Genomic DNA, 72,089 nt, shown 5'->3' with positions numbered 1-72,089 from the left:
GCTTTACTGTAGCTCACCCTTTGCGCTGTTTCCAGCTTGATAGAATTTCTCCTTGTGACATGAGTGCTGGGCCAACAATAATATAGTCTAAAGAATGTGCCTTACTTTACTTAACTGTAGGCAAAAGATTAAAAAGCTTCAGATTTTTCATAATCAATCCACACTGTACTGGCAGTCTACCATATACCCTTTTGTACTTACATTATTTTATTTTTTAACAACTTGTTTGCGCACAGTTCTGAAGTGTAGGCTAAGATCATCGTAAGGCTCAAACCCATTGTGATGTTATGGGCGGTGTACCATAAAAACCTGGAGCACATAATCAAGCTGCAGAACTGATTGCCTTTCACTGTGCTATTTATCGTATGTTGCAATAAATTAATTACTAATGCTTTCATCATGATTACGACAATGGATGTTTAAAAAGGCCAAGTGCCCAGTTAGAGTCTTTGAAAGCTAATGAGCTGAAGGTGGGGGGAACGTGCCTCTTTATGCATGGCTGGCTGCAGTCCATGGTTACAGAATATAAGTCAATGTTCAATGCTAATAGATATGTGCTTATGTGTCCCCCACAGAGTTCCTCTCCTACGTGCTCCCTGCTCTTCCTGGATAGGGCATGACATTTTTTTTAATGAGAGCATCATCTAAACCTTAACATCTTGTAATATTAATTTTCAGTACAAGTGTCATTTTTTTTATGGCGGCCATTTCCTTCCTGCCGGCCTTACCTTGTAAATAAAATACAAAGGCATTTCTTAGCATTAGCTTAGCATTGGTATGTAAATTAAAGTAACATTCTATTGATGTTGGTGGCTTATATACATAGCGACAACTAAATAATACGGTAGTTATTAAATACAAATACTGTATATGAATAAAAGTGTTTTATTATATCTGTTTGATTGGTTAAAAAAAAAAAAAGATGCCTGCTGATCCTGCCAGAAATCCATTGAGATTCTGATTTCTTATACTCTCTGCCTGTGCTGCACTAAAATATCAAGCAGTATTCTTTGTTCTGTCCAGTTCTACTCTGCGGAGTAGTGTTAATTTCATAGACTAAAAACGACCAAGGGCCAGATCCACAATGCAGATGCGCCGACTTAACTCGAGATACGCGGCGTAATTGAAATTTACACGGCGCGTATATTTGCGCCTGATCCTCAAAACGAGATACGCCTTAAAATCAGGTTTTTCCGTCCTACCTAAAATAATTACACCGGCGCTTTTCTGTTCGCAAATTACGCTAGAAACGCCGCTGTTTTGATAGGCAAAGATGCAAATGAGGGAGATAGGGCGATCCACAAAATTAAGTGTGTGCGCCATAGATTACGCCCTGTGCGCTTCTGTTAGTTTCAATGTGTAAATTTACACATTATAAAAGGTGCCCTAATTTTACACATGCCATGTAAAGGTCTGCTAAAGCAACACCATTAAGGAAGAGCTGAGCACACACACTTGCTGGACTACAATCTGTATGCCAACATGCCAGGGGCATCCATGCGCATAGCTAGACTAGTGACTTCAGTGACCGAGGGTACCCCCTGTTCTGAGGGAACAGCAGTCAGGAGACGCCTCGCAGAATGCATCTTTGCACAGTAAACACACACATTAATTATGTCACAATGAGAATGCATGAATGCACACCACTGTGGTCCCTAGCACCGACATATCAATTGCACATCTAATTGGATTAGATCCAAGTACCCCCCCCCCGTTGGTACTTGGGAGCAGTAACGCCACGCCACAGCTCCAATTCTGTTACTGTGCATTCATACACCATTCAGGGACCTGGGATCACTTCTCCCTGGTCCTGGGGATCCCTTCTCCACCAAAACTGAGGGTGACACCCTTATTTAATCAGGAATGCCACCCCCCACATCATTCACACACATAAACCAAATCATAAGTACAGTATAATAAACAAAATCATAAAAAAAAAAAGTACCCCTGCAAATTAATTTCGGCGGCGATTGCTCCGTCTGGGCTGCCCACAGGCACAGCCACGGCCACGACCAACTGGAGGATCTTCATGGGGGGGTGTTAGCAGGGGAGGGAGTATCTTCATGGGGGGGGTGTTAGCAGGGGAGGGAGTATCTTCATGGGGGGGTGGGTGAGCAGGGGAAGGAGGAGCCTCCCCTGGTGTCTGTCCTCCTGCTGGCCTGCCCTCCAAGGCCACTGCTATCCTTGTCAGACAGTTTGTGAGGGCAGCCGCATTGGCCTGGCCAGCCCAGGTATTGTCCTGGACAGCCCGGGTATTGTCCTGCACAGCCTGGGTCAGGGCAGTCACCTCCTGGGCCACGCCTGTTGTGGCGGTCTGCAGCTCACACAAACATGTGATGAGTTGGTGGCCACATCACCGAGTGACTCCTTCATTACAACCAGGCTGTGCTCCATCTGGGTCAGAGTGTCTTTTATCTGACCCAGAGTGCGGGTCTGCCGGGCATTGTCCTTCTGCAGACTGGCCGGGAGACGCTCGGCCACCCCCCTGGTCTCCTGGGTCGCCATCCTGCCTGCCCCTGAGGCTTGTGGCATGGGAGGAGGGGGGAGAGTGACCCTTGTGGGTTGCGGCCTGTTGGGGGAGGAGTGGAGGGGCTACCCCTGATGGTGGCCTGACTGCTGCCAGCCTCTGGGGTAGGCTCTGGGGTAGCCTCAAGGGTAGCCTCAAGTGTAGCCTCAAGGCTATCCTCAAAGGTAATCATATCAGAGGCCAAAAGGACTTCCCGGCCAATCTGCAGATCTTCTTCCTCCACCCCCTCATCCTCCTCCCCCTCAACCTCCTCATGAGGGGAGGTTTGGCCACTCCCCTCCCCTGGGGACTCCTCAGCAGCCTCTTGTCCTTGGGGTGGTGCAGCAGCCTGGTCTGATGGGCCAGCAACCTCCTGGCCTGATGGGCCTGCAATCTCCTGGTCATCTGTGGAGGACACAAAACAATCACAGGTTTGAGGATCCACACACTTGGCACATCTTCCCTTCCCCCACCCACACATGCTAATCATCAGATTCGTTTTGAGTAACTTAATTTGCGGCGCTGGCTGTGGATCTGGCCCCAAATGAATACTATTTTAGTCGACTAAAATATATACGACTAAAACAATTGAGATGACTAAAAGACTAAAATGGGACAAAAACTAAAATGCCATTTTAGTCAAATGACTAAAACTGAAATTTGACTTCAAAATTAACCACTTAACGACCGCCCACTGTATATATACGTCCTGTTTTTAAAGATGGATATCTCGGTAACGGCAGCAGCTGCTGCCACAACCGAGATTTCAATCTCTTCAGTGAGCGGTCCTGTCAACGATAACGGTGGTCTCCGCGGCGGATTCGCCGCGAGATTGCCGTTATCGGTGGCGGGAGAGGCCCCTCCCTCCTCCGCTTACCGGAGCCGTCGGTAGCGGCGGAAGCGATCGGGTCCTTTCAGCTGCTGTGTGGGGATGCGAGTGAGGGCAAGATGGCCCCCACCCATCCCCATAGCATTGCTGGGCGGAAGTGACGTCAAAACGTCAGTCCCGCCCAGCATCTTAAAGAGACATTTTTTTGTTGTCATTTTTTTTTTTTTTTTTTATTTAAGTCTAAATATGAGATCTGAGGTCTTTTTGACCCCAGATCTCATATTTAAGAGGACCTGTCATGCTTTTTTTCTATTACAAGGGATGTTTACATTCCTTGTAATAGGAATAAAAGTGATACATTTTTTTTTCAGTGTAAAAAATTCTAAAATAACTAAAAATAAATAAGAAAACCCCCAAAAAATGTTTTAAAGCGCCCCGTCCCAACGAGCTTGCATGCAGAAGCGAACGCATACGCGAGTAGCGCCCGCATATGAAAACGGTGTTCAAACCACACAAGTGAGGTATCGCCCAGATTGTTAGAGCGAGAGCAATAATTCTAGCCCTAGACCTCCTCTGTAGCTCAAAAAATTAAACCTATAGAATTTTTTAAATGTCGCCTATGGAGATTTTGAAGGGTAAAAGTTTGACGCCATGCCACAAGCGGGCGCAATTTTTAAGCGTGACATGTTGGGTATCATTTTACTCGGCGTAACATTATCTTTCACAATATATAAAAACATTGGGCCAAATTTATTGTTGTCTTATTTTTTAATTCAAAAAAGTTTATTTTTTATTTTTTTTAAATTCGCTTTCAAAACCGCAGCGCAAATACGGTGTGACAAAAAGTATTGCAATGACAGACATTTTATTCTCCAGGGTATTAGAAAAAATATATATAATGTTTGGGGGTTTTAAGTAATTTTCTAGCAAAAAAAACTGTTTTAGTCTTGTAAACACCAAATCTGAAAAACACCTTCTGTCCTTAAGTGGTTAACACTAGTCTGTAGTGCATGTTCATACCTCAATACCATAAATAATAACATATTCGATTTTTCACTACAGCAGTATATAATGAGTTTGGAATTTGTAGAGAAATGTTAACTATTGCATTACAATTTAATTACACCCTTATGCCGTGTACACACGATCGGTCAAACCGATGAGAATGGTCTGATGGACCGTTTTCATCGGACCAAACCGATCTTGTGTGGGCCCCATCGGTTATTTATCCATAGGTTAAAAAAAAAGCAATCTTGTTTTAAATTTAACCGATGAATACCTAATCAAAAGGAAAAAAAACGATCGTTTGTAGGCACGTCCATCGGTTAAAAATCCATGCATGCTCAGAATCAAGTCGACGCATGCTTGGAAGCATTGAACTTCGTTTTTTTCGGCACGTCGTTGTGTTTTATGTCACCGCGTTCTGACACGGTCGTTTTTTTAACCGATGGTGTGTAGGCACAACTGATCATCAGTCAGCTTCATCGGTTAACCGATCGTGTGTACAGGGCTTTAGATTTTAGATGACTAAAATTTGTTTTAGTCGACTAAAATGTACTGGAGATTTAGTCGACTAAATACGACTAAAAATAAAATTAATGTTATTTTTTAACATGTAAATATATTAAAACAGATTAAATATGGGCAGCACAAACTAAAGTGTACTATTTAAATTGCACCACATTTGAGTAATGGGGTACATATCATAGCAACCAGCTACGTGGCTTCCTAATAGATTTGTTTATTTCCTTAGATAATCTTTAGCATATGAATATCCTTTGAGTAGCAGCCTCTGTCACAGGCAGAATGGACATCTGGCTGCAAAGATTGGCTATAGACAGAAACATCTGCCTATCCTTACACCAGCACCTGCCAAGATTCTAGCCCACAGCTGCACATGCACAGTTCTTCAGATCATTCTGTCATCCCTTGTAATTATTTGAACATCTAAAGCCAGCCTAATAGTTTGGAAATAGATTCTACCTTTGTCTGAGTGTTAAGAGCCAAGTCGTGGAACAACATACTAAAGTAATACTATCCAAAAACGACAAAAAACAATACTGCGCTTGTGTTGAAGTGTACTAAAGCATAAATATAAGGAAGCTGCAACTTATACTGTGAGATAAAAACACAACAAAATAGTGAGAAAGGGTAAAAACATTGCACTCAAAAAACTCAAAGAGCAAGACAAATCAAAATATAAATAATTGAAATAAATATCAAAATGTGCAATTATGAAATCCCCAAAAATGTATGAAGTCCAAAAAGCACAATGTCTGGAATTAAAAAGCCAGATGAAAGTGGGAAAAAACTAAAGAAACCCATCATAGGAGTGACTGTAAATGTAGGTTCAAAAGGGAATCCTCCACCTTGTGACACATCGACACAGAGGTTAAGATGTACTCTTATGCCGCGTACACACGATCGGAATTTCCGTCAACAAAACCGTGGATTTTTTTCCGACGGAATGTTGGCTCAAACCTGTCTTGCATACACACGGTCACACAAATATTGTCTGAAATTCTGAATGTCAAGAATGTTAACTATTTGGAAGCCGATTACAGCCCTCAGGCTGTAATCGGAAAAGCCTATCAGAGCTGCTGGCACTTCCAAAGCCAACCAGCTGCCGTAAAATTGTCGTCACTGTGCCATGCCATCAAACGCAGCCACTGTGCCATGCCATCAAACGCAGCCACTGTGCCCATCAATTGTCGCCACTGTGCCATGCCATCAAATGCAGTCACTGTGCCATCAATTGTCGCCACTGTGCCATGCCATCAATTGTCGCCACTGTGCCATACCATTGCCGCCACTGTGCCCATCAAAAGCAGCCATTGTGCCCATCAAACGCAGCCACTGTGCCATAATATTGTCGCCACTGTGCCATAAAATTGTCGCCACTGTGCCATGCCATCAAACGCAGCCACTGTGCCATGCCAGTATTTGGAAGATGCCTGCAAGAAGTCCATTTGTGACTAAACCGGTCAGGCGAAGATACACAGACCTGTCATCGCGATTTTCCGTATCTGTTACCGATTGCTGCTGTTTACATATTTGCTTGTACTTCTTTGGAAACATGTAAGTGCAATAGTGTAAGAGGTTTTACACTATCGGATTAGGAGGAATTGTGTCTGGGACGCACAGTATATGCTTTGTCTTACCTGGATATTCATCACCAATGGTGGCTTTCCAAAGGCTCATGTGACCTTCCATAACTAGAGGGTCCATGCTTTGGGGTAAAAGTACATCTTAACCTCTGTGTCGCTGGCTTTCACAAGGTGGAGGTCACTCCCATGATGGGTTTCTTTTGTTTTTTCCACTTTTATCTAACTTTTTAATTTCAGCCATTGTGCTTTTGAACTTTGGAATTGTCGCCACTGTGCCATGCCATCAAACGCAGCCACTGTGCCATCAATTGTTGCCACTGTGCCCATCAATTGTCGCCACTGTGCCATGCCATCAATTGTCGCCACTGTGTCAGCCACTGTGCCATCAATTGTCAGCCACTGTGCCATCAATTGTTGCCACTGTGCCATCAATTGTTGCCACTGTGCCCATCAATTGTTGCCACTGTGCCCATCAATTGTCGCCACTGTGCCAAGCCATCAATTGTTGCCACTGTGCCATGCCATTGCTGCCACTGTGCCCATCAAAAGCAGCCATTGTGCCCATCAAACGCAGCCACTGTGCCATAAAATTGTCGCCACTGTGCCATAAAATTGTTGCCACTGTGCCATGCCATCAAACGCAGCCACTGTGCCATGCCATCAAACGCAAAGCCACTGTGCCCATCAATTGTCGCCACTGTGCCATGCCATCAAACGCAGCCACTGTGCCATCAATTGTTGCCACTGTGCCCATCAATTGTTGCCACTGTGCCATGCCATCAATTGTTGCCACTGTGCCATGCCATCAAACGCAGCCACTGTGCCATCAATTGTTGCCACTGTGCCCATCAATTGTCGCCACTGTGTCATGCCATCAATTGTCGCCACGGTGCCCATCAATTGTCGCCACTGTGCCATGCCAAATTCAACCACTGTGCCATGCCATTGTTGCCACTGTGCTCATCAATTGTCGCCACTGTGCCATGCCAAACGCAGCCACTGTGCCATGCCATTGTCACCACTGTGCCCATCAATTGCCGCCAGTTTGCCTCTAAAATGCCACCAGATTGACCCCCCCCCCCCCCCGCCTAGCACTTACCTTTCTCGGTCAGCCATCCTCGAATCGATCCCTCAAAGTAGTCCCGCCCTCGATGTCGCTTCAGCCAATCAGGTTACCGGTAACCAGAATCGGTGAACCTGATTGGCTGAGATGCCTGTCAGTGTTAACCAGGGAACGCACACCCCGTGCATCCCCTGGTTAACTATTTGGAAGCCAATTACAGCCCTCAGGCCATCAGAGCCGCTGGCACTTCCAAAGCCAACCAGCTGCCGTTATTCAGATGGCCGGCACTCACCAGGGGGCCGCCATCTGAATAGTGGGCGGCAGCGAAAATACATAGATTCATGCAATGCATGAATCTATGTATTGTATTTCAGTGGCGGTGCAGGAGCGAGAGGGAGCGCCGCTCCTGCTCCCTCTATGGACGCACCGCCTAAACATTCAAATACATTTGCTTCTGTGTTTAATGTGGGTTGGTTCTAAAGTTGGCCCTTTGTTCTTGGCACCTCCATACTGGATGACATCAACAGGAGGAGGGTATTGTATACATATATGCCATACGTTGGATTAAAACTTTTGCTTTCAGCCTCATTTGATCAGTTTGAAACAAAAAGTTTAAAAGAAAGTTTTAAAATTCCAGTGGGAATTAGGTTTCCTCAGTTTCACTTTCTAATTTAAGTTAATTGCTCAAACTTTTCCACCAATACTTATCATTGCGCAGAAAAGGATTTCAACCTGAACAGTGATTTTTGATACACTACATTGACCACAGCAGTTCTATTTGAAATCATAGGTATCAGTTTAGAAACAGGAAACAAGATTTCCTGTGCAGTCATCAAATATTCATGAGAGCGTGCCCTTTCCATCGACTAGAAGATTCCTGTCACGCTTTTCTTTTCTGTTCATTGAGGATTTATGAGACCTGCAACTGCCCTCATATTCTGTACTAGTTTTCCATTCCTTATCTACAGCTATTAATATGTTATTGTTTTTTTTCCATAGTTAGTTACAAATAGTTGACATATGAAGTGGAGTATTTTTATAAGGACTAGCTGAACTGATGCATATAGTGAGGGTGAAAACAAACCTCTTCTTTTTTCTATCTAATTATACATATTGTAGTAGGGTGGTATATAAAAACCTTCACAAACACACCTGTATCCGTCAGCATAAGACTAGAGACCCTCAGTGGCGGTTCATCCATAGGGGGTGCCGGAGCGCCGCCCCCTCTGGCTCTTGCACTGCCACTGAAATACATAGTTTAATACATTGCACGAATGTATTTTCGCCGCTGCCGCCGACCATTCAGATGGCCAGATGGCGAGCGCCGGCCACCTGAATAACGGCAGCTGGTTGGCTGTGTGGAAGTGGCTCTGATAGGCTTTCCGAGTACAACCCTCAGGCTGTAGTCGGCTTCCTGATGCTTATCCAGGGAACGTACAGGGGGTGCGTTCCTTGGATAAGACTGACAGGCGTCTCAGCCAATCAGGTTCACTGGTACTGGTTACCGGTAACCTGATTGGCTAAAGGGTCATCAAGGGTGGGAGAAGACATCGAGGGACGTGGAAGGAGGAAGGCTTGGGGGGAGGGGCATTTTACAGGGCACAGCGGCGACAATGGGCACAGTGGCGACAATGGGCACAGTGGCGACAATGGGCACAGTGGTGACAATTAAAGGGCACAGTGGTGACAATTGCCACAGTGGCGACAATTGATGGGCACAGTGGCTGCGTTTGATGGCATGGCACAGTGGTGATAATTCATGGCACAGTGGCTGCGTTTGATGGCATGGCACAGTGGCTATGTTTGATGGCATGGCACAGTGGCTGCATTTGATGGCATGGCACAGTGGTGATAATTCATGGCACAGTGGCTGCGTTTGATGGCATGGCACAGTGGCTGCGTTTGATGGCATGGCACAGTGGTGCGAATTGATGGCACAGTGGCTGCGTTTGATGGCATGGCACCTAGAGGCCAGAGAAAGCATAACAAATTGTGCCCCCCCATCCCAAGATGTATGGGCATTATTGTTCAATAAGTTTTTATTGCAAAAAACAGAAATTCAGAACAGACAATTCCCATCAAAGGACGTAAGAGTATAATAAAGCCACAATAACCATCGGTCTAGGTAATAACTACAGAAAGGAACCTTTTGGGCAAAAGCAGATCAAAGACCCAGAGCTTTAAGAACAAATGTAATTGTAGAAATACAAATATACCTCTGCAAGATCTTCAAGTTAGTGATTATATCATATTCCCACCACAACTTACTCCTTGTGTAGTGTCTGAGCGAACCCGCCCCTAGACACTGGGGCATGTCTAAAGAACATACAAATCAAAAACAAAATAACGTACCTTCAAGAAAGAGAAACAGAAAAACAGAGAGGAGTGGGTAGAGGAAGAGGAGAAGGAAAAAAGAGATAAGAGGGGGGGAGGGGAAAGTGCCAACCCGAACAAGTGAGCATAGTCAAACAACATAGAACCTGCCATTCCTTATTGACCGCCCTGGGCCATAATGGCCGCATATGCAGCTGTATACTTAAAAGTGAACCAACAGGAGCTGCAGTGGCTCAACGCAATTGGCACTGCGCTGGCAAGCCATTCACCTCTGCAGCCAGGGGTTCGGATCCCGGTCTCGGCTACATGTGAATTGAGTTCGGTGGTCTCAGCCCGGCTCCCGGTGGGTGTGCTATGCGAGGTAAGCCTGCGCTTAGTACGCCCACCCCCTCCCACAAAACCACCACACTTACACGCACTCGAAATTGGGTTAACATGCACGCACTTTGACCACGCAGTCTCTAAAAAGAGAGGCGAAGAATTAACGGGGCTGGTTGAGCTGGCTAGATCCTCTCACTCCCTTATAGGGAGTCCCTCTGCCCCGTTGGGCTTCAAAGCGGAGCAGGTAGGGCGGGCTATGTGGGAGGACCCCCTCACACACCCGCCATTGCCACCCGGGGCATGGAGAAAGGTGACAGATTGCCTCTGGGGGAGGCCTGCCTACTCCAAACTCCTGCAGTCCGGCTCCTCTCTCGAGTACACGCACAAAAAAAATACACTTTAAAAAAAAAAAAAAAAAAAAGCGAACCAACAGGACCAAATTTTATTTGTTGCTATAATAAATATCCCAATTTAAAAAAAAACACACACATTTTTTTTCTCAGTTTAGGCCGATACGTATTCTTCTACATATTTTTGGTAAAAAAAAAAAAAAAATCGCAATAAGCGACTGGTTTGCGCAAAAGTTATAGCGCCTACAAAATAGGGGACAGAATTATAATTTTTTATTATAATTTTTTTTACTAGAAATGGCGGCGATCTGCGATTTTTATTGGGACTGCGACGTTATGGCGGACACATCGGACACTTTTGACACATTTTTGGCGCCATTCACATTTATACTGCGATCAGTGCTATAAATATGCACTAATTACAGTATAAATGTGACTGGCATTGAAGGGGTTAACACTAGGGGGTGAGGATGGGGTTAAATGTATTCCCTGCATTGTGTTCTAACTGTAGGTGGAGGAAGGGTGACTGGGGGAGGTGACCGATCTGTGTCCCTATGTACAAGGGACACAGATCGGTCTCCTCTCCAGAGACAGGACGCTGTCTCTGTGTAAAACAGCAATGAGAGATGATCTCATATGTTTACATATGAGATCATCTCTCATTGGCCGCACAGATCGCATCGCAAACGGCCACTCAAACGGCCACTCTGATTGGCCGTTCGCGGCGAACTGTAATTGGCTGTGTCCAAGGGACACGGCCAACACAGAGTTTCCCCGCTGCGCGCTCTGGAGCGTGCGCGGGGAACGCCCTAAGGGGCGGACGTCAATTGACGTCCAGTTGGATTTTCAGGTCCGCGCTGTAGCCGTCATTCGGCTATAGCGCGGGTCTGAAGAAGTTAACAGCTTAAAAAATCCCGGAGGAATCTTGTAAGGGATCATCTGAAAAAGAAAGAGCAGCCTGGGCAAGACATTCATTTTTACCACACTAATACGACCCAACCAGGAGTGAGCTAATTGTGTCCATTTTTGTAAGTCAGCTCTAATGGAGTTAAGTAATGGGACATAGCTCTTCCGAAACAAAGATGCGGGATGTATGAGCATTATGTATCAGCAAAAATCCCCCCCTCCCCCCAAAAAATGAGGCACTAATCTGCATGATGACCCCTAAGAATAAATTCTCCCCACTCCCAGCACAATTCTCTGCCCCCTCCATTACCCAAATCCCCCCAGCACAAATGCCCAACCCCCCAAAAAAAAACACCTCTACTAGCACAAATCCTCCACCCCTCAAATTTCCCCTCCAAGCGCTTCAAATCACCCACCTAGCACAAAATATCCCCCCCCCCCTCTTAGCACAAGCACCTCCCAAATTGACCCAGATCTGATCTGCATTGAACTCAATGACAATCTCTTTATGATAAGCAGATTTTTCAGCGCACAGCAGGCTGCAAGCATTGGAAACAGTTCATCTCCTAATGCAGCCATTCTCAACCAGGGTTCCATGGAACCCCAGGGCTCCTCCAGAGGTGGCTAGGGGTTCCTTGAGCTGTGGCTGATTTACCTCCTGTTTGATGGTGCCTACATAGTTCTGAGCCAATTGTTTTTGGAGGAGCCAGTGGTATGACACCAATGATCTTCATAGTTCTCTGTAAGGGGGCCATTCTTACCACCACTGTAAAAAAGGGCATTCTTCTCACTGACCACCAAAGTAAGGGGCATTGTTCCCACTGACCCCCAATAAATGGGTTTTATCAGGGGTTCCCCGAGACCTGAAAATTATTTTAAGGATTCCCCTGCGGTAAAAAGGTTGAGAAAGGCTGTCCTAATGAATAAGTACATGTTTACTCCTAAATAAATGAATATCCTCTCTTCTGGCCCTCTTTGTCTTTTTTGATCAACAAATGCTTACCTTCCAACACAAAGGTCACTGTATGCTGATCAGCAAGTCTATAATTAGGTTTCCATCGAAAAGAAGCCACTGTATAGGCTGTATTTGATTTCTGAACTCACAAGTTGATGGGAATCCATACCAACTTATGGGTCTGTAGGAGTTCTATGAAAACCTGATAGCTTCCTAATAGACAGCATACAACTGCACCTGCATATTAAAGTGAGTAATTTTTACCTAAAGAGTAACTCCATTTTTGTTGAGATAAAAACATTCCCCTCTGGGTGATCTATGTATAGTGCAAGGATTTTAACACAGATTCCTACCTTTTGTTATTCTGAATAAATACATGTATGTTCCTCTCTCCCTGTGGGAGTGGTTTCATAATTATCTATCAGGTGTGCAGGGCTCTAATTAGGAAAGCTGCTGGGCCTGCATCCATTTGTACAAGGCATTATAGGATTTCTGCTTCAGTGTATTGGAACTATGGCTTACTATTAGTAGATCTGCATTTCCTAAATGCAAAGCACTATTGTTAAATAAGGTAGCATATTTACCAACTTTTTTATCACATATATTTTAAATATCACTATAAGCTGAAAACATTTTCACCATAGTATTTACTGTGCAGTATTAAAAGTGTAAAAGCAAAACGATTCTTTCTTAGATTGATATAGTGATGAAAGGGTTATATAATTGTGTCACTGCTTGGCAGATTCACCCCTCTGTTCTAATGCCTCATGCACACGATCAAATTTCCATCGGACAAAGCCATGGAATTTTGATGCGAAGGGCGTTGGCCGTGAACTTGTTCTGCATACAAACAGCAAAACTTTGTCGGCTAACGAACAGAAACTATGTGGTTTTTCTGCTCTTTAGCGCCACCCTTTGGGCAACTTCTGCTAATGTTGTCTTATGGTTAGCATTGCTTCTGAGCATGCGTGCTTGTACTTTGGAGTTTTTTCCGATGGACTTGTGTACACACGATAGTAAAATCCAAGAAGACACATTTGTTGTCGGAAAATTTTAAAGCATGCTATCCCACATTTGTAGTCGGAAATTCCGACAACAATTGTCCGATAGAGCGTATACAAACGGTCGGATTATCCAACAAAACCCTGCCATCACACAATTCCTGTCGGAAAATCCGATCGTGTGTACGACGCATTATGGCCATTGTCTCTGTAACTAAACATTCGAGAAAATCCCAAAATTTGAGTTGTCATCAGAACAGTATTAAAGGGAAAATCTTCCAATGGGGACACTAATTCCGCGTACACACGATCATTTTTCAGTATGACAAAAAACAAGTTTTTCAGCATGTAGAAAAAAACTACGTTTTTCCAACTTCTTCATTAAAACGACGTTGCCCACACACCATCGTTTTTAAAAAATGCTCTAGCAAAGCGTGGTGACGTACAACACGTACGACGGCACTATAAAGGGGAAGTTCCATGCGCATGACGCCACCCTTGGGGCTGCTTTAGCTGATTCCGTGTTAGTAAAAGACGATTCGCGATTTTCTGTCTGTTACAGCGTGATGAATGTGCTTACTCCATTACGAATGGTAGTTTTACCAGAACGAGCGCTCCCGTCTCTTAACTTGCTTCTGAGCATGCGCGGGTTTTTAACGTAGTTTTAGCCCACACACGATCATTTTTTACAAACCGAAAAACGTCGTTAAAAAATGCAGCATGCTCGAATTTTTTATTTTTTTCGTTTTTCAGAACCCGAAAAATGATGTGAAGCCCACACACGATGATTTTAAATGACGTTTTTAAAAACTTTTTTTTCATGCCGAAAACGACGCGGTATGTGTACGCGGCATTAGAGAAAATCCCAAAATTTGAGCTGTCATCAGAACAGTATTAAAGGGAAAATCTTCCAATGGGGGCACTTATAGTGACCACTGTCCAAAAGGGTTTCTTTTACTTTGAATCTCCTTTCAATTCCAATTGTTTCTACAATCCAGCGGACACATAGCCAGCCATTTCAAATTGACTGGATTCAAGAAGCAATTGCGCCTGTGTAACCATAGTTACACAGCACAATTGCTTACTTGCCCCGGCGTAACGAATGCTCCTGATTCAGGAACCTCGTTACGCCGACTGCAGCCTAAGATATGCGCGGCATAAGGCTCTTATGCCTGCATATCTTAGGCTGCATTCTTGCGATGGCCGCAAGGTGGCGTTCCCGTTGTGCTCAGCGTATAGTATGCAAATTGCATACTAACGCCGATTCACAACGTTACGCGAGCCCTGCGTACGCAGTTTACGTCGTGTCCGTACGGCGGTTTTCGCGTAAGGCTGCCTCTGCTATTAGCAGAAGCAGCCAATGTTACGTATACCCGTCGTTCCCGCGTTCCGAAATTTCAAATTTACGTAGTTTGCGTAAGTGATTTGTGAATGGCGCTGGATGCCATTCACGTTCACTTTGAAGCAAATGACGTCCTTGCGACGTAATTTGCCGCAATGCACGTCGGGAAAGTTTCCCGACGGAGCATGCGCCTAATTTAAATGATTCCCGCCCCCTACGGGATCATTTAAATTGCGCGCGATTACGCCGGGCATTTTGCCGGCGCGCCCACGCAATTTACGGAGCTACTGCTCCGTGAATCAAGGGCAGCGCAGTAAATTTGCGGGGGCGCAGGGCAAAAACTTTGCCCTGCGCCTCCGTAAAAAAAGCGCAAATCTACCTGAATCCAGCCCAGTGATTTTAACTCTTAACTACTCTATATAAAAAAAATTGGGCTACTTATACTTTTTCAAACACTCACATTTCCATAAAATGTGTAAAAGTTATTCAGTGCTAGAATCCATGCTGTCCTTCCCCTGCAAGGTAACAAATATATTGATGTAAGGGTGAAAATAGACAGTTATAATAATATTGATGTGCCCTTGAGTTTAGTGAAATTGCGTACACATAGTGCCATGGGTATGCATCAAATAAAATGTTAGTAGATACAATTAAGTTATTCTTGTTATACTATTTAGGGATGGCAACCTGCATGATTTCACAACCCTAAAAACCAGGCACAATGTATGCTGACATAACTAATTTGTGTGAACTGAGGAATATTAGATAATAAGCATGACTAGTCTTAGTAAACTCTTGCTATAGATACATATTACGTGAATACATTGTTGAAGTTTGAAGATAAGGAAGGATCTCTTCTAAAGTTCCTGGAAGCAAGTATAGTTTGCATAGATATGGAGGAAGGGTCCATACATTGCTAATCCTTTCTATCTGGAAGTTCATTCCCTTGGTATGCAGCCTCATTCCTAAGCAATGAATGGTTCTACTATCATTACTCAATGGAGGGACCGGCTCTTTAAATTGTTGATGTGGTCATCACCATCTTCTCTGATAACCTCTCTGTGACTAAGACACTTAGTACTGGTATTGCACCTCTCAGGGACTGTAATGGTGAGATCACCGATTCTGAACATCCACGCCTGAACACCTGCTGTAGTCATCCATCTTCAATGTATTCATACTGATACACGCTGCATTAACATCTTTTGTTTTCTATCAAGAAATAAACATGCATGTAGTCCAGCACTGAGGAGCTACCCATGCATACATAATCTGTGTGAGCTCACAAAGGACCAAAACGTATTAATAAGGTTGGATAAGGTTGTACAAAACCGTGATGGTGACATTAGATTTGTATATGTACAGTTTTTTCTTTTTGTAAATGTGAAGTTGGCAACACTTGCAATCTCTTTCAGTCATTCTTTCTTAAAGCGGGAGTTCACCCATAATTTTTTTTTTACCCTAAAGGCTCATACACACGGTAGGACATCCAACAAAATTTCCCTTGGATTTTTGTCTTAATTGATTTGTCCGATCACACCCATAGCATACACACGCTCGGACTTTTCTGCAAACTTTTCTAACACTTTCCCAACATCACGTGGTTTTACTTGCTCTTTACCGCCACCCTTTGGTTAACTTCTGCTATTGTTGGTTGAGTTTAACATTGGTTCTGATCATGCGCATTTGTACTTTGTCCAAAAGTCCGATGGTTTGCTGTACACACGGTCGCACTTTGCACAATCGGACTTTTCGGAACAGAAAGTTGGTCCGTTCACAGACCCAACTTTTTGTCCGATTGAAGCCAAAAAAGTTGGTCCGATGGAACGTACACACGGTCGGACAAATACGAAAAGTGCCGGATTTTGAAGTTGGTTGGGCAAAAGTCCGACCGTGTGTACGGGGCTTTAGATTGATGCTCATTTTGTCTAGGGGAATCGGCTAGTTGTTTTAAAATCGAAGCTGTACTTACCGTTTTAGAGAGTGATCTTCTCCGCCGCTTCCGGGTATGGTCTTCGGGACTGGGCGTTCCTATTTTGATTGACAGTCTTCCGACGGTCGCATCCATCGCGTCACGAGTAGCCAAAAGAAGCCGAACGTCGGCGCGGCTCTATACGGCGCCTGCGCACCGACGTTCGGCTACTTTCGGAAAATCGTGACGCGATAGATGCGACCGTCGGAAGCCTGTCAATCAAAAAGCAACGCCCAGTCCCGAAGACCATACCCGGAAGCGGCGGAGAAGATGTATCTCTAAAACGGTAAGTACTGCTTCGTTTTTAAAAAAAACTAGCCGATTCCCCTAGACAAAATGAGCATGAATCTAATCTTACATTTTTTTTTTGAGGGGGAACTACCTCTTTAAAGCAGAACTTCACCAGGGACGCGAAGACCGATGAAGAAGCAGTTTGGGTGAGCATGGCACTGGACCCTTGTACAGATGAGTGTCCGTTACACTATTTGTAACTGCTAACTTTTCATTTTTCAACCGCTTCAAAACCACCCCATGGTGGCCGCTGTGATTTTACACAGCAGGAGCTGATCAGTGGGTCCCGCAGACCCGATGAACGCCAGGACCCGCCGATTGTTTCTTACTATGACAGTCTGCATATGTAAACAAGGCAGACTGTCATTCTGTGAGTACAGAAGACATGGATTCTGTGTTTCTGTGAAGCAGAAACACTGATCCATGTCTTCCAATAGTAAAAGCACCTCCCCCACAGTTAGCAAGCACTATCCAGGGACATATTTAACCCTTTGATCGCCCCTGATGTTAACCCCTTCCCAGCCAGTGTCATTAGTACAGTAATGCCGCATACACACGGTCATAATTTCCGACAGGAAAAGTCTGATGTGAGCTTTTGGTTGGAAATTACGACCGTGTGTAGGCACCATCGAACTTTTTCTGTCGGAATTTCCGACATCAAAAATTTGAGAGCTTTTTCTTGTGAAAAAAAAAAATTTGAGAGCTGGTTCTCAAATTTTCCGACGGGAAAAGTTTTTGTCGGAAATTACGATCATCTGTATGCAATTCCGACGCGCAAAAAAACATGCATGCTCAGAATCAATTTGACGCATGCTCGGAATCATTGAACTTAATTTTTCTCAGCTCGTTGTAGTGTTGTACGTCACCGCGTTCTTGACGGTCAGAATTTTGTGTGACCGTGTGTATGCAACACAAGTTTGAGATAAAATTCCGTTGGAAAAAAATCCACGGGTTTCTTTTCGGAATTTCCGATCGTGTGTATGCAGCATTACAGTGCATATTTTTAGCATTGAACACTTTAATAATGTCACTGGTCCCTAAAAAAGTGTCAAAAGTGTCAGTTAGGTGTCCGATTTGTCCGTCGCAATATCGCAGTCCCGCTATAAGTCGCTATAAGTCGCTGATCTCCACCATTACTAGTAAAAAAATATATCCCATAGTTTGTACACGCTGTATCTTTTGCAAAAAAACAATCAAATGTAACCTTGTTGGATTTTTTTTTACCAAAAATTTGTAGCAGAATACATATTGGCCTAAATTGATGAACAAATTCGATTTTTTACATGCTTTTATTGGATGTGTTTTAGAGCAGAAAGTAAAAAATACAGTTTTTTTTTTTTTAATTGTCAGTCGCTCTTTGTTACTAGTGCAAAAAATAAAAACCACAGAGGTGATTAAGTACCACTAAAAGAAAGCTCTATTTGTGGGGAAAAAAGGACATACATTTTATTTGGGTACAGCATCGCATGACAATTTCGTCAGTTAACCCCTTGCCGACCAGTGCACAACGATATACGTCGGCACAATGACACGGCAGAGCAAATGGGCGTACCTGTTTGTCCCCTTTAAATCACGACAAAACCTTCTGCATGTTGTCATCATATTTAGATATATTGCTTTCTTTCCCCCCCTCCCCGCTCTCAGTCTCTCCTTGGGGATAGGTATTTTGTTTCTTTCCCTGATCCAATGATTATTATAAATACATTCTATTATTTTTTGATGTTATGCAAATTACCGTATTTATCGGCGTATACCGCTCACTTTTTTACCCTGAAGATCAGGGCAAATTGTGGGTGTGCGATATACGCCGATACCCGTTTCCCGCGCTGTGTTTGAACCTATGCGCCGACATATACCGAGCGCAGTATACTCGGGTATAGTCGGGCAGGCTCGGCTCCTCTCGCGGTCACGTCCTGTGCGTCCTTTACGCGAGAGGAGCTGAGCCTGCCCAACTATACCCGAGTGTACTGCGCTCGGTATAGTGGGGATCGAGCGGGGAGGACACCACGATGGCCGCAGAAGGACGCTGGACCGGACGAGGCCGCCGATGGACGACGGGCAGGACGCGATGGACGACGGGCATCCAAACTGTATTTTTTTTTCCAGGAATTTTCCTTCAAGTTCGGGGGTGTGCACTATACGCCGGGGCGCGTTATAGCAAGATAAATACGGTATACTCATATTTATATTTTAATTTTAGAATCCACTTTTGTGATCATGTACATGCAGTAATTTCCACGAAATGCGTTGATCCTAGTTCCTCACCTCAACAAACAGCTATATAAGTTTGTCGTGGATAATGTTTTGCTGGTATCAGTATGCAAGCCTTGACCATTTGACACATGTTTTTAAATATTTTATTTTTAAAATAAATATTTTGTAAAAAAAAAAAATCTTACATAAGTGTACTTGTGTGATCACTGGACGGGTATTTAGCTGTACAATTAGATTGCAATGTGTGCAGCTAGCTTCAAAGTCCCATGATGTAAATCTGCCTGTTATGGTAAACTTGAATAAAATATTACAGTGGTAATAATATTGCAATAAATCCCATAATTAGACCAAGCTGAAATGTTATTTTCATTTCAAAGGAGAATTCCCGGAATAAAAAAAACAAAGAATTCTAACAGTTCTTGAGTTCTAAACCTCCTACTCTCTACTAAGAAATATTTAAAGGGATTGTAAAGCCTCATGTTTTTTCACCTTAATGCATCCTATGTTGCTTCAAACTGGAACAGAGAGGACCTGGGTGCTAGAGCTGGGGATCACCCCACCATTAAAACTGCATCTCGCCAAGGGTACATGAAGAAGCCCAGTGGAGCTGGAATGGAGAAACACCGCATATGTCAGAAGTGCAGGTGTCAATGTGACAGCAGGTAATGCAGGATCACCCAAGGTGCAAATGGGACTTGTAGTTTTGCAACAGCTGGAGGTCCACTAATTGCATATCCGTGGTCTAGGGGCAATCCGATCTGTCCGCCGCAATATCGCAGTCCTGACAAAAATCGCAGATAACCACCTTTACTAGTAAAAAAAAAAAAAAGTAATAAATCTATCCCCTATTTTGTAGGAGCTATAACTTTTACGCAAACCAATCACTATACGCTTATTACGATTTTTTTTACCAAGAATATGTAGAAAAAAAAAATTGGGATATTTATTATGGCAAAAAGTACAAAAATATTGTGTTTTTTTTTTCAAAATTGTCGCTCTTTTTTTGTTTATAGCGCAAAAAATAAAAACTGCAGAGGTGATCAAATACCACCAAAAGAAAGCTGAGGAAAAAAAGCATGTCAATTTTGTTTGGGAGCCACGTCGCACGACCGCGCAATTGTCATTCAAAGCGTGACAGTGCTGAAAGCTGAAAATTGGCCTGGGCAGGAAGGGGGTGAAAATGCCCAGTATTGAGGTGGTTAATAAACATTGATATGGTGTATTTGTGTTCAGCATACAAGCCAGTTTATCTTTGCCTTACCTGCTATTTCTAGTTAAAGCAGTATTAAACCCAAAAGCAAACATTGATTTATAAATCCCTAGATGTGGTCATGGCTGCTTTTAACCTTTGATGTAATATCCCAAATGGAAAAAAGCTTCCTAAAGTTACTTGCGTAGCTGCAGTGTGAGCTGTAGTTTTACCTCAACGTGTTAGTGTATCTAAATCTGCTAGTACATCTAAGGGTGGACAAACAATTTTCTTATTCCGTTTCCTTTAGATTTACCTACCAGCTATGTGGTGCCGTGCAAGGGTCTGCCTGATTGCATACAAAATCAAAGTTTTTAGGTCTGACCTCATATTATATGGTTTTGATAAATCTAAGTGAAAATTGTACAATACAATAGTATAATGTATGGCCAGCCTAAAGGCCTGTACACACAATCAGACTTTTTGACAACAAACCTCAGACGGACCTGTTTTTGCAGACAATCCGACCGTGTGTACGCCCCATCGGACAAACTTTTACGCCTTTTCAAACTTTGCGGCAACAAATGCCTTACGTTGGCTAATCCCATCGTGTGTACACAAGTCCATCGGACTAAAATCCAAAGTACGAAACACGCATGCTCAGAACCAATGCTAAAGATCAGAAAATAGCAGAAGTTGCCCAAAGGGTGGCGGTAAAGAGCAAAAAACCACATAGTGTGTCTATTACGTCACTAAGTTCGTGTTTGTTGGCTGAATGCCGTGTGTATGCATACCAAGTTCACAGACAACGCCCTTCAGAGAAAAATCCACGGAAAAGTCAATTGGAAGCCAGATTGTGTGTATGAGGCTTTACACTCCCCTTCTGTCAGACTGACAATACAGTGCTCTCCAAAGGTGCCCCCTGTGCTCCTTCATCCGGAGTTGTATCTCACTAATATGGGAGGTGCGATACTGGCCAGATCACCACGTGAAAACATAGGGGAAAAAGCCTAAGGCTGCGATTTTGCCACAATTATTTGCTGCGATTTTTGATGCGACTTGAAACAATGCCTTTGTATTCTTGAGGTCTATGGACCTCAAGTCGCATCAAAGTGGGACCAAAGTAGTGCAGGAACTACTTTGAAGTCGCTGCAACTTGAAGTGCACATATATGAATGGTACTCATTGGAAATCATGGGGTACGACGTGTCATGCGACGTTGCAGTCCCAAGTCGCATGCAAGTCGCACTAGTGGAAACTGAACCTAAAAAAAGGGAATAAATATCAGCCACCACCCCACCCGGACTGGCCTACCGGGATACCGGGAAAATTCCCGGTAGGCCGCCGGCTGTCAATCAAATATTAATGAGCTCAGCTGCCTGTGGGCCACGGCGGCGGCCGCCATCGCGGCCGCACTTTTAAATTATGCGCCTGCCCTCTCCAGTGTCATGTTAAAGTGTCACTCACATTATGTATGTCAATAAAAGCAGCGGCGGCCGGCCGCCGGCGGTTTGCGGCCGCCATGCTCGCCACTGCACTTTCCTTCCCGCGCTGTGCCTGTGTGGACTGGAGCGATCGTGTCACGTCACGTGTCTGAGGGAGGGGAGGAGCCGAGCGGGAGAAGAACCGAACGTCAGACCTTGTTCCATCTTCCCGTGCGGCGCCAGCACCGCCCAGTGCAGAGTCACGTGTCTTCAGCCGCAGCCAGAGGAGAAGAGTGAACGCCCGGCCCGGCCATCCTTGGAGCACAAGGTGAGGAACAAATCCTGTATACTGTGTGTATCTCTCGACTCTCTCTCACCATATAACGGTGCACCCCCCGCCCCCCCTCCTCTCTCTTTGCTGCTCCTGGAAAATGTAAACAGTCTGTCTAATAATCTCAGAGAGAGGGGAGGGGGGGGGGGGTTTGACCATGGAATGGTGAGAGAGAGAGTCCAGTCCCCAGTGTCACCCAGTCCCCAGTGTCACCCAGTCCCCAGTGTCACCCAGTCCCCTAGTGTCCAGTGTCACCCAGTCCCCAGTGTCACCCAGTCCCCTAGTCTCCAGTGTCACCCAGTCCCCAGTGCCACCCAGTCCCCTAGTCCCCAGTGTCACCCAGTCCCCTAGTCCCCAGTGTCACCCAGTCCCCTAGTCCCCAGTGTCACCCAGTCCCCAGTGTCACCCAGTCCCCTAGTCCCCAGTGTCACCCAGTCCCCAGTGTCACCCAGTCCCCTAGTCCCCAGTGTCACCCAGTCCCCTAGTCCCCAGTGTCACCCAGTCCCCAGTGTCACCCAGTCCCCAGTGTCACCCAGTCCCCAGTGTCACCCAGTCCCCTAGTCCCCAGTGTCACCCAGTCCCCAGTGTCACCCAGTCCCCTAGTCCCCAGTGTCACCCAGTCCCCTAGTCTCCAGTGTCACCCAGTCCCCAGTGTCACCCAGTCCCCTAGTCCCCAGTGTCACCCAGTCCCCTAGTCCCCAGTGTCACCCAGTCCCCTAATCCCCAGTGTCACCCAGTCCCCAGTGTCACCCAGTCCCCTAGTCCCCTGTGTCACCCAGTCCCCTAGTTCCCTGTGTCACCCAGTCCCCAGTGTCACCCAGTCCCCAGTGTCACCCAGTCCCCTAGTCCCCAGTGTCACCCAGTCCCCTAGTCCCCAGTGTCACCCAGTCCCCAGTGTCACCCAGTCCCCAGTGTCACCCAGTCCCCTAGTCCCCAGTGTCACCCAGTCCCCTAGTCCCCAGTGTCACCCAGTCCCCTAGTCCCCTAGTCCCCAGTGTCACCCAGTCCCCAGTGTCACCCAGTCCCCTAGTCCCCAGTGTCACCCAGTCCCCAGTGTCACCCAGTCCCCAGTGTCACCCAGTCCCCTAGTCCCCAGTGTCACCCAGTCCCCTAGTCCCCAGTGTCACCCAGTGCCCAGTGTCACCCAGTCCCCAGTGTCACCCAGTCCCCTAGTCCCCAGTGTCACCCAGTCCCCAGTGTCACCCAGTCCCCAGTGTCACCCAGTCCCCAGTGTCACCCAGTGTCACCCAGTCCCCAGTGTCACCCAGTCCCCTAGTCCCCAGTGTCATCCAGTCCCCTGTGTCACCCAGTGTCACCCAGCCCCAGTGTCACCCAGTCCCCTATCTCACCCAGCCCTGTGTCACCCAGTCCCCTGTGTCACCCAGTCCTGTGTCACCCAGTCCCCTGTGTCACCCAGTCCTGTGTCACCCAGTCCTGTGTCACCCAGTCCCCTGGGTCACCCAGTCCCCTGGGTCACCCAGTCCCCTGTGTCACCCAGCCCTGTGTCACCCAGTCCCCTGTGTCACCCAGTCCCCTATCTCACCCAGTCCCCTGTGTCACCCAGCCCCTGTGTCACCCAGTCCCCAGTGTCACCCAGCCCCTGTGTCACCCAGTCCCCTGTGTCACCCAGTCCCCTGTGTCACCCAGTCCCCTGTGTCACCCAGTCCCCTGCTGTCACCCAGCCCTGTGTCACCCAGTCCTCTGTGTCACCCAGTCCCCTGTGTCACCCAGTCCCCTATCTCACCCAGTCCCCTGTGTCACTCAGTCCCCTGTGTCACCCAGTCCTGTGTCACCCAGTCCCCTGTGTCACCCAGTCCCCTGTGTCACCCAGCCCTGTGTCACCCAGTCCCCTGTGTCACCCAGTCCCCTGTGTCACCCAGTCCCGTGTCACACAGTCCCCTGTGTCACACAGTCCCCTGTGTCACACAGTCCTGTGTCACCCAGTCCCGTGTCACCCAGTCCCCTGTGTCACCCAGTCCCCCGTGTCACCCAGTCCCCTGTGTCACCCAGTCCTGTGTCATCCAGTCCCCTGTGTCACCCAGTCCCCTGCTGTCACCCAGCCCTCTGTCACCCAGTCCTCTGTGTCACCCAGCCCTCTGTCACCCAGCCCTCTGTGTCACCCAGTCCCCTGTGTCACCCAGTCCCTTGTGTCACCCAGTCCCCTGCTGTCACCAAGTCCCCTATCTCACCCAGTCCCCTGTGTCACCCAGTCCCCTGCTGTCACCAAGCCCCCTGCTGTCACCCAGTCCCCTATCTCACCCAGTCCCCTGCTGTCACCAAGCCCCCTACTGTCACCCAGCCCTGTGTCACCCAGTCCCCTGTGTCACCCAGTCCCCTGTGTCACCCAGTCCCCTGTGTCACCCAGTCCCCTGTGTCACCCAGTCCCCTGCTGTCACCCCGTCCCCTGTGTCACCCAGTCTCCTGTGTCACCCAGTCTCCTGTGTCACCCAGTCCCCTGCTGTCACTCAGTCCCCTGCTGTCACCCAGTCCCCTGTGTCACCCAGTCCTCTGTCACCCAGTCCTCTGTGTCACCCAGTCCTCTGTCACCCAGTCCCCTGTGTCACCCAGTCCCCTGTGTCACCCAGTCCCCTGCTGTCACCCAGCCCTCTGTAACCCAGTCCCCTGTCACTCAGCCCTCTGTCACTCAGCCCTCTGTCACCCAGTCCCCTGTCACCCAGTCCCCTACTGTCACCCAGCCCTCTGTCACCCAGTCCCCTGCTGTCGCCAAGTTCTCTGTCGCCAAGTCCTCTGTCACCCAATCCCCTGCTGTCACCAAGTCCTCTGTCACCCAGTCGCTAAGTCCTCTGTCATCCAGTCCCCTGCTGTCGCCAATTCCTCTGTCACCGAGTCCCCTGCTGTCACCAAGTCCTCTGTCGCCCAGTCCTCTGTCACCCAGTCCCCTGCTGTCGCCCAGCCCTCTGTCACTCAGCCCTCTGTCACTCAGCCCTCTGTCACCCAGTCCCCTGCTGTCACCCAGCCCTCTGTCACCCAGTCCTCTGTCACCCAGTCCCCTGCTGTCGCCAAGTTCTCTGTCGCCAAGTCCTCTGTCACCCAATCCCCTGCTATCGCCAAGTCCTCTGTCACCCAGTCGCCAAGTCCTCTGTCACCCAGTCCCCTGCTGTCGCCAAGTCCTCTGTCATCCAGTCCCCTGCTGTCGCCAATTCCTCTGTCACCGAGTCCCCTGCTGTCGCCCAGTCCCCTGCTGTCGCCCAGTCCCCTGCTGTCGCCCAGTCCCCTGCTGTCGCCCAGTCCCCTGCTGTCGCCCAGTCCTCTGTCGCCCAGTCCTCTGTCGCCCAGTCCCCTGCTGTCGTGACATGCTGAATCTGGTGACAAGGGACAAGTGGCAAGTGACATTTCCGAGTGTCTCCGATGCTCTCCGGTGCCCCCCACCTCTGGCCACATGCGGTATTGCATGCAATTGAAGTCAATGCGGAACAAATTATTTTTGTTTCCATTAACTTCAATGGGGAAACTCACTTTGATATGTGAGTACTTTGGATTACGAGCATTCTCCTGGAACGGATTATCCTCGTAATCTGAGGTTCCACTGTAATATATATATATATATATATATATATATATATATATATATATATATATATATTAATCTCCCTAGCCCTATGTGCTTTCATATCTGTCTTATCTTTATATAATACGCTCTTTAAATGTTTCTTTAAAATGTATGGTTTTCTCTTTTATAAACAAGAAAATAATGACCTTATGATGTTGGGCTGGTATAATAATGCTATGGGGCTGGTATGAAAGGTTTTCCAGGGCTGGTTTTTACTCCCAGTCCGGCCCTGGCCACCACATCTGATGATTGATAAGCTACAATAAAATTGCATATTTTGTTTTGACATTAATACCGCTTTAAAGTTTTACATTTGCTCAAACTATGCTGGGAACCAGAGAGGATCTAATGAATTGGGATCTATTTTCCAGTCACGCATACTTTTTTGGTTTGTTTGTTTTTTGCTGAGCATAGCTTTGTAAGATTCTTTCCTTTCTTCTTCTTTATTTGCATTTACATCATTTTAGTGCAGCATTGGTACAGAACAATACTGTCCATACATTCTTCACAATGCATGGCAGGTGAATGCATTGCAGATAAAGTCATCAAAAGGTCATCCATGTGAACCCCTCTAGTTTTTGGATGAGTGTAAACCTTGATATTTTCATTTGTAAATTGTGAGTCACAGCCAGCATTCCTCCATACAATGGACAGGAGAAGGAGAATGTGACAGGCACCTGCCTCACCTGTCCAGTCATTGTGATCAGAGCACACAGGTGGAGGGATGGTGTAGGGATGGGAATTAGTCAGCACACACAATGACAGGGGATACCAGCAGGAAGGAATGGAGAGATCTGGGAGGTAGAAGTCCTTGTGATCAGAGCACACAGGTGTAAGGATGGTGTAAGGATGGTGTAGGGATGGGGGATTGGTCAGAACCAGGGATGTGCAATCAGGTGAGGCAAAAACACAATCAAGCTTCGAGGGTCATAGCTCAGCGACCTGGGGTCACAGCACATATATGGGGCTCCTTGGGCAGCCTGTCAGCTGTCAGAAGCTACATACAGAGCGGCCAGTGAAAATACAAGCTGGCACACTCTGTTTGCAAGCAGACTGATAGGATGAGCTCATAGTGCCTCTCACTTCTTGTCAAAGGCACTGAACTCAAAGTACAGCTTGGAGTCTTGGACCAATGGTAAAGCACTACTGGCCCCAGCTGTCCAATAAAAATGCTGCAGTGGAGGCATGCCTCTGACTGCAGTGTCATAGATGGGGCATGTGTCTAAAAGACAAATGCTCCCTTCCAGCCCAGCCCTCTTACCTACAAGAAAAACATGCGTTTATGTGTATAAGATTTACCCACAATCCAATGAGCTCCACCCTCCACCTCTACCTCCACTCCCGCGAATCGGAACCCTCCCCCCCTCCGGTGTCACATTTGACACCTTTCAGGGGGGTGCAGATACCTGTCTAAAGACAAGTATTTGCACCCACTTCCGGCCACACAGTCTGCGGGCAGGGCGTCAGATCCCGCCCCCCCCCCCCCGTTGTATTCTGGGAAACACTCGGCTCCCAGAACACAGCGGGAGCGGGACTCGCGTATGCGCCGTAGGGAACCGGGCAGTGAAGCCGGAGCGATTCACTTCCTGGTTCCCTTTACCGAGGATGGCGGGGGGGGGGGCAGCAGAGTGCTGCGGACGGCGCTGGACTCCAGGACAGGTAAGTGTCCTAATATTAAAAGTCAGCAGCTGCAGTATTTGTAACTGCTGGCTTTTAATAATCCTTTTTTTAGCGGACATCCGCTTTAAGAGGTAGAATGCGAATCTTCTGCTGAAAATGTACTGTTTTATTCAAGCTAAATCATATATGTAAATGCTATAACATAATAATTTATTATTTATCGATTTACTGTGAAATTACTGGTTGGAAGTTATAACTTTAAACTTCAGTAATTTGCCTGTTAAGCCACCTGCTTGAGTACAGTTTTTGAAAATATAGTAAATTACCTTTAAAAACAATATATAATAATTATTTGTATATTACTTACTTATGGTAATTAACCACTTGCCACCCAGGCCAGGTATGATTCTTCTTTCCTACATCTAAAAATCATAATCGTTTGTTAGAAAATTACCCAGAAAACCTAAACATTATATATTTTAGCAGACACCATAGGGAATAAAATGGTGGTTGTTGCAACTTTTTATGTCACACAGTATTTGCGTTTTTTTGGGGGAAAGAAACTGTTTCATGAATAAAAAAATAAAAATAAATAAATGAAATAAACAAAACACTAAAGTTAGCCCGATTTTTTTGTATAATGTGAAAGATGATGTCATGCCGAGTAAATAAATACCTAACATGTCACTCTTTAAAATTGCGCACACTTGTGGAATGGTGCCAAACTTCAGTATTTAAAAATCTCTATAGGCGACGCTGTAAATATTTTTACAGGTTACGGCCCAGATCCACGTAGCGCGGCGCATTTGTAAGTCCGGCGTAGTGTATCTCAGATACACTACGCCGCCGTAACTTACAGTGTATTTTCCGTATCCACATAGAATTTGCGCCATAAGTTACGGCGGCGTAGTGTAACTGTGTCGGTGTAAGGGCGCGCAATTCAAATGGATAAGATGTGGGCGTGTTTTATGGTAATTCCTATTGACTCCACGTAAATTACGTTTTTTTTAACGGCACATGCGCCGTCCGTGGGGGTATCCCAGTGCGCATGCTTCAAATTAACCCGCAACAAGCCAATGCTTTCGACGTGAACGTAATTCTACGCAAAGCCCTATTCGTGAACGTTTTACGCAAACGACGGAAAATTCTACGCTGGCCCGACGTCCATACTTAACATTGGCTACGCCTCATATAGCAGGAGTAACTTTATGCCGGAAAAAGCCTTACGGAAACGACGTAAAAAATGCGCCGGCCGGACGTACATTTGTGGATTGGCGTATCTAGCTAATTTTCATACTCGACGCGGAAATCGACGGAAGCGCCACCTAGCGGCCAGCGTAAATATGCATCTTAGATGCGACGGCGTACTAAGACGTACGCCAGTCGGATCTAGCCCAGCTTCAGGCGTATCTTGGTTTGTGGATACAAAACAAAGATACGCCGGAGCAACCTAGAAGTTACGCGGCGTATCAATAGATACGCCATCGTAACTGCTTTGTGGATCTGGCCCTACATGTTTAGAGTTACAGAGGAGGTCTAGTACTAGAATTATTGCTCTCGCTCTAACAATTGCAGCGTATGTAACCTGTGTGTATCTGGCTCTGATACTAGCCAGTGCCTCACCAGCCATTGACCTCACTGCACGTCCCCGGTCAGCACACACAATGACAGGGGATATTAGCAGGAAGTAAGGATGAGCTCCAGCGTGTTCGCATGGTACACGTGCAGAGCCTGCCAGGAAGTGTGCACGGTGCTGCGCTAATCACAGCCAGGGAGACATTTCCCGATCTCTGCAGCCGAGCATCGGGACAATGTCTCCCTGGCTGTGATTAGCGCAGCGCCGTGCTCACTTCCTGGCAGGCTCTGCACATGTACTATGCGAACATGCTGGAGCTCATCCTTAGCAGGAAGGAATGGAAAGATCTGGGAGATAGAAGTCAATCAGATCAGAGCAAACAGGTGTAGGGATGGGGAATTAGTCAGCACACACAGTAAGAGGGAATACCAGCAGGAAGGAATGGGGAGATCTAGGAGGTAGAAGTCCTTGTGATCAGAGCACACAGGTGTAGGGATGGAGGAGGGATGGTGTAGGGATTAGAGATCACACACAATAACAGGGAATACCAGCAGGAAGGAATGGGGAGATCTAGGAGGTAGAAGTCCTTGTGATCAGAGCACACAGGTGTAGGGATGGAGGAGGGATGGTGTAGGGATTAGAGATCACACACAATAACAGGGAATACCAGCAGGAAGGAATGGGGAGATCTAGGAGGTAGAAGTCCTTGTGATCAGAGCACACAGGTGGAGGGATGGTGGAGGGATGGTGTAGGGATTGGGAATTAGTCAGCACACACAGTAAGAGGGAATACCAGCAGGAAGGAATGGGGAGATCTGGGAGGTAGAAGCCCTTGTGATCAGAGCACACAGGTGTAGGGATGGAGGAGGGATGGTGTAGGGATTAGAGATCACACACAATGACAGGGGATACCAGCAGGATAGAATGGAGAGATGTGGGAGGTAGAAGTCCTTGTGATCAGAGCACACAGGTGTAGGGATTGGGAATTAGTCAGCAGACACAATGACAGGGAATACCAGCAGGATAGAATGGGGAGATCTAGGAGGTAGAAGTCCTTGTGATCAGAGCACACAGGTGTAGGGATTGGGAATTAGTCAGCAGACACAATGACAGGGAATACCAGCAGGATAGAATGGAGAGATCTGGGAGGTAGAAGTCATTGAAGCATAAGCTGATTTCTGGGAAGTGGAGGATGTAAGAGATAAGCCTGGTGGGAGGAGGTGATGGAAGGGGCAGGACACCCTCTGGGAGGAGGAGGGATGGGCACACACACACTATTTGTAGCTGGGATCTGCAGCTCTGATCACAGACATCTCCACCAGCACACCATGATGACAATGCCAGGGATCTGCTGCCTGCTGGCTCTGCTGCCCTTCACCATCCATGCTGCCCCCTCCAGGGATCAGACCCCCACCGACATCCCCACTAACTACAGAAAAGCACAGCATCCAGCCCGACTCGCTCTTCACTTCTTCAACTACCAATCTGGCTCTCCCCATCAGCTGCTTGAGGTGACAGATGTCAAAAAAGCCACCCTCATGGTAAGTGACAACAGTAACCTGCAGCAACCAATCAGATTTAATCTGCAGTTTGTAGTTACTTCACTTTCTGCACAGTTCTCTGTTACTTTCTTTACTTGCTTTCAAAATGTTTCAATCAGATTTCCTAATCATTTTCCTCTACATGTTTATGTGTGGTATAACAGGCAAATGGGGTGTTGAGTTGACTATAGATTGGTTATTGCTATAAAATAAATTGATCATTTATTGAAGCATGTATGACCACCATGAGGTTAACCATATACTCACTATACTGTTTGTACAATCTTCTTAACCTTTACCAAATGTTTATAATATAAGGACAAATCTAAACAATCCATTGAACTTCTATATATATATATATATATATATATATATATATATATATTTATATACAGCCAGGCAGGCTCTTGCACTACATAGTTGATGGTATATCTAAACAATATGGTACAATCGCATCGCATTGTATAGTAAGTATATGGTCAGCTTTAAATCTGCCAGCTATGTAATGTAAGTGCCTGTGATCAATGTTTTCAGTTGGTATTCAATCACTCAAGCCCTTGTTGCACTACATAGCTGATAGATCTAAAGGATGTTTACAAACAGTAGTGTATGGTCACCCTTTGGATGCTTCTTGTAGAGAATTAAATCAGAATTCAAACACAACTATCTACATACAGTATCTCACAAAATTAAGTACACTCCTTACATTTTTGTAAATATTTTATTCTATCTTTTCATGTGACAACACTGAAGATATGACACTTTGCTACAATGTAAAGTAGTGAGTGTACAGCTTGTATAACAGTGTACATTTGCTGTACCCTCAAAATAACTCGACACACCGCCATTAATGTCTAAACTGCTGGCAACAAAAGTAAGTATACCCCTAAGAGCCGGTTCACGACTTCGGGGGCGACTCGGCAAGGCGTCCTGAAGATGACTTCAGAGGCAACCTGCAAAACGACTTCTGTATAGAAGTCGATGCAGGTCGCCCTGACCTGCCCTCGAAGTCGTGCAAGAACCTTTATCTAAGTTGGAGCGACTTGCGTCGCTCCTATTAGAACGGTTCCATTGCATTGAATAGGACGCGTCTCGTCAGGCGGCTGAGCCGTCTGACGAGTCGCCCCAGTGTGAACCGGCTCTTAGTGAAAATGTCCACATTGGGTCCAAAGTTTCATAATTTTGTGTGGTCACCATTATTTTCCAGCACTGCCTCAACCCTCTTGGGCATGGAGTTCACCAGAGCTTCACAGGTTCCACTTGAGTCCTCTTCCTCTCCTCCATGATGACATCAGAGCTGGTGGATGTTAGAGAACTTGCATTCCTCCACCTTCTGTTAGAGGATGCTCAATAGGGTTTAGGTCTGGAAACATGCTTGGCCAGTCCATCACGTTTACCCTCAGCTTCTTTAGCAAGGCAGTGGTCATCTTGGAGGTGTGTTTAGGGTCATTATCATGTTAGAATACTGCCCTACGGCCCAGTCTCTGAAGGGAGGGGGATCATGCTCTGCTTCAGTATGTCACAGTACATGTTGGCATTCATGGTTCCCTCAATGAACTGTAGCTCCCCAGTGCCGGCAGCACTATGCAGCCCCAGACCATGACACTCCCACCACCATGCTTGACTGAAGGCAAGACACACTTGTACTACTTTGTCTTACTAAGCTGATTTTTGCCACACACGCTTGACACCATCTGATGCAAATCAGTTTATCTTTGGTCTCATTAGACCACAGGACATGGTTCCAGTAATCATGTCCTTAGTCTGCTTGTCTTCAGCAAACTGTTTGGGGGCTTTCCTTGAGCATCATCTTTAGAAGAGGCTTCCTTCTGGGACGACAGCCATGCAGACCAGTTTGATGCAGTGTGCGGCATATGGTCTGAGCACTGACAGGCTGATTCCCCCACCACCACTTCAACCTGTGCAGCAATGCTGGCAGCACTCGTACATCTATTTCCCAAAGACAACCTCTCGATATGACGCTGAGCATATGCACTCAAGCGAGACCTGTTCTAAATGGAACCTGTCCTGGTAAACCACTGTATGGTCTTGGCCACCGTGCTGCAGCTCATTTACAGGGTCTTGGCAATTTTCTTATAACCTAGGGCCTAGGCCATCTTTATGTAGAGCAACTAATCTTTTTTTCTGATCCTCAGCGAGTTCTTTGCCATGTTGAACTTCCAGTGACCAGTATGAGGGAGTGAGAGCGAACACACCTGCTAACGAGTCACATGACACCAGGGAGTGTACTCCCTTCTGTTTCCAGCGGTTTAGACATTAATGGCTGTGGAGTTATTTTGAGGTGACCAAAAATGTACACTATTATACAAGCTGTACACTCCCTACATTGTAAACATTTGGTGTACCATTTTCAGGGTTACTTGGAAGCCTAGGGTTCCTCTAGATGTTACTAGTGGTTCCATACTAGTGGTTCCATGAGCTGTGGCAGATTGACCTCCCCTCTGATGGTGCCTGCATAATTCTAGGTCCAACAGCACTTGGCAGAGCCAGCAGCACAACAATTATCTCTTTACCTGTCTGTAAGGTAAATCGCACCAATGTAAGGGATGTGTCTAGCAAGGACCACTGATCTAAAAGGCATCCTTCCCGCTGTCCACCAATGTAAGGGGGGCATCCTTCCCGCTGTCCACCAATGTAAGGGGGGCATTCCTCCCACTGACCCCTAATTGTTTTTAGTACAGGTGAGACCTAAAGTTATTTCAGGGGTTCTTCTAGGGTATAACAATTGAGAAAGCATGCTGTAATAACGGCTCAAGGAATCATTTAAATTTGGACAACTAACACCAGGGTATACTTACTAAGCAATAGTTGTTATAACTTTTTATTTCTCAGTAAAGGGTTAGCTGGTGGTATCATCCTCCCTCTGGATGTGCATTAGTATTTCCTATGTGCCTGGGCTGTACATGCCCCCTGAAAGGGAACAATGACCCTATTAGCATAAAATAAAAAGCTGTGAATTAATGAAAAATCTAGCTGGTTGCTATAGTGCTTATGGCATACTTGAGCGGTTGCCATAACAGGCAATCATTTGTGTGTGTTTTTTTTTTTTTTGGTTGCACTGGCATTAATTGGGTGGCGTGGTTCCATTTAATGAAATTACGTGCTTGTTTGCATTTGTTTACAAGGGAAAAGCATTTGCTATACAAATACCGTACTACAATCCGTCCATATGACTTGTGAATCCTGCCAGTGTCTAAAGTTTTAAGAGTTAGACATACCAAAGTTGAAAACATTTTTATATACCTTTTTTATGCCCTCTTTATTGGGAGGGGAAAGAAGAATACATCATTCAGTATAACATTTTGAGAAGAAAAGTTAGTTTGAGTAAGGATGACAGTCTTTTTTTTTTTTTTTTTTACAACAGCAATTTTTTATATCTAATTTGCAACAAAAGTAACACAATGAAGAATATTACCCTTTCAGCACTAGCTAGCACAACTGTAATATTTGGTCCCATTACACAGCTGAATTTTTTTTTTTTTTTTTTTTTTAAAGGAGACCTCTAGAAGGGAAATATGGAGGCCATTACCGTGACCTTACCATCTACAATATTAAAGTGGTTGTACACCTCAGACATGAAATATAAACAAAACATATTCTTCTATAGCGTGTACTTGTCGTAATCCAGAGCACTATATGTAATTTCTCTCCGCTGCCATAAGAATGAATCGCTTCTGACACCAAGAGAAAAATGGTGACAGGGGAGGGAGCTCCATCTGTTTGACAGCCTCATCTCTGTTCCTCCTGTGGAGAGGGGGGGGTGTCTCTGCCATCCAATCAGCTCTCAGAGCTCTCCTCACTGATGTAACTTCAGCTCTCCGCCTCCTGCTTGTCAAAGCTGATAGATCCTGTGTAAATGCTTCACTTTGCATGTAGGCCAGACAGATGTAGATAAACAGGGATTTGTTTCATCTCTGTATCACCTGAGGCCAGTCATTCATGAGGTATACGAGGGTTTACAACAACCACTTTAGCTCCCTGACTGTCATGCTAATTCAAATCAATTCAGTAGTTTCTGGGCCTCTGTCTGTGCAGATTGGGAGTTTTAGGACTTGCATATATTGCTTGCCTGTTCTAAAATACTGAAGCCAGGGACAGCCAGGCAAATAGCATTCTTAGGAAGTCTGGCTAAATATTTATTTTATTACACAATCCCTATTACAGCCCTTTTTAAAGCTACACATGCTCAGAAACATTTGTTGTGATCATTGAGTATTTAATTTAATAGGGTTGTAAACACTAATAATATGCCTGAAATATAAATAAAACATAATGATGGACCACTGTGTGGGAATCCACATTGATTGTTCTGCATGTGTCTCACCACACGTGATGCTCATTGGGCCCTAAAACGTCAGTTTTAATATAACCTAGATTAAAAAAAAATAGGGCTGTTACTGATCAAAATGTTTCTGTTCGATTAATCGTTTTTTTTTTTTTCCGATTAATCGACTGATTTTGATTAATTATTACGCACATACAGGTCCAACTACTTTTATCTGATCTCCTTGCAGGCTGATTCCCAGTGCATCTACCAACCACTGGAAAAATGGATAGCAGGATGCAAAAAACACACAAAGGCAGCGCTCAATGGGAATAGCATTAAAACTTTTATAGTCTTCAAGTAGGTAACCAAATAAATATTGCACTGGAGATAAAATCGATGTAGCTACATAAACTGTAAAAATGGTGCGAGTAATACTAAACGGTACCAAAAGCAGTTATAAAAACATGTAGCTAAGTATGATACTGGTATAAAAATGTGTACAACGATACCACTGCTGAATCCAGATAAGGAGAGGTTAACATCAGTCCGTCGGCATGTACATGTCCCATGAAGGGAACTATCACAGCTCCCAGTGAATGGTTGTAGAATCCCAGGTTGATAGAGGGAAGTGTAACAGCCCTTGCGTGTGGCAGATAGTAAGGTCCCGCCGGCATGCAGATATGAAGGCACAGCAAAGGAGCCCTTCAGATGGACATGGCAAGCCCCGCCGGTGTCCGTGACGTTACTGGATCTCCGACGGAACTCCCTGAAGGCCCAGAAGCCGGCGGAGAGGTGAGTACCAATCAAAAGAATTGTAATCGATCAAAAAGATTTTGATCGATCAAAAAAATTAAAGATTGATTAAAAGTTAATTTGCACAGCCCTAAAAAAAAATACAAAAAGTTGGTGAAATAAATTTGAATTGGGTTATACAACTGAATTAATAATAAAATGTGCCCAAACACATGTAATAATGGTGGCTTCCATTTTGGGCTTAATTTATAATTGCACTTCAGTTGGCATAATGATGTCATCACACACTTTAAATGTGTGCGCCTGTGTCATCATGCTGCAAACGTGCAGTGTGTTACTATTTCTGATTGCAGTAGTGAAGTTGTGCATATTCATCTTGGAATTCCCCTTTAAACATATTCAGTTAAAGACCATATAATGACCCATTTTGCTACTTGTGGGATCTGAAAATATGATTACCGTTACTGGCAATTCTTGTCAAGATAAATGAACCTGATTTATAAAAAACTGAAGGAATAAATTTGAGCTTTTGCTCGTCGCAAACCGTTTTTTCATTTGCTATAGACCACACATAAACATGATTTGCTCCAGTTGTTTTGTATATCAACAGGTCCAACTTGCAGTTTCAGCACTAATAAAGTATTCTGTAAAAGTTTAATAAAAGAGCACTGCTTCCCTCTATATATAAATGACCCCAAACATGTCTGCCACCCATTGCATGGCTTGTTTGTTCAGCTCGCTGGCAGTGAACACATGAAATGAGTTAGATGAAGTTACATATTGAACATCTTAAGTAACACATTCACAAATAGAAAGTAAAGGTTATTTATTAAAATGTTGTTTAGTCCCTATAGTACAGAAAATTCCTGCCCCCCCCCCCCCTCATATTTTTAACACACTGTAAGGAGGCACCAGGCACGTCAGACTCCATTTTGTTCTAATCTAAAGGTCACTGTACCAATAACTTTGTTGCTCTGTTTTAGCAAGGACTGGCATGTGTTTCTGCATTGTTATCCCAGTCCCACCAGTCATAGCAAAGTTATGTTTGCCAGTTCCCTTCTCTCTCTTCTGTTCCAGATACCAGCATTGCACTTTACTGTGCGTACAAGATCAGGGCAGCATATGCAAGGTCATCATTATCAGAATGTATGAGGCACATTGCAGCCTATCTTTAGGGCCTTGAGTATGCTGACAAATGATATATATTTGGGATGAACAAATAAAACTGAACTGTAGGAAGAAACTAATGTAGTTGTATATTCCTTTTAAAAATAATTAGATGTTAAAATACAGCTATCTAGCCACGGGTGTATTTAGGTTTTGTGCTGCCCTAGGCCTGACTAAACTTGTGCACCCCCTAATTTAAATATGACCCACCCCTTTCTTTCAAGACCACACCCCTTGCGGTTTAAGACCCACCCTGAAATTTTTTAAGTGGGGACACTAGTTCTGGGGGGGCAATGGATTCCCTTAATTTGCATAGATTTCCTCTCACTTCCTGTTTGGCTATGGGGCAGGAAATTAAGGGAAATCTCTGCAATGGGACAGGGATGGTAAAAGACTAGAAGCCCCCCCCCCAGTTGCAGAATGCCAACCGCCCACACACTGGAAGCAGTGCGGCCGATTTATGGGGGTGCTAAACTAATTTGCCCAACAGTGTAGCGCAAGCCGGCGGGGACACTGTCCGTGCTGCCCCCCTGCAAAGTGCTGCCCTAGGCCTGGGCCTTGTTGGCCTAGGCCAGGATACAGCATTGTATCTAGCATAGGTATTGGAATTTTTTTTGGCTATAGGCCTTCTGCCATGCTCTGCACAGCAGCACTCCAACTGGGAAGGGGAAGCTGCACTGCAAGCGGATCAAGCTCTGCTGCCTACACATGTGATGTAGGGAAGTAGAATGATCAGTGTGTTGTAGATTTTTTTTTTTTTTTTTTTTTCTTGTCCAATCATGAGGCTGAGGGTGGGGAGATGACACCACTGTATTCCTGAACTCTAAAAAATAAGGTGGCGTCACAATATTGGCTGTAGCATATGTCAGTCATAAAAGTGGTCTGGCAGAATTGCAAAACGTTTGGCAGATAAAGATATTTCCCCCTTTTATTTTATTTTTCCACTTCTTTCTTTAGCTGTGTGATTGTTCAGCTTTTAATATTCATCAGGTCTTGAGACAGACATAAAACATTGATTCCAAAACTCTTTTCTCCCATCCAAAATGTCCTGCATGGTCTATCTTTCTTACCATTCCGAGGGGAATACAGTGGACAGACTGACAGGTGAAAAGGAATTCCAGGGGATGACAGTCTTCAGGTGAACAAACTTGAGAGCATTTCCCGCCAGTACTGACACATTTCGGTGCCTGAGCGGATGAGCCCGTTTATCAAGTGGAGACGGTGCCCTTTTTTGGGAGGCATGGGGGAGGGGGGGCCCTGTAACTGCTTGCATAGGTTGGGAATGCAACTTGCTTTCATATGCATTCAACTTGTATTTGAGATCAGTTTGAGAATTATCCACATTGTTTTAGATGTGCTTCTTGGATAGTTAACGCTGTATTCACATTCCTGTTGACTTGTATGGGGCGAAATGCAGTCCTGACTTGTACAAAGACCTGTGTACACAAGCCATAACAGTGCTTCTTGAGATTTGGTTTCTCAGTGTGGCCAAGGGGGCCTCTTATAATGAACGAACAGTGAGGGAAACACTTCCATTCTCTCAGGACCAGGACAACAGGGGGGGGGGGGGGTAACGTGCCCTGGGCACCGTGCCTCTATTTATAGGGAGGGCACGATGGGAGCTCCAGCAACTCCCTTCTTCCTGCTTGTCACGGACAGGAGTGGCTGCCATGTCACTATTGTTAACAGGGCTTTTTTCATCCAGAGTGGGGTGATACTAGTCCCCGGACCTCTAACTGAACTGGACCTCTAACTATCAGTCATGGCACTAGCTATGCGCTCACCGCTGTCACTTGTCGCAAAAGCCCAAATCCTTTGCTAGCTTCTGTTTAAGAGTAATAGCGCACCTCAAGTGACAGAGCCTCCTCGGTGTAGGAGGAGCAGCTTCCAGGAGGCATGGCTGTCATGCTGCAGAGCTCCTCCTGTAAAAAAGGACTGGGTAAGTAACAGGCAGTGGGTAGGTTTGCCACATCATCCCTTTAATCCAGGACACATATTAATTACACAGGTTCTGTGGCTGATTAAGGTGATACATTAAACTCTGTGCCTTATTTGCATTAAATTGGCCTCAGAACCTGTGTAATATGTGCCCCGGATTAAAGGGATGATGTGGCAACCCTAGCGGTGGGTGCAGGGGTCAAGTCCTGGGGAAAAAAGTGTGGGAACTCCCACCCAAGATCCACTCCCCCCCCCAAAAAAAAAAGATACGCTCATATGCATAATTACTAAACCGCATTTTTTTTTTTTTTTTTTTTTCTATCCACTGTACCTTAGTAATCCTTTGTTAGTGGCTGCTTCCTGTATATGGATTCATCAGGTAGTGTGCTCCAGTCCTGCAAAGGGAACTCCGTTCCTGCTGTGAAAAAAGTGCAGGAACTCCGTTCCCACGCGTTCCTGCAGGACTTGAGCCCTGGGTGGGTGGAAGAGCTCTCTACTGAATTGAGACGGTAGCTTTGAAGGGGAGAAAGAGTAGTGAGAAGCTCAGGTGTGTTCAGAAACAAGCCATGCCAGGAAGTTGTCAAAGCCAACAGCCAATCATAGGCTGCAGAGTAGGGATGAGCTGAACACCCCCCCCCCCCCCCTGTTCGGTTTGCACCAGAATCTGCGAACAGACCAAAAGTTTGTGTGAACTTTAGAACCCTTTTAAAGTCTATGGGACTCAAACGTTTGACATCTAAAGTGCTAATTTTAAAGGCTAATATGCAAGTTATTGTCCTAAAAAGTGTTTGGGGACATGTATCAATGCAAAAAAAAGTTTTTTAAAAACTAAAGTTTTTTTCGGGCGCAGTGATTTTAATAATGCTTAAAGTGAAACAATAAAAGTGAAATATTCCTTTAAATTTGGTACCTAGGGGGTGTGAATAGTATGCCTGTGAAGTAGCGCTTGTTTCCCGTGCTTAGAACTGTCCCTGCACAAAGTGTCATTTCTGAAGGAAAAATTATTTAAAATCACTTGCGGCTATAATGAATTGTCGGCTCCTGGCAATACAGAGAAAAGTCATTCATTAAAAATGCGTGGGGTCCCCCCAAATTCAATTACCAGGCCCTTCAGGTCTGGTATAGATATTAACCACTTAACAACCGCCCTATAGACGAAATACGTCTACAAGGTGGTTGCTTAACTCTGGGAGGGCGTCAATGTACGTCCTCCCAGAATCGCGCGCCCTGCGGGGCGCGCACACGGGAGTCTCCGTGACCGATGGGTCCTCCGGACCCGGCTGATCACGGTAAATCGCCGCTGATAGCGGCGGTTTACCACGTGATCGCTCCATCCAATGACGGAGCGATCACTAGTAAACAAACCGGCGTCATGTGATGACGCCGGTTCCTCCCTCTCCTCTCTGTACCGAACGGTACAGTGTGAGAGAGGAGAGGGGAGAGAGCGGAAGCAGCAGCTGCTGCTGCATCTGTGACACATGCAGTCACAGATCCAGCCATCCATTCCTCCCTGTGCAATACGCTGCAATAATATCCCCATACGCTGCAATAATACCCCCATACTCTGCAATGCCCCCAAAATACTCTGCAATGCCCCCAAAATACTCTGCAATGCCCCCAAAATACTCTGCAATGCCCCCATACTCTGCAATGCCCCCATACTCTGCAATACCCCAAAATACTCTGCAATACCAAAAAAAAACTGTGCAATACCCCTAAAAACTCTGCAATGCCCCCATACTCTGCAATACTCTGCAATACCCCACAATACTCTGCAATACCCCACAATACCCTGCAACGTCGTCTATGGGGATTTTTAAGTAGCGAAGTTTGGCGCCATTCCACGAGCGTCTGCAATTTTGAAGGGTGACATGTTGGGTATCTATTTACTCGGCGTAACTTCATTTTTCACATTTATGCAAAATAATGAAGAGAAAATACTAAATTTGCCAAATTTTATAACAGAAACAAAGAAAAATTATTTTTTTTTACATAATTTTCAGTCGTTTTTTCTCTTATAGCGCAAAAAATAAAAAACCCAACGGTGATTAAATACCACCAAAAGAAAGCTCTATTTGTGTGAAAAAAAGGACGAAAATTTCATTTGGGTACAATGTTGTATGACTGAGTAATTATCATTCAAATTGTGAGAGCACTGAAAGCTGAAAATTGGTCTGGTTATTAAGTGGGTTTACGTGCCCAGTGGTCAAGTGGTTAAGGGGAACCCTGCGTCAAAAAAAATAATTATGTGTGGGGTTCCCCCCAAAAATCCACACCAGATCTTTTATCCGAGCCCCCTCCGGTGTCGCATTTTACACCTTTTTTAGGGGGGAGGGGGTGCAGATACCTTTCTAAAGACAGATATTTGCACCCACTTCCGGCCACACAGTCTGCGGGTAGACTGCGGGCAGGACGTCAGATCCCCCCCCCCCATTGTGTTCTTGGAAACGCACGGCTCCCAGAACACCGGGGACCAGTAAGCGCAGCGCACACGACTCGCGCTTGCGCTGTAGGGAACCGGGCAGTGAAGCCGCAATGCTTCACATACTGGTTCCCTCACTGAGGATGGTGGTGGGGGCAGCAGAGTGACGAGCGATCGCTCGTTCTCTGCTGCCGACGGCGCTGGACTCCAGGACAGGTAAGTGTCCTAATATTAAAAGTCAGCAGCTGCAGTATTTATAGCTGCTGGCTTTATATATATATATATATATATATATATATATATATATATATATATATATATATATATATATATATATATATTTATTTTCGGCGGAGATCCGCTTTAAAAATGTGATTCTTGTCACAGACCCCCAAAGCATCCTCCCAATGTTGAGGGCATGTGGCCTGGTTCGGTTCAGGAGGGGGGGTGCTCTCACCCCCCCCCCCTCTCTCTTCCTGCAGCCTGCCAGGTTGCGTGCTGGGATAAAGGGTCTGGTGTGGATTTTTGGGGGGGAACTGCACGCTTTTTTTTGGGGGGGGGGGTGGAGTCCCCCTAAAATCCATACCAGACCTGAAGGGCCTGGTAATTGAATTTTGGAAGACCCCCCATGCATTTTATTTTTTGATGAATGACTTTTCTCTGTATTACCAGGAGCCGACAATTCATTATAACCGCGAGTGATTTCAAATAGATTTTTTCCTTCAGAAATTACACTTTGTGCAGGGACAGTTCTAAGCACGGGAAACAAGCGCTACTTCACAGGTATACTATACACCCCCCATGGTACGAAATTTTAAGCAATATTTCACTTTTATTGTTTCACTTTAAGCATTATTATAATCACTGCTCCCGAAAAAAAAATTAGTTTTTAAAACTTTTTTTTTTTTGCATTGATGCATGTTCCCTGGGGCAGGACCCAGGTCCCCAAACACTTTTTATGACAATAACTTGCATATTAGCCTTTAAAATGAGCACTTTAGATTTCTCCCATAGACTTTTACAGGGTGTTCCGCGGCTTTTCAAATTTGCCGCGGACACCCCAAATTGTTCGCTGAACAGACAATGTTCGAGTCGAACATGAGTTTGACTCTAACTCGAAGCTCATCCCTACTGCAGAGGCAGCCCCCAATCCCACAGCCGCAAGTATGCGCAGCATGTGTATATGTGCGGCTGCCTCTGCCGCATTTGACTGACGCCTTGATGGTTTCCCGGTTGGATAATTCAGACTCGTGTCTGAACATGCCTGAGCTCATCCCTAGTGATAAACTTTGCAGTGATTGATGGGTGAGCCCTGTATTAGGGAGGTGGGAGTGGGAGAGGAGTTTGTAGTGGTGGTCCAACTCAGGGACATTTTTTCATTTCAGAGACACCCCTGATGCAGTAACATCACAAACCCGAGGACATTTTTATTTTTATTTTTTTCCTTCATATTCTTAACCCCTATATTTGTGCGCTGATCTTAAACATATCAGTTCCCTGCAGTGTACCACACACATCGGCACTATTTAATCGCATTCCACTGGCTGACCTTGTCCCAGCACTGTACTCTATTTGGGCCTAGCAAAACTTCCGAGGTTTACCATGTGCTTATTTGCACCCAGAGGCGAAACCCCCCCCCCCCCCTCCCCATAGTGGTGACTCTCAATAGCAGCTGAATGCTGGGATATCAAGTTGTGTTTGTGTTGGACCTCTCCATGCTGAATGATCTCACTGGACTGCATTAAAGGGTGGGGCCCTTTTTTTTGGCATTATATTATTGAAAGCATATCAAATGAGTACTCGCTTCTCTGCCGTTTCTAATCATTGGCACAGCGATTTCGTCTGGAATCATAACTTTTATTTTGTCAGGAAAGCCGTTTCCATTTTGCTTGTGGGCATTAGAAGCCCACAAGCACCTACTTCCTTGGTTTGGGGAATGTTGAACTCCCAGCATTCACCGCCTCTCGTTCCAGCACATGCTCAGTTCGTCGCCGCCATCTTGCTACACCCCGCACTCCTGCACAGTAATGATAGTGAGAAGGGGGCAAGCGGACATATTGTTACACCCACTGGAGTTTTAGACTTCAGTTATTTTAAACACAAAACGGATACGGTATTTAAGCATATAAGCTCAGTTTTGGGTTGAAAATAACTGAAATCTAAAACTCCGGTGGGTGTAACAAGATGTCCGCTTGCCCCTTCTCACTCTCATTACTGTGTAGCAAGATGGCGGCGAGGCTCCGCAATGACTCCGAGGAGCAATGAGAAAAGCTCCCAGGACACAGTGCGGGTGAAGGATGATGCACTACCCGCAGAATACCCGCAGAAGAGGGGACAGGAAGCCGAGTGACAGATGCTGTAATCAAAGGTACTGTCACAGAAAAAAAAAAAAAAGGCAGTTTTGTACTGCATTAGAGTATGCTAATTGATCAAACAAATGTTTAAAAATAGGGTGGAGCTCCGCTTAAAGTCTTTGTGATATATGTTAGAGTGTCATTTCTAAATATTATATAGAACAGTGTTAGTTTGTCCTTCGTTCTCAGAATAGAGGAATCGGCTGTCATTGCTTATTGTGTATGTGCCCTGCAGTTGCATTCCAGCGTTAATACTGGCACTAGTGCGGTACCATCTGTCAATGGTTATAATTGTCCGCCAACAAGCTAAATGTGAAAGGATTCCATGTGAGTTGCACAGTTTTTGGTGTACTCCTGTTAAAAAGGCAACGTACATTAAAAAGATCTGCGGACAAATCGTTTTTTGTAACCCAGGGATTAAAAGATGTACTGATAATTGTAGCCGTGGTTGAACCTATTGCTTAACAAATAAATAAATAAATATACAGTAAAACCTTGGTTTGAGAGCGTTTTGCAAGACACGTAAAATGTTTTAATAAATTTCGCCTTGATATACAAGCGAGGTCTTGCTATAAGAGTAGCGTCATGTCACAACTGAGTATTAAAAAGGAGAGGAGCCCTTAAAGGGGTTGCAAAGGAAAACCTTTGTTTTCCCTAAATAGCTTCCTTTACCTTTAGTGCAGTCCTCCTTCACTTACCTCATCCTTCCATTTTGCTTTTAAATGTCCTTATTTCTTCTTACAAATCCTCACTTCCTGTTCTTCTGTCTGTAACTCCACACAGTAATGCAAGGCTTTCTTCCTGGTGTGGAGAAAGCCTCTTGAGGGGGCGAGCAGGAGTGTCAGGACACTCTCTACTTTGCAGATAGAGAAAGGAGCTGTGTGTTAGTGGGTGTTCTGACACTCCTGCTCGCCCCCTCCCTCCTCAAGAAGCTTTCTCCACACCGGGAAGAAAGCCTCACATTACTGTGTGTAGTTACAGACAGAACAGGAAGTGAGGGTTTCTCAGAAGAAATAAGGACATTTAAAAGCAAAATGGAAGGATGAGGTAAGTGAAGGACAGGGATGGACTGGCCATTGGGACTACAGGGAGTTTCCCGGTGGGCCGATGGCTCAGTGGGCCGGCTTCAGTGACAGCGGACCACTGCCTCCCTTCGCTCCTCTGTCTCTCCCTTCCCGCAGCGCTCACCTCCTCTCCCTCCCCGCAGCGCTCACCTGGGGGGGGACAGAGAAGCAGGGGGGACGACAGAGGAGCAGGGGGGAGGGGACAGACAGCTGACTCAACAGCTATGGCCTGGGAGCTTCTCACTTTTGCCTAATCTTGTCCCATATGGGGGGCACCAAACTGATTGTTTGCCCCGGGTGAAATAATGTCTACCTTCCCCACTGGTACTGCCTATAAGAGTACCAGTACCAGCCGTTCTACTCTAATAAATTAGAACGGCTAGTGGCTAGTGAAGAGGGAGAGGGGGCTTGGGTGGCCGGGGAGGTGTGGGAGTTGTCCAGCCGCCATGGGAGAGACATGTCAAAGTGGGCCAGTCTGGATGAAGTCCAGGGCCAAATTTTTGTCCCAGTCCAGCCCTGGTGAAGGAGGACTGCACTAAGGTAAAGGAAGCTATTTAGGGAAAAAAAATGTTTTCCTTTACGACCCCTTTAAGTGTAGCAATATGGTTACATTTAATGAAGGTACAACATTTAGCAAATTATTGCTACACTTAGAGGGGGTGTCTCTTCTCTTTTTTAAACCCTGTAAAAACAATGCTTTGCTTTACAAGCATGTTTCTAGAACGAATTATGCTCTCAAACCAAGGTTTCACTGCATATATAAATACAGTTCTGATACCTACACATCAAATACTAAAATGTATATAACTGTGCTACTGTTAGCTGCCAGTTCATGAAAGTGACAAGCGTTCATACATTTATGCATGTTCCATTTTATATATCTCCTTTAGACTCAAAAGGAAGTGTGAGGATATCTTTCCAGTGTTAAGAAAAATCCCCTCTTAGACAGTTGCCACATAATTTGGCGACCCGTCAGAATTGGTAGCGGAAGTGACGTTTCGTCGCCGCCATCTTGCTACACCCTGCACTCTTCCATTGTAAGGATACTCTAAAAAGGGGGAAAGCGGGCATCTTGTCGTTCTTCTTCTCAGAGTATCCTTAGTGGTGTGTAGCAAGATGGCGGCGACAGGACGTCACTTCGCTACCAATTCTGACAGGTCACCATATCTGACGGAACACCACACAAACAAGTGTTCCCTCTATTCCTGTTTTGGTGGCAAGACTTTGGAAGTGGTTTGCTTTTGCTTCCCAAACCTAGATGAGTTTAGTGATAACTAACACCAGTGTTGTTTTTCCAGTCAAATTCTGATCTTGTTCATCAGCAAAACAGATACTGATAATTCCACACATGCTTTTATGCATACAGATGCTTGGGAGAAAACCGAAAAACAAATTAAAGAAATACAATGAATGGGCCCCTTTGTTAAAAAGCAGCTGTACAAAAATCTACAAAACCCTTTGAACTCATAAAAGTACTTTTGTTTTCATAACTTGGAGAAATGGGCCTTCATGTTTGGCAAGCAATGTGGAAAGATTTGGGGATCGGATTTCAGTAGAAACTTCATTTCTTTTTATGGGGGACTAAAATCTTAGCATAGTCATTGCAACCATATACCGTACTACTGTTGGTATAAAGCACATTTATTGAGATACAGAGTATATATATATATGTGTATGTGTGTGTGTGTGTGTGTATATATATATATATATATATATATATATATATATATATATATATATATATATATATATATATATATATATATATATATATATAATTTGTCATTGTTGACTTGAAGAATCTGAAAATGCTACCTGTGGAGTTGTAGTACTGGGCCTTGTGCCAGCATGCAGTTCAGGAGTTCTCATTTGCAGCTCAAGTTTAGCTTTTTTTTTTTTTTTTAGCCCCAAAGTTTTAGTGACTTGCCTGTATTGGAAGTACAGTATGTCCTATGTCATGCAGGTAGCTACATATTATTGTGTTCACGGTGCAAAGACTCAACATTATTTATTAACAATTTATTTTTATTTATGTTTTATTGTTAATGTGTGGGTTTTTTTTTTTTCATTCAGTTAGGTTGAAAAACAAACAAAAAAGCAGATGGCCATAAGCTTGCATAGTACGCTCTAAATTAAATTTCATAATGAAACCTTTCTGGTCCCTGTGTTTTGATAATGCAGCCTACTATTGAGACACACTCACGTGCGCACGCATTATATACACTATGGGGGTTATTTGCGAAAGGCAAATCCACTTTCCCTGTAAATCTGAGGGGTAGATCTGAAATGAGGGGAAGCTCTGCTGATTTTATCATCCAATCATGTGCAAGCTAAAATGCTGTTTTTTTTAATTCTCCTTGCATGTCCCCCTCGGATCTACTGCGACTGCACTTCCAAGTGCAATTTGCACTTGTAGTGCAAAGTGGATTTGCATTTTGTAAATAACCCCCTATATTACCAAAAGTATTGGGAAGTCTGCCTTTATATACATACACACACACACACACACACACACACACACACACACACACACACACACACACACACACACACACACACACACACACACACAGTTTCATTGCATCCCAGTCTTAGTCCTTAGGGTTCAATATTGTGTTGGCCCACGCTTTGCAGCTATAACCACGTCAACTCTTCTGGGAAGGCTGTCAACAAGGTTCAGGAGTGTGTCTATAAGAATGTTTGACACTTCTTCCAGAAGTGTTATATCGCTCACCCATGTCTTTATGGACCATGTTTGTGCACTGGTGCGCAGTCATGTTGGAACAGGAAGGGGGCCATCCCCGAAACTGTTCCCACAAAGTTGGGAGCATGAAATTGTCCAACATGTCTTGGTATGCTGACTCCTTAAGAGTTCCTTTCACTCCCCCCCCCCCCCACCAAATAATTTGGACTAGTGCACAAAACCAGGTCCATAAAGACAGGGATGAGTGAGTTTGGGGTGGAGTAACTTAACTGGCCTGCAGAGTCCTGACCTTAACCCGATAGAACACCTTTGGGATGACTTAGAATGGAGACTGCAAGGCAGGCCTTCTCATCCATATCAGTGCCTGATCTCACAAATGCACTTCTGGAAGAATGGTCAAACATTCCCATAGACACACTCCTAAACCTTGTGGATATCCTTCCCAGAAGAGTTACAGCTGTTATAGCTGCCAACTCAATATTGAGCCCCACAGACAAAGACTGGGATGCCATTAACGTGTGTGTGTGTGTGTGTAAAGGCAGGTGTCCCAATACTTTTAGAGTGTGTGTGTGTGTGTGTGTGTGTGTGTGTGTGTGTGTGTGTCAGTGACATGTGACAGTATGCGAGGTGAGATACACGGCAATAGGTACATTTCACCTCGCATTCGTTCCATTGTAAGGGACTGAACCAGAATCCGGCCCGGTTTTTCCCGCCTCTGTGGCAGGCTGGGTTCCAGTTTGGATCCACTGGAGTTCACAGTCAGCTGGACTTAAAAATATCCAGGAAGAGAGCACATGGGGGCTCTGGTTTGGAGACTCAGGAGGGAATCTGAGTAAGAGGAGATCAGTGTGGTTGTGTGTTTTTCCAGTCCAAAAAAAAAAAAAAAAAAAATATAAGGTTTGCTTTACCTGGTGTTTTGTGGGTGACAGGGACCAGCCCCGCTCCGTATAGAGAACAGCTTTGTTTAGTGCCAGACGGCAAGGATTTGATTTACTTTTTTGTTTCTTGACTTTGCAAACCTGTAAATAAAACTGGCACCGCCAGATTTTAAGAAACTGCCTGTACGCTGACCATCTTTCAAAGAAAAGGTGATCTCCCCCCCCCCACATACTAATCTCCCACAATATATATGTGTATATAATATATATCTAACACACACTGTATCTCACAAAAGTGAGTACACCACCCCTCACATTTTTGTAAATATTTTATTATATCTTTTCATGTGACAACACTGAAGAAATTACACTTTGCTACAATGTAAAGTAGTGAGTGTACAGCTTGTATAACAGTGTAAATATGCTGTACCCTCAAAATAACTCAACACACAGCTATTATGTCTAAACGGCTGGCAACAAAAGTGAGTACACCCCTAAGTGAAAAGTTGGGTTTAGTGCAAAGTTGGCAAACTGCAAGCAAGATTTGCATACTTGTTCCCTAGCTGAACACGGACAGATTCACTTGTTCCTACTCTTGCTTTACAGTGGGGAAAATTATTTTCCCCACTGTAAGTATCTCCTTCACAGTAGAGTTTACAATGACATTCAACATTACACATTGCAAGAGATTTCCTTTTGATTTTCTGCCTAAGCTCTCCTATGGCTGAATAGGCAGTATACTTCCCCTACTTTTATATACAAGAGTAGGGATCTCTGTTAAAAACTGCATGGCAAAATATAAACTATTTATACAAAAAAAAAACCTTCTAAAGAGATGTTCGTGAGTCCCATTACGTTTCTAGGTGTCCCCTCCAACTATCTACAGCTAAATCAAGTTTTTAATAAATTGGTACCCTGCAAATACTGTTCCAAGTTGTTCCTTGTGGACATTTCTTCTCCCAGGATACTTATTATACTCCCTCCATAGAAACTGGGATACTGTACCAAAGTTAACAAATATTGACCAAGTTAGAAATTTCAGTGTGCTCCTTTTTAGCAAAGAACTCCGTTCTAACAAAAGAGGTTGTTTGTTTAAAACAAGGAGCCCCTGAAATCGCTATTTAAAATGGCCTAAAGTGGACCTCGAGCCAGAGATTTTCTATTGAACAGTTTAGAGAAGGCATGTTCAAAGTCCGGCCTGGGGGCCAATTGCGGCCCGCGTTCTGGTTTAATGTGGCCCCCCTGGTAATTTGGATATATACATATCTTTTGTGGCCCCCCAGGGCCACAAAAGATATATACTGTATTTATCGACACTGCCTCGGATGGGACAAGGAGGGGAGCGGGATGAGGGCCATCAGATTACATACAGGAGAATCTCCCATTTTCTCTGCGGCATCTGTAATACGAAGTCCTGTCTCCTGGGCTGCCATTGGATGATCGTTCTTTCTGTCATAGGAGTCGGGGCTTTGTATTAAAGAGGCTGGCGTGTAAACAGGAGATTCTCCTGTATGCAATCTGTTGGCGCTCGTCCCACCCCCCTCCCTGTCCCCTCCGAGGCTGCAGGTGGGCATCGATCAGGCTGCATTCATGGCACTTGTGAGGCTGCATTCATGGCACTTGTGAGGCTGCATTCATGGGCACTGATTAGGCTGCATTCATGGGCACTGACCCTTATTTTGCTTCACAGTTCTTAATTTTTAAAAAATCTTTTTTTGTCTGAAACGTACCTCTTAAAGTGAAGGTGCGTGTTATACGCAGATAAATACGGTATATCCAAATAACACACCCAAGCTCATCTCTTCACCACACACAGCCACAAGGGGGAGAGAATTCTTGTTGGGCAGTGTATTGGTGCTCAGACGAACACACTTAGACCGAATTTTAATGGTTCAAAGAATTTCAGGCAAAATGGTCGGCCCCCACGCATGTTCACGTCGTCAAATCTGTCCCTCTTTGAAAAAAGTTTGGACACCCCTGGTTTAGAGTATAACTAAAGGCAGACAAATATTAATTTGTTTTCTGCTACACCTAAGCATGTTTTTTGAGGGGCACAAACAAACTTCTGAATAAACATCAATTGCAGCCCCACTGTGCCCCATAAAGTGCAGCCACTTTGCCCCATAAAGCGCAGTCTCTGCCCATCATTTTCAGCCACTGTGACACCCGCTCGCTGTCTGACCGGCACTTGCACCATCTTGGTGGCGGGTCAGGCAGCAGGTGACGGTGGCGAGCTGTGGGTCGGGCGAAGACTCCCGTGTCTTCCATGGTTCCCATGTGGAGGTTACTGGCATCCGAAAAAAGGGGCCGTACGCCAGAATAGGGGAAGGCTACAGCGGCCATGCTATGCATGAATCTATCCATTTTACATTTAGGGGGGTGGCATGACAGAGGGTGCGGCGCCCGTGCGCCCCTAAGGGACATACCGCCACTGGTAGGAAGATAAATACATTCAAGGAAGAATTAGAGGAGGTAGGGAATAAGTAAAAGGGGGGGAGGCAAGTTGGGAGGGGAAAACCAAGAAAATTGTCTCAAGGAGGGGGTAGGTAAGGGGGCAGGAAAGGGAAGCCATAAGAGAAAAGAAATATGGTGCTGGACACCACCTCCCGGATGTCTGAACATCAAGATGATCATTGCTAAAGCTTGTTTTATATGATAAGTCTCGTATGAGGTGAAAGCTGAAGAGTGTCACAAATGAACCGATATGCAGTAAGAAGTCAGAAGTAAAGAAGCTGCCTCTATGCCAGGAGGTCAACCCTTCTAGGTGGTAGATTGAATACATCTCTTATCCCCATTCTAATTGTGGGGGAGATACTTGGTCTGCACCAGTGTATGACCATTTTATGCAGATTGAGTTTTTGGTATACATTTAAATCTATAAGGTGTTTTTTTCTAGTTGGTTTAGTTACAGAGGGAAAGAGTGACAGATTATTGCTACATTATTATTTAGTTGGAACAATGTTTTACAAGGAGGATATTACTGGAAGGCTTTAAGTCATCTGAAAGCCTCCCCAGGCTGAACTGGCTGTGCCTAGCTGATAAATGTAATGTTTGCAGTCTGCTTGAAGAAGGGAAGAGGGAATTCATTTGAATGAACACAAAGAACAGACTGGTCCTTGGTGACTGCAATAGGAATGTTACTATGGGTTTACATCTCCGGGGCTCTGTGCTGGGACTGAGCTATTCCTTTGCACACTTGTTGTCATGGCACTGCCTTTCCTGCACAATCTATACACATCCAGGTGGCAGTTGTATTTTTACAATATGTAGGACTTTATACATTCATAATTTTGCTTGTGGCGTTATCAAGAAACACTGGAGCCTCTGCTACTCAAGATCAGGTCCTTGCCACTTACCAACCAAACATTGCGTTTCTGAAGTGGATCCCCTGCACCCATTTGAACATTTAGGAAAACAAATGAGCACAATGCATCATGGGCGTCCGCTGAAATTTTTTCAGGGGGGGGCGCACTTCGGCAGCGGCGATACACAGTCGCATTTTACCCTTTCTTCGACCACTAGCGGGGGTTAAAAGTGCCCCCCCCATGTTAAAATGTAAAACGCCCCACTGTGCCCTCTGCATCTTTCATATCTATTTGTCACTACTGTGTACCCCCTCTCCACAACTGCACCTCTGGACCCCTTTACATTACACAGCACCCCACAGCTCTGGCCCCCTTTACATTACACAACACCCTGCATCACTGGACCCCTTTACATTACACAGCACCCCTTTCCCTGAAACACTACACTATATTGACAGTATATTTATTTCAGGTGTAAAAGAGGAACCTTTTGGAATGAGGGACAAATGGATTTTGATTCCAGAAGAGGGACGGGCACTCTAAATAAGGGACAACTAGAAACTATGCCGTAGGCTACAACTCTGTGTTGTGTTTGCTCTGCGTTTCCAGACTTGCTAAAAACACATCAGAAAATAGTCTAGTGTTACCTGTGGCAACAGATGTTGGAACAAACAAAGCACATGCCTGGTAAACGATATAACGCGGCGCTCCCCTCCCTCTGTCCTCTGGCGCTCGTATTGTATGTCACGGAGCTGGGTCTGTGTGCAAGGTCCCGCCCCCCTAGTTCGGCTCGTGTGATAGGCGGAACACTATAAGACTATCAGACAAGCCAAAACTAGGGGGGCGGGACCTTGCACCCAGCTCCATGACATACGAAACGAGCGCGGGAGGACAGAAGGAAGGGAGAACTGCAGTCGCTGCTTAAAGCGGCCCCAGGGCCAGTTCGGCCCTGCTCCTGGCTCTCCCAGGGGGGGGGGGCAAACGACCCCCCTTGCCCTATGGAGAGGAAGCCCATGCAATGCATTTCTTCTCTGTGACCAATAAAAAATTATCTTCACGGAACAGACAGTAGTAACCTGTAATCCAATTGGTTGCCATAAGTTCTTGCACTTGCTGATCATTATTTTCCCTCCTCACCCAGAAATAATTGTTTTGCTTTCCTTTCTTGTGCAAGAACTAACAAAATAAGTGGAAACAGACAGGTCACACTTTGCAAAGAATACCAAATCACAAAAAAAGGGGGGGGGGTTAATTTTTGCTTGCACATGATTGGATGATGGAGTCAGCAGAGCTTCATTTCATTCACTAAGATCTGGGGCAAATTTACTTGCAAAGTGAAACTTCCCTGGCAAAGTAAATGGCCTATTTGCCTTTAGTAAATCAACGTCCATGTATTTTGTATTGCTGCAAATGAGAATATTTTAATACTCACATGAGACTAAAGCTGATTTGTTATTTTTATAAATTCTTGTTTCATATCGGGTTCCACTGATTCTGACATATAAATAGCTTGGACGTTTTCATGTGAATGGCTCAATCTGACAAGGGGTTTATTTTCTCCACACATGCCAAGAACTCAAGTACAAGCTTGTGGTTGCATGTCACATGTTGCATTCCATACTTTTACATTTGTGCAACCAAACTCGCATTCATAACATCAGTGGCAGTTAGTGTTTTCTTTGAATTTGAAGATATTATAACTAGGAAATTGGGCAAGGTGGAGTTGGCACTCACTGAGAATGCAAAAACTTCCCCTATATGGCACCTGTGCCAACCAAGCGATCTGCTTTCACAATGCAGCCCCGTAACCGCTCGGCACATGTTACGGAAGCTAGTAGCAATAATGTAGTATCGGTGCCGACTACAGTGATTTCCAGCTTCCAGGGGAATCCCACAAGTATAGTACATGCTTACAATTGTCCAAGCTTGACCAATGTAACTGAACAAAAAACTGCCATAACTAAGCCTCGGCTTTAAAGTATTTGTAACTAAAAAATAGATCATGTATAACAGCACAGTGCTTGTGCTGTGTAATTTTCCCCCCTGTATAACCTAAAAACCCTGACTTATCCTGCCCCCCCCCCCCAAGTAAACTGACTACAGTATATCGTGGCTGCTAAGCCCTGACATGGTGGTCAGTTAACGTGCCTTCGTCATCCGCAGCTCTCCTCTATCCTCTCTCCCCTCCCTCCCTGCCTGTCAGCTAGTCTGTGCCACTCTGCTCCCCTTCCCTTCTTGTTGCTATAATATCCTGTATCATAAATATACCATCCCCCTCTGTTAGCTATGTGTCTGTGCTGGGGAGAAAAAAAAAATAAAAAAGCCGATTTATACCTTTTTAATCAGAGCATCTCCTGGCGCTTGAGTGACTTCTCGGCTCTCTCCTCTCGGCTGATGTCATCAGGCGCTCTTGGCCCCTCCCACTATAGCTGTCAGCCGGGGAGAGGAATGAGCCAAGCAGTCACGGGAGTGCCAGGAGACGCTCTGTTGTAAGGTATAAATCTGCATTATTTTTTTTTCAGCACAGACACTGGGACACATATTGTTGGCTAACAGAGGGGATGGTATGTCAATTTAATTTGCAAATGCTAAAAGCCTACTATATGTATTTTCATTACCTCTCATGCTCACCTGTGTCAACTTATGATGTCAGCTGCCCAATATTTCCAAATGTCTAGGCTATGTGTACGCCAGTCCTTGCATCTGTTTCCCCTAATTTTTCTTTCATTTTAATCTTGTCTGCTTCCAATGCACCACCCTCTTTACTTCCTGTTTTTCCTCTTTTTGGCTTCTCTATTGGCTATCCATTGCCTACTCATTCTGTTCTCTAAACAATATTCACTCTTGATCCTAAAGTGCAGTTTTTTTTTTTTTTGGGCAAAAAAAAAATGCATTGTACAGATTTTCAATAGCAGCAGCCCAGCAATGTTTCTGAACCCCCCTGTAACAAAGTAATGACCTGTAGATCTGCTGTTTTGCCAAGTCCTTCAACAGGCCAGACTGCTGGGTGTGCTTGCAACAGTCAGATTTGTATCCAAGTTCCAATGCTGTTGTGGGCTGGGATAGAGAATTGGATAGCTGTTGGAGTGGGAATTAGATCAACAGTGGATTACACCATTTCTGACTTTTAATTTAACATCCGTTTTTTTTTAATAGCTTTTTTTTTTTTTTTTTTTGTCCAGCAAAAGTGGCAGTTGGAGGGTTGAGACAATCCATTTAACACTGACAAGGGTGCTTACAATGGTCAACTATTATTTATGTAAAACTTCTATCCCCAAAAAAAAGCAAAAAAAAAACATGTTTCTGTAACTGCTTTAAAAAGTGTTGGCTGGAGTTAGGTTTTAGTTTGTTAATCACTTAAGTGAAGTCCATCTAACTCTACCCTCTCCAGACAGTGCTGCATTGCAATGGTGTCTCTCCTCCATTCATAATGGAGACACACTAAGGAAAGAAGAGTGTTACTGGCTTGAAATGAAGGCAAAAAATTGAGCCACCACATTTAAGGATTAGTAAGATGTGATCTATTACATTTTTATTATTGGGTTTTTACATCTGCTTTTAAGTAGTGAAAGAAGCAAGCTATGAAGAATGCACCTTGACGTATAACTAAAGGCAAAACCTTTTTTAGTTTTAGAATGCAGAGTGATTTGCCTATAGTTTTACTTGACAAAAAAAAAAAACAAGCCTATATTTCTCAGCTTTTTGACTAAGATTAAGTGTAGTAAAAACACAAGCCCAATATTTTTCCTGAAATAAAAGCTAATAAAGACGATGCAGTTTCTCGTGCAACCACCATGTGGCACAGACCCTTTCACTCATCTGACAGTGTTTATATCACCTGTTTGCCATACACACTGCGCTCCATGCAATGGAATGACGTGTGTGTGTGTGTGTGTGTGTGTGTGTGTGTATAATATATACATTTCTCACAAAAGTGAGCACACCCCTCACAATTTTTTGTAAATAATTTATTATATCTTTTCATGTGATGACACTTTACATTGTAGCAAAGTAGTGAGTGTACAGCCTGTTTAACAGTGTCAATTTGCTGTCCCCCTCAAAATAACTCAACACCCAGCCATTAATGTCTAAACCACTGGCAACAAAAGTGAGTACACCCCTAAGGGAAAATGTCTAAATTGGGCCCAAAGTGTCAATAGTTTGTGTGACCACCATTATTTTCAAGCACTGCCTTAACCCTCTTGGGCATGAAGTTTACCAGAGCCTCACAGGTTGCCACTGTAGTCCTCTTCCACATGACGACATTGCAGAGCTGGTGGATGTTGGAGACCTTGCACTCCTCCCACCTTCTGTTTAGGTTTAGGTCTGGAGACATGCTTGGCCAGTCGATCATCTTTACCCTCAGCTTCTTTAGCAAGGTAATGGTCACCTTGGAGGTGTGTTTGGGGTTGTTATCATATTGGAATAATGCCCTACGGCCCAGTCTCTGAAGGGAGGGAATCCTGCTCTGCCTCAGTATGTCACAGTACATGTTGGCATTCATGGTTCCCTCAATGAACTGTAGTTCCCCAGTCCCGGCAGCACTCGTGCAGCCCCAGGCCATGGCACCCCGTGACCCAAACCCACCACCATGCTTGACTGTAGGCAAGACACACTTTGTACTCCTCACCTGGCTGCCGTGATGCACACTTGACACCATCTGAACCAAATGAGTTTATCTTGGTCTCATCAGACCACAGGACATTTTTCCTTACTCTGCTTGTCTTCAGCAAACTGTTTGCAGACTTTCTTGTGTATCATCTTTAGAAGAGGCTTCCTTCTGGGATGACAGCCATGCAGACCAATTTGATGCAGCGTATTATCTGAGCACTGACAGGCTGACCTCTCACCCCTTCAACCTCTGCAGCAATGCTGGCAGCACTTGTACATATATTTCCCAAAGACAACCTCTGGATATGACGCTGAGCACGTGCACTTGGCTTCTTTAGAACATGGTGAGGCCTGTTCTAAGTGGAACCTGTCCTGTTAAACCGCTGTATGGTCTTGGCCACCATGCTGCAGCTCAGTTTCAGGGTCTTGGCAATCTTTTTATAGCCTAGACCATCTTTATGTAGAGTAACAATTCTTTTTTTCAGAGGGTTCTTTGCCATGAGGTGCCATGTTGAATTTCCAGTGACCAGTATGAGAGAGTGAGCGATAACACCAAATTTAACACACCTGCTCCCCATTCACACCTGAGACCTTGTAAAAAAAAAGAGTCTCATGACACCAGGGAGGGAAAATGGCTAATTGGGCCCAATTTGGACATTTTCACTTGGTGTAGTGTACTCCCTTTTGTTGCTACCAGTTTAGACATTAATGGCGGTGTGTGTTATTTTGAGGGGACAGCAAATTTACACTGTTATACAAGCTGTACACTCACTACTTTACATTGTAGTAACATTTTATTCAGTATTGTCACATAAAAAGAATAAAATATTTACAAAAAATGTGAGGGATTCACTCACTTTTGTGACATACTGTATTTATTAATAATAAAAAACGGTGGAAATGCCCTGAAGGGTCATATTGTGGAATCTATGGAATGATTGTTTCAAATCGACTATAAATGATAAGCAGCTCAGACAAGAAACAACCTTCCATATCATTCGTATCTTTTTCTTATAACATAAAGGCATCAGGGTTTAGTCAATAAAATGAAAACATGTTATGTAATAATATAGCCCTGGAGCTGCATGTTGAGGGAATGCATTCTTCATCTTTATATCCAGTCTCTCAGACCCCATAAACATGTAAAATGTGTTCAGTGAAGTCATGTTATGCAATTCCTCCAAGATTAGAACATCCTGTTATTCCCTTTACAAGGATATTTTTATAGCAATGTTTTCTTTTACATTCTTACTGATACTTTTGAAAGAAGGCAAAAAAATGATTTGTCCAATTCGCTAAAGAACTCCTCCAGATTGCAAACAAATTTTCACAGTGGTTTGTTGTAAGATTGGCACTTAATGGGAGCCATGGGGGGTTATTTACAAAAGGCAAATCCATTTTGTACAAGGGCACTGGAGGTGCAGGCGCTGTAGATCTGAGGGGGACATGCAAGGAAAATAAACAACATTTTTGCTTGTACATGATTAGATGATAGAAATCAGCAGAGCTTCCCCTCAGATCTACAGCGACTGCACTTCCAAGTGCACTTGTAGTGCAGAATGGATTTCCCTTTAGTAAATCAACCCCAGAGTGAATCTGTGTCTCCAACATTGTTTGTTATGGCTATGATATGCCAGGAGGAGCGGCCATGCACAGTAATTCTTTACATATGTATATACTGTGTACGTAACTGGATACCCCGATCAGCTGCATCTTCATGACCACTAACAGGATAAGTGATGAAAAGCCATCTGAAGGAAGGTGGGATATATCCGTCAGCAAGTTAGGAGGCGGGACGCAGGCCCGCCTACATTTGTAGGAGGGGCCTCGCCCTTTAAGAACAGCGTCCTCGCCTCCTCCCACTGTCGGCTCGGCTTTCCGGTTCCTGAGCCTGTCACCGTCGCATCGCTCGTGACGTCATTTCCGGCGCGACGACGGCTGTCATTTCCAGGCGTTTCAGCGTGGGGACACGGCGATCGGTTGTCTCCTCCGGCTTCCTGGGCTCCCGGTTCGGTCAGGTATCTTGCAGAGCGGCGGTCGCTGGACCGTGGCTCTGGCTCTGTGGCCAGCATTTCTTTGATCCTGTCGGGGGGGGGTCACGTTGGGCGGCCTAACTATTACTCTTGGGGGTTTTTCATGGAAGGCATATATATATATATATATATATATATATATATATATATATATATATATATATATATATATATATATATATATATATATATATATATATATATATATATATATAATTTTATATATATATATATATAATTTTATATATATATATATATAATGTATATCCTTCCTACATGAAGGGAACATATTTACATATTTCAATTAATTCACTGCAGCCTGTGCACATTTAAAAAAAAAAAAAAAAAAAAAATGGTTTCCTTATTGACTAAGGATCTGTCTAGTGGGGGTGTCCTTGTTTGGGGGAGTTGGTTGCGCTCATGTCATCAGTTGCCTCATGTTCAGTTGTGGCTGCAGGGGGTACAGTTACCATCTCGGCGGCTACATTGGGCTTGCTTCCATCATTGGCACGATCAGGGCCCAGGTCGGTGGTATCAGCAGGGATGGCGCAGACATCTCTGTGGGAGCACCGCCCTGCGGCCAGCAGAACGTTGACATTACACTAATACACATATAGTCATGTTCAGGGACGATTTACACTCGTATTTCTTTTTTTTTTATTTTTTTTTTCTCACCTATGTAACTGCAGGTTTTTTGTTACTTTTAGGGTCACGTTATCTTTCTTACAGGTCGCATGTCATTTCATATCGGTTTCTTTCACAGGAGCTGTTTGCAGGATTTTTGTCCAGTTAAGTGAGCCAGCGTGTCCTCTCGGTACCCGCAATCTGGGTACTTGCATTTTATATTACACTTGGGGGTCATGTTATCTTTCTTGCAGGTCGCATGTCATCACAATGTCATTTTTCGTTCGCAGGAGCTGGATGGCAGTTTTTGTCCAGCTTTAAGTGAGACAGCGTTTTTTCTCAGCACCCGCGATCTGGGTACGTGCTTTTATTTTGCATTTGGGGTCATGTTATCTTTCGTACAGGTCGCAGGGTTTTTTTTTTTTCAATGTTGTTTTCTTTCATAGGAGCTGATTGCAGTATTTTGTCCAGTATTAAGTGAGCCAGCGATACCCTCTCCGTACCCACGATTTGGGTACTTGCTTTTTATTTTATATTTGGGGTCATGTTATCTTTCTTGCAGGTCGCATGTCATTGCAATGTCATTTTTTTTTCTTTCGCAGGAGCTGGTTGCAGTGTTGTGCCCAGTATTAAGTGAGCCAGCAATTTCACTTAGTACCCGCAATCTGGGTACTTGCATTTTATTACATTTGAAGTCACGCTTTCATTCTTGCGGGTCACAGGTCTTTTCAATGTTGTTTCTTTCATAGGAGCTGGTTGCAGTGTTTTTTTGGTCCAGTGTTAAGTGAGCCTGCGACTCCTCTCAGTACCCTCGATCGGGGTATTTGCATTTTATTTTACATTTGGGGTCTTGTTATCTTTTGTGCAGGTCGCAGGTTTTTAAATGTTGGTTTTATTCATAGGAGCTGGTGGCAGTGGGTGTGCGTTCGTGAAACTGTCAGGTTTTGTCTAGCAAGTGCAGTAAGTGTTGTCTTACTTTCCACATTTGATTGGGTCACGCAGGTGGCAACGAGTCATGGATCTCATACTTAGGGTGGCTTTTAGCGCACTTTTACGAGCTTTGCTTCTGTGGTGTTCCAGCCGGGGAGGTTATTTTGGGTTGGGGGGGTGGTGGGAACACCGGCCGCCGGCAACAATGGCACTAGGGTCACCGCTAGGCCTGGCCTTCGTTATCACTCCGGAGGTCGTCCTCTGGGTTAGGCTTCACCATCCACGCTTCTCGGCTTCATGTGGGTTAGTCTCGGCTGGGGGGGGGCTAGTTCAGATGGCTTCCAGGTCACACTAGGTCACCTTCACTGGGTTGGTCCTCCCGGCTAGTGGATTTGGCGGTCCACATGGCGTTGGGGTCTCACGATGTCCTGTTCCACCGGTTGGTGGCTCATCACGCTGGGGGCATAGTTGGGATGGGATGGTCATTGCAGGCATCGGACACACATGGCATTCTGCTTATTCATTTCATTCACGTCATTTCATTCCACATTTCGCTTCCTATGCTTTACCTGACACGTTTTCAGGTATCTAGGGCCTGAGTGTTCGTTTTTAATTGCCCGTACGCCTCGGGTGACTCGGTCCTTTGTTTGGTCACGTCCGGCACTTGCAGTTATCTACACAGGTGCCAGATCCACTTGGGGTTTCGTGGTTAGTCACTCACTTACCAGTTCTATGTCACAACTTGTCATGTTCTGGGCGGGCATGGTTTCGGCTAAATCTTTCATTCTATCCCCCTTGCGCTAGGTCATGTCCCAGGCAGGAGACATCGAAGAGGGGTCAGTCGTTCCTCCTTCCCTGGGGGAGGCATCTGAACATGAAAGCACGCCATCTATGAGGGCCTGGACCATCCCCAGATTGGTGGCGGAGCTCCAGCGTAGGGGTATCTCCTACCCATCGGCCGCACGCAAGGCGGAGTTATTCAGACTCTTATTCCCCAGGGCTTCAAGTGCCGCTCCAGAACAAGTGACTTTGCGCTCAATTGGGGCGTCGCTCACGCTCATCCACTCCTCGCTCAATGTCCTAGGGACAGGTTTTCAGGAGCTACGGGCCAGGGTGGAGGTCCTCGAAAGCCCTCCTTGCCTGTCTCCTGCTGCTCCTGTCGTGCCCGCTTCATCAACTGACCCAGTGCTCCCCGTGGTTGGCCCAGTCACTGTAGGTAAGACCGCGGGTTCCCTTTCAGTCACTCCTGCCTATTTTGTGCCGGCCAACATTAAGAAAGACATTCTGGATAGGAAGGATGTTAATTTAGCCTCCCTCTTGATCGCAGCTCACGATGTTGCGGACAATAAATCTTACGCTTGCGGCGACGTCTCAGTGGTAGTTAAGTCCAGGGACCACAGACTTAGCCGCAAGCTCTCCGTCCCTGAATTCGTGTTAGCTTTCAGCATCTATAGGGATGTGATCTGTTCAGTCAGTCCTCAGAGGAGGGAGGAGTTGGATCTATATTTATACGCAGTAGTGGAGCTGGGCTACAAATATGGCGGGTCGGCTTTCTACGACTATCACCGGTCGTTTTCTGCGAAAGCGGCAGCCGTATTCATTCAACACCAGGCGATGACCGACTGGAGTGTGGTAGATACAGAGCTTTTTTGTCGGCATTTCGCAGGACTAAGGTCCCCAGTTTGCTCCACGTGCCAGTCCTCCACCCACACGGCCTACTGGTGCCCCCTCATGGGCCCCCCTGCTGTGCCAGGGCCTTCCAGAGCTTCCTCTAGTTTATTGCCGACCCCTAGCACTTCGGCCTCGTTTGACAAACTCGGCAGGCCGATTCAGTATCTGGGCAAATCACAGCTGTGCAACAATTTTAATCAGGGTTCCTGTAATTACAGCCAGTGCCGCCTGCTACATGTTTGCGCCACCTGTTACAGGGCACACCCCAAGTCATCCTGTACGCTTAAGCAGGGAAAGTCCTCATGACTAAGCCGGATCAACATTTCCGTCTTACGGTCCTGTTTGGCTTCCCACCCTTCCCCCTCCCTTTGTCAGTTTCTAGTTGAGGGATTTGTTCGGGGGTTCCACACGGGCTTTATCACGCTGCCTCAGGGCACTTTCGAGTGCAAGAATCTTCTGTCCTCAGGCCTTGATGTGGAGGCAGTGGATGGGCTGCTCCAGACAGAGCTGGACAAGGGGTTCGTCATTGGGCCTTTCACTTCCCCTCCATTTCATCAGTGGAGGGTCAACCCTCTGGGCCTAGTTAAAGGGAAATTTTCAAATAAAATTCGATTAATCTATGATTTGTCAGCTCCTCATTGCTCGCGGGTACCCAGTCTAAACTCCTTGATTCCATCAGAGGAGTTTTCTCTGAAGTATGCATCAGTTGACCAGGCCATCCAGCGGATCATATGCATAGGTAGGGATGCTTGGTTGTCCAAAGCCGACATCGCGGATGCATTTAAGCTCCTTCCCATTCAGCCTTCCCTGTGGCAATGGCACGGTATCAAGTGGAAGGGTATGTATTTTTTCGCTACCAACCTGACGTTCGGCTCCAAGAGCAGTCCCTGGATTTTTAATGTGTTCGCGGATGCGTTCAATTGGATTCTCGTCCATGAGGCAGGTTGTCAGGAGGTTTTACATTATCTAGACGATTACCTCCTGATTGAGAGTGCAGGACGTACGCCCTCCGACCTCCAGAAACTGGTGGCGGTGTCTTCCGCTCTCAATGTTCCTTTGGCAAGTCAGAAAATGGAGGGCCCAGGCACCTCTCTCACTTTCTTGGGAATCATCCTGGATTCCCAGACCATGCAGGCAAGGTTGCCAGCAGACAAATTGGCCAGGATTAGGGAGCGGATACATGGTTTCACCATGTCCCGAGTCACTTCCAGGAAAGATCTGCAGTCACTGCTGGGGATGTTAAATTTTGCCATGAGAATTGTCCCTCAGGGCAGGTCGTTTATCTCTCGGTTGCTCGCCTTGCTCCCCGCAGCCCCTGATGCAGATTCATTGGTCAGGTTGGACGCGGCAGCTTCAGCAGATCTTCGCATGTGGGATCATTTCCTCCGGGACTGGAACGGTGTGTCAATGTTCATACCCACAGTATCGGAGTCATCCTTTCGGGTGGTTACGGATGCCGCAGCCACTAAGGGATACGCGGCCATTTTTGGTACCCATTGGCTGGCCGGACCATGGCCGGATGAATGTCGGGCAATTCCCGGGTTCGTCCGGACGTCGGCCTTGTTCGAGGTTTACCCCATAGTCGCTGCGGCTCAGGTATGGGGACATTTGTGGACAGGCAACTCAGTAGTATTCTACACGGACAATCAGGCAACCGCGGAGATTGTTAACAAGGGAAGGTCAGGGTCACTGCACATCATGGCCTTCATACGCAGGCTCATTTGGATTTCACTCCAGTACAAATTCCATATCCACTGTAATTTCATTAGCGGGGTACAGAATTCTGCTGCGGACGCTCTATCACGGTTTGATATGTTGTCCTTCTTTCAGCAGGTCCCGGACGCAGACGTCTATGCCACACCGTCCCCACAGGTCTCCCAGCTGAGGATGGACTAAGCTTACACTGGGCGGGGGCGTTAGGGTTAATTAACAAGTCGTTGGCAAATAACACTAGGAAGGCGTACGGTACCGCCTGGCGAACCTTCCAGACTTTCCTGGCACAATATCCCAGGGCGGATCCATTTGACAACCAGTATCTCTTGTCATTCGTGGCTTATTGTCACTTCCAGCTGAAGTTGTCCCATAATACTATCAGGGGGTATCTGGCAGGCGTCCAGCATTTCATTTCTCTGCTCCATCCTGGCAGGCAGTCCCTGTTTGCAGCTCACTCAGTCAAAGCAATCCTCAGAGGGATTCAGAAAAGCAGCCCACCAACCTCTACCAGCAGGTTACCCATCACAGGGCACATCTTCCGGGCCATGTCAGACATGCTGTCTGGGGTTCCATTTGGGTTACTACCCAGTCTGGTACTGAAGGCGGCTATTTATCTGGCCTTCTATGGTTTTCTGAGGCCAGGGGAGTTTACCCGTACAGGGGCCAACTCCCGTACTCTGGTAGTAAGTCAATTAGTTAGATTCCCTGACCATTTTGTGTTACGTTTGGAAGCTTGCAAGACGCAGCAGACAGGGCCTGGCACCAATATCCGGTATTTCAGGGTTGAGTCAGGTTGCTGCCCAGTTTCGGTCTTAGATTCACTTTTGGCCCAGTTATCAGGGGTACCCAGGGACAGTCCACTTTTGCCATTCAATGGGGCCCCCCTCACTTCAGCATTGTTCATAAGATATTGCCGCACCCTTTTGGGGAATTTAGGTTTGAACCCCATGTCATATTCAGGTCATTCCTTCAGAATCGGGGCCGCCTCATCAGCCTCACGTCAGGGGGTCCCGGTCCACGTCATTAAAAGGTTAGGTAGATGGAGGTCTGCTTGTTACGCTAGGTACATTCCGGAACCACTCACAGAGATGTCACTGGCTTTTGCCCATCTGGCCGATTGATGTTCAAATCAAAATAAATCATCTATTCTCATACATTTGTCCTAGTGTCTTTTGTTTTTGCCCCCTTTTAGGCATACTGACCTCGTGACCACGGCACACCTCAGGTCACCATCCATCTCACATCTTTCTTTCCCTAACTTGCCGTTAGAGGCACCGAGTACAAGTTAGGAGGCGGGACGCAGGCCCGCCTACATTTGTAGGAGGGGCCTCGCCCTTTAAGAACAGCGTCCTCGCCTCCTCCCACTGTCGGCTCGGCTTTCCGGTTCTCCCTCCCTCCCGTTCCCTTCTTAAATTATCTTCTTGTTCACCTTTTTTTCCTTTTCTATTTCACATATCTTCTCGGGTATGCCCCCTTTTAGGCATACTGACCTCGTGACCACGGCACACCTCAGGTCACCATCCATCTCACATCTTTCTTTCCCTAACTTGCCGTTAGAGGCACCGAGTACAAGTGAACATGTTGTTCATGTGTTGAAAAGGCATTGCAGTTTGTGTATGTGACTGCGTAGCCAGTCCATTCAGGGTGCCCATGCCGACCTGTGTCCACAGCCAAAGTACCAACTCACATGCCCCTTGTATCAGAACTGGTCCACAGAGCAATGGAAGAAGATGGCCTGGTGACCCACACTTTTTCATCATGTGGATAGCTTGTGTGTGTGTGTGTGTGTCTGATGCTTACCTGGGTGGGAGATCCCACCAGGATGAAGTATAGGAAGGCAAACCGGTAGAGGCATTGTGATGTTTTGGACAATGTTCTGCTGGGAAACCTTGAGTCGTGCCATTCATGTGTTTGTTAATTTGACACGCACCACCTACATAAATATTGTTGCTGACCAAATACACCCCTTCATCAAAAACGGTATTCCTTGATGACAGTGGCCTCTTTTAGCAGGATAATGTGCCATGTCACGCTGCACAAATAGTTTGAGAAACACAAAAACTAATTTGAGATGTTGGCTTGGCCTTCAAATTCTCCAGATCTCCATCCAATCGAGCATCTGTGGGGTGTGCTGAAAAAACAAGTCCAATCCATGGAGGCCCCACCTTGCAACTTACAGGAGTTAAAAGGTTCTGCTATTGAGGGCTTGGTGGCAGATACCGCAGCATACCTTTCAGAGGTCTAGTGGAGCTCATGCATGGTCAGGACTGTTTTGGTGGCAAAACCGGGACAATATTAGGTGGAAGTTCATAATGTTATGGATAATTGGAGAACATTGTGAGGCACTGGCTTTCAGGATTGTGGACCATGTACTGTATATGTCACTTTTTACCTTCCCATGGTTAGGGCCTACACAGTAACTTATTTTGTTCTGGGTCCTGGAGTCTGAAGGCTTTGTGTGGGATTAAACCTCCTTTCCTAGGTCCCTATTTTACCTGGTAGCCAGACTTCATTATTCTCAGCCATCCACAGGCCTTTATACTTTATATGTGAGCTGACTAACACTCGGGGCTCTTTCTCTCCTGGGTACCCCTGTCCCATGCAGTCACTGTTTTTTTGAGTTATCACTACCATTAGGGACTCCATAAATAGTGTTTGGTCCACAGAAAGAGAAGTTACTGAGGTTATCTTATTGGTGTGTGTGTATATATATATATATATATATATATATATATATATATATATTAAATATAAAAAAAAAAATAGTGTGCTTAAATCCAACTGCTAATACATTGTGCTCCCAAGCAGAAATCCTCCACTGACTCCTCAAAGGTGTCTGCTCATTCCAAAGATATTGTGTGTGTGTGTGTGTGTGTGTGTGTGTGTGTGTGTGTGTGTGTTTTTTTTTTTATGTGTCATCTATGCCCGCCGTCACATAGCCTAAATGGAAAGTGAGCGGAAATCCCTCCAGTGAGGGAATCGCATGGTGTCACCAGAACTAGTGTCCCCAATGGAAGATTTTCCACTCTATTCCTGTTCTTGGGGCAACCCAAAGTTTTTTTTGGATTTTCTTTTACTTTCACCTTCAACAATAATAGTAAACAGGACAAATGTAGTGAATAATGGAGGCACAGACCACAATAAAAAATAAAAAAAAACTGACAGGCGTTCTAATCTCTCTCTCCACTCTAGCCAAAAAAAAAAGGTTTTCCCTTAATTATACTTGAAGCCTAGTTGATTACTTTTAATGTATATAAACCTTGTTAATACTTCCTGTAGCACTTTACAGATTAAAAACAAAGAGTCACATTCATTACTGTATCTGCAGCTTGACAGCATTACAAATTAAAGGGTTCAATTTGGAATAAAGATGATCTGAACTGTGAAAGTTTCACCAAAAAAAGGTAACCAGAGAGTGAAAGATCAGTCAAAAGTATTGTCTATAGCAGTGATGGCGAACCTTTAAAACTACATTTCCCATTATGCTCCAATGTAGTTCCAAAACATCTGGGGTGCCAAGGTTCTCCATCACTGGTCTATAGGCTCCTTCCAACAGATCCCCCCCCCCCCCCCTGCTTTTTTTTTTTTTTAATCATGCCTTGCTAGAACTGTCTGTGTGGAGGTGGTCATCTTGGCAATGGAAGAGCATTGCTTCCTTGTCTTACTACTGCTTCCCTGAAGACTGGTGAGCCAATGACTGGTGGGGGAATATTAAAGAAGCAACAAGAGAGGAAAAGAGAGCACAGAAGCAGGATGCTCCCTTCCCTGCAGATGCTCAGTTACAGCTTTCTCTAATCTGTACATCACCAAATTTCAGTTCAGATCTCCTGAAACTAGCAATCAGAGGAAGCAGTGCCTTAGATCTCACACTGCAGATATACAGCTATGAGGGCACAGGAAGATTGCTTTTGCTTTTCAGGAGGAAATAAAAAAAAAAATGCAAAATTTTTCAGGAAACTCCTTAGGCACAATTAGAAATTCTAGATGTTCCCTCTACAACAGCAAATCTTCACATTTTGAGATTCAGGTCTATACTCAAGATAAGAGCTCAATCCACAGGTAGTAATATGTGACCAGGCCAATATAGAAGCATTATACTGATGATGATATGTCTGAGATCTTTCAAAGCGTAAGATGGATTCCTCCTGCATCCTTTCTAAGATGGTATTCTTGAGTTTCCTTTGGATTTTGTTGGCCGTTGTCTGAAATCCAGTTTCCTGTATCCTCTACATTAATGAATACCATAATGAGTTGCTATAACTGTATTTTGGCATTTGGCTCCAGAAATAAGGCTCAGGGTAGCTGTTTTGGGATGGGCTTTTCTTTGGTTCGTTAACCACTACTTTAAAATTCTTACATGACTGATTACAAGCTTGCTTAAAGGAAATGCAGACCTGTTCATTTAGTTAAATTTAGCAGTTTCATTAAATCCAAATTGTTCTAAGCAAATGAATTTAAGGGCCGAGTTATTGAATAAGAAGCTTTTTATTGTCCTTGCGTGCAAATTTGTTATTCCACATAATGCAATCAATACGCAGAACACATTTTAACCACCTTTTTATACTTTTTTTTTTTTTTCATTATTTATATATATATATATATATATATATATATATATATATATATATATATATATATATATATATATATATATATATATATATATATATTTTTTAATGCCTCCTTTATGACGCTGAGGTTTTTCCCCATTAACAGTTTACAGCTTACAATCAATCATATGCCTTCCCTTTTTGGACAGTAACCATGGAAATCCTGTTTGCTTGTTTTTAAAGAACAAAATTGGACATCTTCCAAAATAGATTTAAATGTAATGGCCAAGAAATAAATATAATGGATATTTTGCAATGGGCAGTATTTTGGACTCGTGTGCATGGATTTTACATTTTCTCTATTTTGTGTTTGGTTTCTCCAATACTCCAGTGTTCTGCCAAAAACCTATTGGACAATGTATTGGCGTTCCTAAAAACTGGACCTATAGGGATTGATTTACTAAATCTGGTGTAGCTTTGTATAGAAACCAATCGGCTTCCAGTGTTTTGTTCTCCCTTTTTTTTTTTTTTTTTCTCAAAGCTTAATTTGAACAGGCTGAAGCTAGAAGCTGATTGGCTACCATGCACAGCTGCACCAGATTTTTCACTCTCCAGTTTTAGTAAATGAACCCCATAGTGTTCTTGTATGGTGATGGTAGGTGCCCTGAGCGATATGCTTGATTTGTGTGGTCACATAGGAAGTATGTAGAACAAAACACCAGGGTCACCTAAACTAGAACTAAGGGCAAAACTTTTTTATTTGTATTGTATAGAATAAGGGAGGGTTATAACTGGTGTCTGTTATTTTGCCCTCTGTGTCCTATTGGAGACATTTGCCTTTATTTAAAACTGTAAGCAAAAAAAAATATCCTTCCAAAGTGAGGGAATCCCTGGTTGTTACTAGGATCACCAAAAATTGTTCTCTGTTTGAAAGATTCCCCCCTCCTGTATCTTTTTTTTGTTTTTATGTCCTACCAAAGCAGCCACTTTAATATGTGACCCTTTTTCTTGCAGGCATTTCCCTTTGTTGGACACAAATACTACGTAGAATTTTCAGCCAATGTCTACCAAACAATGGTAAGTTCAAATTGATGACTGGAACTAACAGAAAATCAATGTTACACACTGAACTATGACTGCCACTTATGGTAGAGGACACTTGTACATGAATTTAACCCACCGAGATCATCTCTCCCCTATTATAGGAGGATGTTGGATTGTGCAGTGCATCCGTATTTTTCCTTGATGAGAAGCCTCACCCTTCCATTTCTGTTAACTGCTCGGGAAGTAAAGTGCAGAAGCAAGCTATAGATGATGACTATGAGTTCTATCAGAAAATGAAAGCGCGAACCTCTCCACTTACTGGAGAAAATATTCCTGGTGAGGGTTTGTTTTTGTTATTTTGGTTCTAAATTGTAATTCATCTATTTTGCATTGACAGGGAGGTACCTACCTCCCCGCAGCAACACTTAAAGGACTGTGTTAGGTAGCAGGGTGGCATTTTCCTCAGCAAGTACAAACAATTTATGTTGGATTGGTGGCCTTGAGTGGAGCTACTGCCCCATTCAAACCTTAATTGGCTCAGGATCTGCAGTAAGTAACAGCTGTTGGGTGTTCTACAGCTATCGTCTCCCTGTTGTGCTCAGAATCATGTGGTTTAAGACAACACCGACATTTCCACATGGCCACCAATCCCTGGACACACTTTATATTAAGCACTTTTAGCCCACAAGAACTAGCCATGAATGGGCCTGTTGATTCTGTTTGCCTCCCAGATCAAAAGTTCCCAGTCAACCCCTGGTCACAGAACAGACCCACGTTCCTGTTTTTCTCATTGCTTATAGTTTTGTTACAATACGAGAACAAGATCTGGGGTGACTTCATAAAATTTACAGTATATGTCAAGACAAATGTACCACTTCTAATTAGTTCTGCTAAGAAAATGGGTGATTGCGTCATAGTCTCTCTCCCTTATATATGATTAGCAAATTGTACACATATGGTAATATTAAAGTGCCTTGCTTTGCTTTCCTATTGGTTTTGAGCATTTTACAAGCTACATAATACTGGTAACATGAATTAAACTATATCTTGTATGTTTTACAATAAATGTAATTTATTAAGAATGGAGCAGTCATAAACTGGAGCAGCTGTGCATGGCAACCAATCAGCTTCTACCTTTTTCATTTTCAAAACTTAAACAAGCTAAACCTAGAAGCTGGTTGGTTACTCTGCACATGTGCTCCAGATTATTTCTGCTTCAGTTTTATTAGGTTCCCCTAGTATGTTTTGTCAAATTGTATTCATGGCCTGTCGTTTCTCTGGTATCAGACAGCTATGGAAACATTGAACCACAATTGGAGCCGGTGTGGCAATTGGCTATCTTGGGAAGCAGCTATGTTATAGTGGATAAGGCCACAGAAGATCGTGATTATACTATGGCACAAATTAGGACTGTAAAGCAAATTGTAAGTATAACGCACCAAAATTTTAAGGTTAGGGTTTTTTTTGTGAATTGCCAATAGGTGCTTCTGAAGCACACATAAAAGATTCAATAAGTTTACATGTAGATTTGCGGTATTTTTCAATAACTGGTAATTCCATCTGTAATATTTTCTACATGTATCATATAGGTTATATTTATGAAGAGCTGCATACTTTAAGTTGGTCTCAGCTTATGATCCAAATTACATATTGCATATCTATAGGGGGCCTGTACACAGCACCTGCAAATTTTTTAAACCTAGCTTTGAAAGTCAACTGTCATAGAAATCACTTACAATGTAGTTTGCCAGTGACAAAGTCTCTTTAATAGGAAGTTTGATGGCGGAGGAACCGTGCCAACCTCCTAACCCTTTACATTAAGACATTCACAACAATACCACCAGTATCCAGTTTAAAAAGCAGGATGATGGCTACAGTATATGGTTGCCATGCTTGCTTTACAGTGCTGTGGGGTTTGGTTTAGTGTCAAACGGGACAAAGTCTGCATCATTATTGTATATTCATCACAAGTTTGTGTTGGTCTCCTTCGGGTACACTAGTTTTCGCTCACACCTCCAAAACGTATTGTAAGTTTAACTGATTTACACCAAACTTGACCCTAACACACCTGGATAACTATTGGCATTAAATTGTAGGCTTCCTTGCTCACAGGCTGTAATGAAATATCTATGTACACTGTAATTCATCTTTTGTACATAATATACAAATAAAAGTGGTGGAAAGGAGAACTGGAGGTGCTGTGCAATCAGTTGTTGGCTTTATACTCCAATTTATTAGAAAAAAAAAAACAAATTAAATATCACGGTTGTAGTGTAGGTTTCATGGGGAGCACATATATGAGGGTTCTTCAAAACATTTCTGCACTTCTTTTTATATATAAAGGGTGTGGAATCTTTTTGAAGACCCCCCCTCGTAAATAAAAACAACAGTGTATATATACTGCAAATAGAATAACTGTTTGCAAAACAGGGATGGGGCCTACAATATTATACCCTACTAAACTCTCCTTTTGTAAATGCTTGTTTTCTTGGCTGACCTACTGATTGAATGAATACTTTGAGTTATTTAACTGGAAAAAGGGAGATTTTTTTTTTTTTTTTTTTTCCTGCCAAAGTTTGAATTACAAAAAAATGTTTAGTGTCGCATTTTACTTATTATTATTTTATGTATTTAATTTTTTTTTTTTTTTAGCCACGACAGGATAAACTCATTGCCTTCGATTACGATCTTTATCTTTATGAAAGACCTTCAGAGGTAAATGACTTGTCAGTGTATAAACATAATGCTGTATATGAGATCAATTCTAGATAAAAAAAAATTATGTACAGTATTTGATTATATTACATTTCCTCTCCTCTAGGAAATGGTGCCGTGTAATCTGCATGTGGTATGGGCCCCTGGAAGATCGCCCAAAGTGGACTACAGCTGCCATGATTATACAGAGAATGGATCTGGTAGCAAAGCAGAAGAGGGATCTGCCTTCCTAGGGAATTTTAAATAAAATTAGTTCCTAAAATGCAACAAAAGTTATTTTCTAAAAGTTGATTGCACAAAAGACTGAGTTGGCCAACTCTGATTCACTATTTCTTATCCAGGCGCTATATTACAAGCTCATTTCATTCCATTATGGGAATCTTTCATTTTCACTGACATCCTTCTTTTATGTAGCCCATTATTATGGCTTGGCCTTTTTCCTGGAAGTACTACATAATTCTATAGCCTGGGCAGAGTGTCTGACTTTCTCAGACAAAAAAAAGACATTGCTAAGAATATTGATATTTATCTAGGTTCTCATGCTGAAATTCTACATTAGCCCATGAATATTATAGCAGTGTCAACAATTATTGAGAAAAATTGGCAAAAATGTTTTAGGGTCCATTTACACTTTATTATACTTTATCTAATATTACACCTCCAAGTGCAAAAAAAAAAAAGTGCTGTCTAAGGGCTCTTTCACAAAGGGCGGATCAGTGATGATCCGCCCCGTGAACCTCTGCTTGCTCACTGGGGATCGCGCCGCTGACCCGGCGGACGACAGGGCAGTCCCCACACACTGTGCAGGGACCGCCCTGTCTCTTCTCCCCTCTATGGGGGGGATTGGATGAACACAGACCGTCTGTTTGTGTTCACCCGATC

General features: G+C 44.7%; 1 protein-coding gene across 1 annotated transcript; it reads left to right on the top strand.

Moving 5' to 3' along the window:
- Positions 1-30,166: 30,166 nt before the first annotated feature.
- LOC120936702 (retinoic acid receptor responder protein 1-like) lies at positions 30,167-71,887 on the top strand. Its single transcript, XM_040349259.1, has 6 exons — positions 30,167-30,443; positions 68,463-68,525; positions 68,654-68,828; positions 69,780-69,916; positions 71,145-71,207; positions 71,314-71,887. The coding sequence occupies exons 1-6, from the start codon at positions 30,231-30,233 to the stop codon at positions 71,452-71,454; spliced, it is 792 nt and encodes a 263-aa protein (XP_040205193.1). The 5' UTR covers positions 30,167-30,230; the 3' UTR covers positions 71,455-71,887.
- Positions 71,888-72,089: the final 202 nt, after the last annotated feature.

This window comes from Rana temporaria, chromosome 4 (genome assembly GCF_905171775.1).
Source record: "Rana temporaria chromosome 4, aRanTem1.1, whole genome shotgun sequence".
Taxonomy (NCBI): Eukaryota; Metazoa; Chordata; class Amphibia; order Anura; family Ranidae; genus Rana; species Rana temporaria.
The sequence above is the reverse complement of the archived record's forward strand: the minus strand, read 5'-3'. Positions and strand labels throughout refer to the sequence as shown.

What these genes read in the sequence shown, in the direction of transcription:
- LOC120936702 (XM_040349259.1), top strand. Translation starts at nt 30,231, where the DNA reads ATGATGACAATGCCAGGGATCTGCTGCCTGCTGGCTCTGCTGCCCTTC. An exon ending in TACTGGAGAAAATATTCCTG is followed by an intron (nt 68,829 to 69,779) that starts GTGAGGGTTTGT and finishes CTCTGGTATCAG; the next exon opens with ACAGCTATGGAAACATTGAA. An exon ending in TTAGGACTGTAAAGCAAATT is followed by an intron (nt 69,917 to 71,144) that starts GTAAGTATAACG and finishes TTTTTTTTTTAG; the next exon opens with CCACGACAGGATAAACTCAT.